This window comes from Phaseolus vulgaris, unplaced genomic scaffold (assembly GCF_000499845.2).
Source record: "Phaseolus vulgaris cultivar G19833 unplaced genomic scaffold, P. vulgaris v2.0 scaffold_28, whole genome shotgun sequence".
Lineage (NCBI taxonomy): Eukaryota > Viridiplantae > Streptophyta > Magnoliopsida > Fabales > Fabaceae > Phaseolus > Phaseolus vulgaris.
In genome coordinates, this window is record NW_027174096.1 from 177,890 (window position 1) to 249,978 (window position 72,089).

Consider the following 72,089-nt stretch of genomic DNA (forward strand, 5'->3'; position numbering starts at 1 on the left):
TACAGAGCTACATCCAGTCTCACCTTACCCCAAGGTGGAATTCACTAAAAACAGTGCCAATCACTTACAAAACCAGCAGTTCTTGAACACTACAAGAACAACACACACAATGCTGAAAAACCCTATTTCAGCACACCTTGCACTCCAAGAAACCCTATCAAGGAGTGACTAACACTTACACCTTTACAAAACAGAATAAAGGAAAGATTACACCTGAAAAGAAGATGCAAGAACTCAAAACCAGTAGTTCAATTTGCTGCAGAACTGCACCAGCACCTTCACCAAGATTCAAGGTTTCCTAGAACAACAAGCACACTTGAAAATCTCTTTGGAAACCTTTCAAAAACTCTTTTCAATTCCTTTTTCTCACATGGAAGTTGTTTGATCTCTGTCAAAAGCGTAATTCCTCAGCACTTATTCATGTGAGAGAGTTATTGTTTATATAGAAAACAGTTTCTAACTTCTTTTCAAAAAACAGTTGAAAAGCAGTTAAGAAAACAACAGATTCAGTTTTGAACTTAACAGATTTATTTTGTAAAAACTGCCAACTCAGCTTAACAGAAATAACTGTCTGAGTGGTACCTTTGGTGCCCTAACTAACTTGTGAAAACCTTTCAGCAGACAAAAGAATAAAACTGTTCTTTCACAGTAAAACAGATTAAAGTATAGCACACAAGCCAGCTCATCTTAACTAAAATAACGAACAGAGCTTTCCCTTGGTGCCTTAACAGAAATTTAGAAAAGCCTTTTAACAGAGAAGAAATAAACAGATTCTTTCTCCATAAAACAGATTTATTTGTGTACTGTTTTAAAACTGTTAAAACCATTTTAAAAAGCTTTTCAAAAACTATTTAACGAAAGCCTTTTTAACAGAGAAGAAATAAACAGATTCTTTCTCCATAAAACAGATTTATTTGTGTACTGTTTTAAAACTGTTAAAAACATTTCAAAAGGCTTTTCAAAAACCATTTAACCACATCATGTGCTTGATCTAGACTTGGTTAGGCATCTAGGATAGGTTACACAGCAAAAGGCAATCATACACACTTACAAGCCTAATTACAAATGAATCTAAAAACCTATTACAATCTTCAAAGCGCTCAAGCCATTTTCTTCATCAAACACACATCAAGACTTGGTAGGGAAGAAGCTTCCTCCAGCTTCAACAGGAACCTCCAAGGTTTTCTTCTTCTTTATCTTTTTCATTACCCAAGGTTCCTATTTCAACACCAACTTGGTTAAAAAATGTTAGGGATGATTTTTTCATATCTCCTAATGGGTTTCACCATTTAAGAGGTCTTTTTCCAAACCATATCATCATTCCCAAACAAAATTTTCCAACTTGGTTTGTTTATAGAACCTCATTTTCTGAACTCCCACTGTTTACTAAAGATAAGTCATGTTTGCCTTTTTCTTCCACTTTTAATTGTAAAAATAAACTAACTTTGTTATATGCAGGGATTCAGAATTCGTGGTCGAATTCTCTCCAACTCGAGGAGTATGATGGAAATCACATAGGAGAGGCTTTTATTAATGAAGGAAGAGGTTATTCATCCTCACATTTGAAGTTCTTCCTTCTAGTCTTCTCAAAATTCAAAGAAGACATAAAATAAAGAGAGGTTCAAGCCTAAAGCCAAAGAAGTCTACAAGCTTTCAAGAATGGGCTTCAATTAAATATCTCTCTTTATAGTTTCTTTTGTATAAATTTGTAAATAATATAGAATAGTGTTTAGGTAGGTGCTAAGAGGGAAACCTAAAGAAACCTCTTTTGTAAAGCATCTTTAGGCTTTAGTTTAGAATTTTCTAGAAGGTGACTTGTAATGAGTCACTATAGGCGTTAGCTTAGGAGTCTTTTGGTTAGCTTATGGTACAAGCTTTGTAAGCTATGATCGGCCCTTGCTCCTATAAAAGGAGGGCTTAGGTCCTTCATAATGGAGAATTGATATTTGAAGTAACAAAACTCTCCCAAATTGGTGATTGAGTGTAGTGAGAACTTGCCTTCTCCTCTTCCTAGTCTCATCTTGAGAGCCTTGGTTCCCTCAAGTGGCGGCAATTCACACTTATCTTGAAGCATTCACACTTCAAGTGGCGTGTTCATCAACCAAGAACTACAACCACATAAGTCATCTTTCTTCTTCACCTTCCCATTCCATTTTCGTGCCTATTTGAATTCCTAAACATGTTTTAGGTTCCTTTCTTGCTTTCTATTCGGTGTTCTTTTTTAGTTTCATGTTTCAATCGGTTCATCTTCTTCCTTCCTAGCTTTTTTTCGGTGCATTTCATTTGTGAAGCTTTTCAATCGGTTCCTTTTATTTCTTTAGCAATTTAATCGGTTCATTTGCTTTCCTTCATCTTTTAATCGGTTCAATTGACAAGAAATGGAACTTCCATGTGAGTTTGGTGTTTGGTGCAAGTTTTGGTGAGTTCTTGAAACATAGAACATTGATCCATTTCTATAAAAGTGCCTCTTCATTCTCCAACTCAAGTTGATTCCATAAAATGTCAAAGAATCATCTATATCTAGCTAGTGGAATCATATCATCAAGGGGACATTTTTACATGTCATAGACTCTAGTGTGAGATAGTTCTTCTTCCTTTTCTAGTTAAAGTAGCGTAGTTTAAATCTTTTTGTAAATGTGATGAAACATGCAAAGTGGCAGTTAAAAGGTTAAACCTAAGTTTAATTAGAAATAACCATTTGTAAGTAAACTTAGGACCGGCCCAATTAGCTAGACCTAATGGGCGTAAATTCTAGACCAACCACACAAGGAATACTTCTAGAATTTACATCCATTTAGGCGCCACTTCACCCATGTGCTCCCATGTGCCATGTGCTCCATGTGCTTCCATATGCTCACACTTGCATGTAATTTGGCTAGCATTTCATTTGTATTTGGTTCTTCAAATTCCAGCCCTCCAATCCTATATAAGGAGGTGATTGGCTCTCATTTTGTAAGATTATTTTGAGTATAGATATGCTGCCAAATTTGTGCCATACATATTCCTTGCCAAAATCTCTTTAGATTTAGGGCTTTAATCTTCACTCTTTCACCAACCAAAGGGAGCTGGCCGAACCTCTCCTATTTTCCCTACCTATCATGCACCTACAAGGCTACCACACCTCCTAGGAAGGCTTTGATCCATCTACAACTCATTAAGCTTCCGCCAACCACCCAAAAACCGCAAAAGAGAAGAGCTCAATGCCATCATAAACCCTGGCGCTTTTGGGCTCAGGCTTATGGAGAATGTTTTACTTGTACTAGACTCGAATGCATTAAACGCACCCCTAGGCGCAATAACACTCTTCGCTGACCAACCTAGCCTTATGTGCGAAAGGTTATATTAAGTATATGAATGAGAGTCAATACACACATACCTGAGGCCGACTCGTGTGGCCCGTCAGTCTTGACTCGACGACCAAGCTGACCTGTTTAACACAGATGCTGATGTCCGACCATCGAGGACTGAGCTCCACGTGCTCTGGTCCAGTACACTAAACAAAGTACGTTTTGCCTAAAATGGCCATGGAATGACGCAAGCCCTAACTCTTGGCTTAAATCAATGAACATAAAATTAGAAGCATGTGAACAAATTATATCAGCAACTTCTACAAGAATTATTTCCATACTAAATGTGTGATACATTATACATTTAGTTTTTATCACCCTCTTAACTTCTAATCAAGACAAAGGGGAAGTGCTATCATTCAATTCTCCACACATCAAGTTAAACTGATTAGCAGTGCTTATGCAAAGTAGTCCTAAAAAATTCTCTAATTCATTTTCAATTTTACAAAAACAATTTCATATGATAAATTTTGTAACAAAAATGTCAAGACTGCCCAGGACTATAATAGACCATCGTAGATACTACACTTCATTCATTTTCAACATAGAATCATGTTAGGAGTGAATCAGAAATTGGAAATTAGAACAAATACTCCATCAGGCTTCAACATCAAAATCCAACTACAATTAATTTAAACAACATGACATGATAAAACCATCTCAATTTTGAACCATCAATGTGTTACAATCAAACTTGAAACTACCAAATCGAACCTCAAGGCAAGACACTACTACTGACAGACAGTGTAATTAGTATGTATATCCTCACTACCAAATTTTCATTATGAGGAACCATTATCAGGCAACAATAACATGATTTAGAATAGGCATTTCTACTAAATATTGAATAAAAAATTAGGGGAAAAGAGTTTCATCCATAAACCATACACCAACTAAGAGGACCAATAAGGAAAAATTGAACATACCCTGACATCTTTACTTGTTGAATTCAAAAGACACGCTTTGCTTCCTACGAAAACAAAAATAATTATACAAATCATATGTTATTTAAACACGTCAATACTCAAAGGATGTGAACTTTTACAACTTAAAACAAAATTAGGTCACAGAGAGAACGAAAATTATGTCGCAGAGAGAACAAAAATTAGGGCGTAGAGAGAAAGAAGGAGAAGAGACCTTGTTGATGAGTAAACCGCTAAAATCCCTAACTCATACGAAAATATTGGAAATTTATATGAGAAACCATAAACCTTAACAATTTAGCATGAAAACTCCAAATTGTCCCTCTTTGTTTTAAATTTTACTTGTCTCTTGCCAATATTAATTTCCTAATTGTACTTGTATAAAGGGAGGGGGACCCAGGTAACACAATTTGGTGACGTGTCAGTGTCTGTTGGTTATTTGTTGAGTATCTTCAAGCTTCCTTCTTTTACTGTTGAACTCAGGTGGTCAAGGGTACCTGCGATTGCACTCCGACGCTCAAGTCAATACTAGTATTTTGGGTGTGTCTTGTAGAGTAAAAACGTACCTTACAACTTTGTGGAGGTTTTATTTATAATGCTAGTTATGGGCTTTCTCCATGATGGTTCAGATATCAGTTATTAACTAATACATCGTGATCCCTGATTAATAGGGAGGTGTGTTGTTTAAGGAATATCTACAACGTCTTTCAGTTAATCAGTATTTAACTGATTTTGTGGAGATGTTTCCCACATATTTCGGGTACGATTATAGCACATTAAATGCTATTGTAATTGTAGTTACTCTTATTTAATGTGTGACTTGAAGTGTTCTTTGACTCGGTTGGTCGATCCCCGTGTCCAAGACAGACTCGTCCAGTGCCGACTGGTACACTTGCCCGTCAGGCTCAAAGAGATTCATATATGAAGAGTCAAATAGAACTATTGGAGTTCTCGAGGTTAGATGGGACTGCTAGGAGTATTAAATGTGTGGTAGGGATGTGACGCTTGGTAGAGCCACCATTTCAAGATGCACTGTTCCATCAGATGTATTTGATGGTCAAGATTTCGTGTTGCTTCGTATGCCGAGTGGTGCTAACCATTGAATGATGTTAGATCCAACAATTCTGATTGAATGGTGAAACACTCTCTCTCTTACATGACTTGCTATAAATAGGGCATTCTCAGAACGTGGTGAGGTTTACGCTTTCTCTACTGCTCATAAAACATGTGTCGTTTTCTCTAAGTACCGAATCTACCAACTTTCTTCTTTAGTGATCGAATTCCTAGGTCAGTAATGTCTTCTTCTGTGATTCTTCTCATAATGTTGTGAATATAGAGTCTTCTGTGACTCAGACTGCATTTGGTAATGTGAGAGAGGATAGTAGTTCGAGTTAGTCATTGGACGATCCAAGCTACGGTTGGACAGAGAATCCAACCCAACTTAGTAACTGGTTGTGGTTGTCCATGTCACCCCTGGATAAGTCAATTCTGGTGGTGTTTGACCAGCTTCCTTATAAACTGCCCACCCAAGAATTGATAGCTTTACATGGGTCATCCAAGAAGTGGGCGGATTTCAATGGTACGTAGATTTCTTGCATCTGATTGTGTATTTGTTATGTTGATGTGGTTTAATTTTGTATGTACGTTGCAGCTATTATCCTATGGATGGACCCGTCTTTGAGTAGTTTCATGAATAGCCTCGAGCGACAAGCGGCCAATCAGAAGCTTGGGAGTCTAATGACGGCCGAAAGGACAAAGCCGTTGTTTCAGTTGAAGCAGCTTCGGCTAATGCCCCAGTTTCGCCGGTGGCCAATCGAAAGAAGGGTTGACCGTCCAAGGCCCAAACTGGTGCTGGGGTAGGGCAGTCTTCTAACAAGCAACCTTCAATGTTAGATCCCTCGTTGCAATTGGCACAAGCTGTTCAGTTCGATTTGCTTCCCGAGGAAGAGGGTGTCTTAGTGGCCATTCCTGTTAGAATGGATGGCTTTAAACTAGAGGAGGGTGAATTGTTTAAAGAGGATTTTCGCAAACTTTTAAAATAAGAATGAAATTTTCTCAAGAAAAAATTGATAAGAAATTCAGTTTGCCAAAACAGCAATACCAGAAAAACAATCGGTTGTTTCACAGAAACAATCGGTTGTTTATACCAGCAAACAACAAACTAAACTGAATTTAAAGAGTTAGGGATAGAGAGATTGCACACAGATGTTTATACTGGTTCACTCCAAATCCAGAGCTACATCCAGTCTTCTCAGAAACCCTGAGGAAATCCACTAAGCAATCACACCTTGATCACTTACACCACAACCAAGAAAGTGAACTTGAACACCTCAAGACACACACTCTTCTTGGCTAGCACACCAACACTAAGATTGCTGATCTTGATCCCCTCAAGAACACACAACCAATCTCAGCAAACACAGAAACGAAAACTTGTTTCACAGAGTACAAGGATTACACTTGTTACAGAAGATAATCTGAAATTAATACAAGCAGAATCCTATTCCACAAACTTTGATCAGTCACAAACTCTAAGCAATCTCAGCTCTTTGAAAAACTCAAAAACTCTTTTCAAAATCTTGTAAAAGATTGTTACTCAAATCTGTTTTTCTGAATTTATTCAAAGATGTAGTTTGTTATCAAATCTTAACAAACTCTTAAATTGCATTTAATGATTGGTCAAAGCATTTAATGACTGGAGCGTAAGCAATTAAATCATTTAAAGCTCAGTCAAAGATAAAACAGTTTTTCTGTTATGGTCCCAAAACAAACAATCGGTTGTTTCCTTGAATCAATCGGTTGTTTTGGTTCTAATAGTTCAACCATTAGAAAAACAGTTTTCAATCTTTTCTTAAAACATCTAAGTATAAACAATCACTTGTTTCAACAAAACAATCGGTTGTTTTAACTTAGTTTGAAAACATTTTACTTTCACAAAGATTGAGAATGCCTATGCTTTAGATTTGATCAAAGGGTGGATTACAACACTCAAACTACCCCATAACTATACTAAACCAGCACAGCAACAGCAAGCACAACCAAGACTTCAACATCCTTCAAAGGGTTTGGATTCTTCAAAGCTTGAACACCACTTTGTTCAACAATCTCCCCCTATTTGATGAAGACAAATCCCTGATGCTTGTGTTGTACCTGATTGAATCTGAAGCAGTTCCTGCATGATACAGTTTTGAACAAAGCATAGAACTTCTAATATTTGCTTAGCACAGAAAAAAAAAATTAAACTTCAAAGCTAAATCAGAAATAAATACTACTCATCCAAACTGTTCTAACAAAAAATATATAAACACAGCAGCATATATATCTCCCCCTATTTGTCTTCACAAATAGACAAAGAGAAGATATAAAACAAAATATTGTTTTTATTACATCAGAATTAAAGCAGCAACAGCAGAAAGAAAGAGAATTTAAAAAAAACAGATATAACCACCAAAATCAATCGGTTGTTTCGATACATCAACCGGTTGTTTTTCCCATTCATCATCATCAGCAAACTGAAGATCAAAGATTTGGTTATGGACAACTTCAATCTGTTCATCTAGAGTCATGAAGCGTGCATCCATGTTGTCAAGCCTGTTGTCAATCCTCTGGAAATTACTAACACAGAGATCATGGAGGTTTCTTTGATTCTCCCCAAAGCTATCAAGCCTATTCATGATGAGTCTCTCAAAAGGAGACATGGTTTGCATCCTTTCTTCTTGATTTCCAGCACCAGCACTAGGTTCATCATCTTGATAATCTTCAGGTGGATCTTCATGATGAACATCCATATCAGCAGGTTCATCTTGTTCAAGATCAGCAGCATCACTAGATGAGGCACCAAGGTCACCATTCTTGCTAATCCATTTGCCACCTACTTTGGTAAAACCCATTTTGCTGAGTGATCCATTGTTCAACTCTTGAGTTGACTTGACCAACTCAAATGTTTCATCTTCAAGGTTCACTTCAAAATAGAGTAAAAATTTATATACCAAAACAGCATATGGATAGTGATAGTCACATAACCTCATAGCCTTTTGCATGTGCTCTTTGATGATGTGGATCCAATTGATTTTGATTTTCTTCATGATGCAGAAGATATATACCAGATCTTCCTCAGTAAGAACAAAATGATTACTCCCCCTTGGAGTTAAAATCCAGGTCACAATGAGAGCAAGCAATCTTTCATCAAGCTTTAGACCTCCAACCGAGCATGTTCTCACTTTAGCATGTTGATTCTTCAAGCAACTCTTATAGTATTGGATTTTGTTAAAAACCTCCACTACTCCAAGGTTTCCCTTGTTGATTCTAAGGCCAGAGAACTTGAGACCAGCAACAGCAGTCCATACTTCATGAGTTATCTCCATTTCTACACCTTTCACATGAGAAACTAGATTGTTTCCCTCAAAATTTAAATTTGTGTAGAACACCCTTACCAAATTTGGATAAATGTTTCCCTTCATCTCCAGGAACTTTCTGAGAGATTGATCCTTGAGCAGCCTTCTTACATTGTCAAGCTTTTGACTTTTCAGCCAATCAAAGCATACAACCTTGGGGTTGTTTATCTTTTTTATACTTGTTTCATATCTATATCTCTCAATAAGATCATTGTCTCCAGAAAACCAGCCTTCTAGCCTTCCTCTAGACCTTACAGCCCTGGTTTTGACTCTCTTTGAGGTGGGAGGAGTTGATTCCATGATGGCAGAAAAGAAAACAGAGAAGAGCTCACTTCACAGATTTTTTGCAAGAGATGTTGCAAGAGATATTGCAAGCGATGTTGCAATTGGTTGTTCTTGTGGAAGAGATCAACTGCACCAGATTTTATAGCAGAAAAAGGAATCAATTAGCATTCAATTTTATTAGTGGGTACCTGATTTTTTAGAGAGAGAGGACTTGACTCTGCCCTGCACAGAAAATGTCAGAAAAAGCTGAAAATCACATGGTCTTCACATGTGATCTTTGACTAGTCATTAAGGCTCTTGAATTTCCAAGATTTTGGAATATTTTTCTTTATGACAGTTGTAACTTCTCTCTGAACGTGATCAGCTTTCAATCACAGGTTCTTTGACCAAGATTCTCTCTTTGAATTGATCTGCAACGGATAGAAATTCAAAATAGCAATTAAAAGGATTTCTTCACAGTGCTGTCAGACCTAAAACAATCAGTTGTTTTTCTGCAGCAGTTAAAACTGATTTTGAATTTTAACCATGAGCAAAAGGAGTTCAAAGCAGATGATATTAAGCATATTAAAAATAATTTTATCCATGAGAAAGAACTATAAAACCCAAATAAAGAATAAATAAAGGAAAGTCTTATCCTTATGTTAATTCTTTAATGAGCCATGTGCTTTATGATCAAGAAGCCTCTTTTCACTGTTGAGGTCCTTTGGACAGATGCATAGCATTGATTCAGCTTCAATGATTGTCTTTTTCTTCCAGGAACTTGATCACATGACTTAGTTCTTCACACTTCTTTAGAATTCTTGCACAAACATGAATTCAAGCAACAAGATTTGGTCCCTTCACAAATGTGGGTCCAATGGATTTCTTTTTCTCATTTGGAACCTCATATCCTTTCGGAATCCATTTCATGTAGCCTCTAGGAACAGAGACTTTTCTTATTTTGCATAATCTAACCGAATGGCCCTTTTTCATGCAATAAAAGCATGTAACAACCGGTTGTTTTGATTTAACAAACGGTTGTTTCGCTGGCTTTCTTAAAAAAAAAATTGAAAACTTATCTTGTTGGTTCTGTGGATTGAAACCCAAACCAGCCTTTCCAAAAACACAACTTTGAGATGCCAAGACATTCTCAAAGTTAGATTTCCCCTTTGAAAGCTTGTCCACAGTTTCAACAAGGTAGTGAACCTTTTTCTCAAGATTTTCACAATTTTCGCAAATGAGAGTGTCACACTTGCAAGAACCATTTTTGAAATGGTTTTCCAGATTTTTGAAATCATTTTTAGATTTTTCAATCTCATCTTCAAGTGAATTCACTCTCTTTTATAACCAACTGTTAAGATCTTTCAATCGGTTGTTTGAAAGAACCAATCGATTAACTTCATCATGAGTTTCTTGAAAAGCTTCAAGTAATTCACTGTAATTTTGTTCATTCAAGGAAGCACATGAACTTACCTCACTTGAGCTGCAAGATTCATCATCATCTTTAGCAACTAGGCAGATGTTTGCTTTCTCATCTTCACTTGATGAAGAACTTGATGATGACACCTCATTTTCATCCCAAGCTATGTAGGCTCTTTTTGTCTTGCCTTTCTTTTCCTTGTAGCTAGACTTTTTCTCCTTGCTTTTGTTTGGACAATCTGCCTTTATATGACCTTGCTCACCACAACCAAAACAAGTATAGTTGTTGGAATTAAAATCATTGAATTTCTTGTTTCCATACCTTTCTTTGTTGTTGTCTTTGTTCCGGTTTCTCTTTAGGAATTTGCTGAACTTTCTTGACAGCAAGCTAAGATTTTCCTCATCACTAGATTCTTGTTTTCCTTTGTGCTTGGAAGCTTTTAAGGCTATGCTCCTTGTGTGCTTGTCTTCACTCTCTTGAACATTGAGTCTATTCATCTCTAACTCATGTTCACTAAGCTTTCCAAACAAAGAAGCAACACTTAATGATGTTAGATCTTTGGATTCGGAAATAGAAGTTACCTTGGGTTGCCATGCTCTATCAAGACATTTCAAGATCTTAATGTTCAACTCTTCTTTATCAAAGGTCTTGTCAAGACTCATGAGATGATTGATGATATGCGTGAATCTTTTCTGCACCTCAGCAATTTTTTCTCCTTTAAGCATTCTGAACATCTCATACTCTTGAATTAGAGCATGCTTCCTAGCTCTCTTCACCTTATTTGTTCCTTCATGAGTGACTTTCAAGGTGTCTCACATTTCTTTTGATGATTTGTATTGAGAGACCCTGAAAAACTCATCAGAATTTAAAGCAGAGGTTATAATACTTTTGGTAATGCAATCGAATTTGGCCTTTTTGCTTTCTGCATCAGTCCATTGAGACCATGGCTTCTCAATGACAGATCCATCTTTTTCAAACTTTGGGACAAAAGGACCATTTTCAATTGCTTCCCAAATTCCTTTGTCAAGTGATTCAATAAAAAATTTCATTCTCACTTTCCAAAATTGGTAGTTCAAACCACAAAACAGAGGTGGTTTGTTAATTGAAGCACCTTGCCCAAAAGGTAGTGTATCAGCCATTTTAAAAACAGTTTAAGGATCAACTTGAATAACTTTCAAGAACCAAGCTCTTGATGCCAATTTCTAGAATGGATGGCTTTAAACTAGAGGGGGGGTGAATTGTTTAAAGAGGATTTTCACAAACTTTTAAAATAAGAATGAAATTTTCTAAAGAAACAATTGATAAGAAATTCAGTTTGCCAAAACAACAATACCAGAAAAAAAAATCGGTTGTTTCACATAAACAATCGGTTGTTTATACCAACAAAAAACAAACTAAACTGAATTTAAAGAGTTAGGGATAGAGAGATTGCACACATATGTTTATACTGGTTCACTCCAAATCCAGAGCTACATCCAGTCTTCTCAGAAACCCTGAGGAAATCCACTAAGCAATCACACCTTGATCACTTACACCACAACCAAGAAAGTGACCTTGAACACCTCAAGACACACACTTTTCTTGGCCAGCACACCAACACTAAGATTGCTGATCTTGATCCCCTCAAGAACACAACCAATCTCAGCAAACACAGAAACGAAAACTTGTTTCACAGAGTACAAGGATTACACTTGTTACAGAACATAATCTGAAATCAATACAAGCAGAATCCTATTCCAGAAACTTTGATCAGTCACAAACTCTAAGCAATCTCAGCTCTTTGAAAAACTCAAAAACTCTTTTCAAAATCTTGTAAAAGATTGTTACTCAAATCTGTTTTTCTGAATTTATTCAAAGATGTAGTTTGTTATCAAATCTTAACAAACTCTTAAATTGCATTTAATGATTGGTCAAAGCATTTAATGACTAGAGCGTAAGCAGTTAAATCATTTAAAGCTCAGTCAAAGATAAAACAGTTTTTTTGTTATGGTCCCAAAACAAACAATCGGTTGTTTCCTCGAATCAATCGGTTTTTTTGGTTCTAACAGTTCAACCATTTGAAAAACATTTTTCAATCTTTTCTTAAAACATCTAAGTATAAGCAATCGGTTGTTTCGACAAAAAAATTGGTTGTTTTAACTTAGTTTGAAAACATATTACTTTCACAAAGATTGAGAATGCCTATGCTTTAGATTTGATTAAAGGGTGGATTACAACACTTAAACTACCCCAGAACTATACTAAACCAGCACAGCAACAGCAAGCACAGCCAAGACTTCAACATCCTTCAAAGGGTTTTGATTCTTCAAAGCTTGAACACCACTTGGTTCAACAATTCCCACTAGGAATTTGACAGAAGAGTTGGTAGAGTTGCAATGTCGAGCCGGTGTAGTCAGCAAGGCACTTGGTGAAGAATTAAAGAGGACTAGCACAGTGTTATTGCCTAAGTTAAGGACTGAGTAGGCAGAGTTGGCCAACTCATTGAAGGTGGCATTGGAGACTGCTGAGGCGTGTAAGGAAAAGATGCGGCAGGATCAATTGGCGACCGAGGAAGTGCAAGAGGTTTTGAAGGCGGACCTTGCTAGGGTGGAGGCCGAGAGAAATAAACTCTTAAAAGATAAGGTCGATGCCGAGTTGAAGGAGAAGGTGCTCACTGCCGAATTGGAAAAATGCCATAAGTTCATGTTGCGGATAAATGAAAAGAGCTTTCAGCAAGGTGTCCAATAGGTAGCATTCTTCCATGGCGTGTCAATGGATGATCCCCGCTATGATTTAAACAAGGACATGGAGGATGGAAAGCTCGTGCCACTCGGCGGGAATGTCGATACTGTTATGGAAGAGCCAAAGGATGGACCGAATCGCATCGAGGCGACCGAGCTAGAGCCATCCTTTGAGGAGATAATAGAACCTCTGATGTAACCTGCACCCGAGTTGTGGGCTCTAAACAACTTTTATTTTCATTTGAACAATTTATTTACTCGTTTGTATTTGGGTGATTCACCGACTGACATATGTTTGTATATTTGCATGATTCACCGACTGCATTATGTCTATATGCATAAACCCTGAACCTTAAATGGTAAAATATGTATCTACACAATTCGTCGACTGACAGATATCTATGTTCGTAAACCCTGAACCTTCAATATGTTATTCTGATCGACCGAGCGGTGAAATTAATGCAAATCTAATCACAAGGTGTGATACATATGTTGTACTGATCACCTGAGGTGATAACTAAGATGGTAATAATCAATCTGACTGATAGAAGAAGCGCGGATCGAGTCGGGTTTCTCGATAGTTTTAATTCTGGTCACATCTCTTAGGTTTATCGGAGGAGTAATCCTTTAAATAAATGCAATTGGAGTCGGAACTCCTTATGTTTTGATTTGTCGTGGTAATAAAAATATATAAAGATAAAGAGAAAGAGATAGGATGATAAAAGTGTTTAGTACCTCGTTAAAACCTTCTCGGTCGAAAACCTTCCTTAGGGATAAAACAACCAAGCTAGGAAAAAGTACAGTGTCAATGCTTATTAGTTATAATAAAATTTTAGATGTGTGGCGTTCCACGTTCTTGGCACAACTTTTCCTTAAAAATATTCTAAGTAATAAGCACCGGCGACTACTGCGTCGGCAATACGAAACGGTTTAGGGTTTAGGGCCTTCCCAGTTGCTTGAGAATTTTCCTTCAGCCTTTCGGGCATCACTTCGCATTCGCCACACTAAGTATCCTCTTTGAAAAATCCTTAGATTTACTTTTGAGTTATACCGTCTGGCTGCCCTCTGCCTGCATGCCTCTTCCCTGATTCTGCTTATGTCTCTTAACTCGTTAATGAGGTCAAGGTTGACCAACAAGCTTTCGTTGTTGAGGGTTCATATCCAACATTTGTCGTTGTAAAGAAGGTTTTCCAACCTCGACCAAGACCATGACTTCTGTCATGTAAGTCAAACTAAACGGTGTTTCTTGTATGGTGGACTGTGGCGTATATCGGTAGGCCCATAGGACTTCTAGGAGTTCTTCGGTCCACTTACCTTTAGCTGGGCTGAGTCTCTTTCTCAATTCATTAAGAATAACTTTATTAGCGGCTTCGGCTTGGCCGTTGATTTGTGGGTGTTCAACTGAGCTGGTGATATGTTTGATATCGAGCTTTTCGTAGAACTCGGCTAGTCCTCGGTCAATGAATTGTCGGCTGTTGTCAGTGATGATTACCTGTGGCAAATCGAACTGCCAAATGATGTTTTCCCAAACGAAATTTTCAACATTCTTTGCGGTGATAGCCGTTAAGGGTTCGGCTTCTACCCATTTGGTAAAGTAATCTATCCCGACCAATAGAAACTTATATTTTCCTTTGCTAGGAGCAAACAACCCGATGATGTCCATGCCCCACTTCGTGAATGGTCAGGGGGAGAGAATGTAGTGGAGGTTTTCCGGTTTGTGGTGGGACAAGTTGTTGTATTCTTGGCATTTCATACACTTACATACATAGTCCGTGCAATCATCTAGCACGGTCGGCTAGTAGTATCACGCACGCACTATTTTGGCTGCCATCATCCGGGCTCCTGAATGGGTAGCTGATACAAACCGACAGATGACTAAGGACACAACAAGAACTTCTAAAAAGGTTCAGTCATCTCAGTATACAAAGTCGGGCCCCACCAAACCTCGAGAAAGAATCAACAGAAGAAGAAGCTATAAACCAGAGCACCTAAAGTTCTTCTTGCTAGTCTTCTAAATGTTTTGAAAAATGTTGTAAATAAGTTGGGCTCACTTTAGGGGTCCAAATAGCAAAGATAAACTAGAATAAGGTACCATTAGCATAATAGGGGATGTGAGTAGCATTTTAGCTTGTTCCTAGCCCTTTTGGAAGGCATTTTGACCTAGTTTCTAGAAGGACACGCCTAGGATGCGGGATTGACTTAGTCAAACCCTAAGGCTGCCCATTTTTTCCATTTTCACATCCTACCTCTTTAGCTTGTTCTCCAAGGCTCCTTCACCTATAAATATGAGGCCTACCTAGTGTATTTTGCAAGTTGAATGAAATAGAGAAAAGTTACTCTGCACAATTTGTGTGAAATGCTAGTGAGGCTAGTTCCTCTTAGTCTTTAGTCTTATCTTGTGAGAATTTGAGAGCTCTCAAGTGGTGGCTTCCAACACTTATCTTGGAGTCATTTCATCATTCAAGTGGCTTGTTCATCATCTGAAATCCATGCTCATAAGCTTCCTCAATCCTTCATCTTTTCCTTCCATTATCATTCTATTCTATTCATAAATATGTTCTTATTTTGCTTCCTTACGTCTATTCGGTTTTTACATTTTGTTCTTGCTTTCCTTATGTAACTCCGCACCATATATTGTCATCATCATCACCTTATAATTGTCTTTTTCCTTTTGCCTTTGTGAAATGAAGTTTCACATCTACTTAACCACTTGGTTAAGTTAATGTCCAGTGAGAATTTTCCTTAGGTTTTCACTATTAATTGTTTAACAATCTCAATCATAAATCTAAAGTGTCACCTAAATGAACAATGCTAAAATCAACTCACATCATGTGGTTATCAGAGCTTAGGTTCTTATGCTTAATTGCTTGAGTTGATTCGGTACTTTACATTCTTTACATTCAAGCAACTTTAATTTCTTGTCTTTAAATTCAAGTACCTTTAATTTCTTGTCATTAAATTCAAGTACCTTTAATTTCTTGCTTTTACATTCAAGCAACTTTAAAATTTAGCCCTTACTTTCTTGGTTTTATTTTTCAGCACCTCTTTTATTCATTAGCACTTCTATTTTGCTTTTGAATGTTTAAATTGTTGTCCAATTTTTTTTTCTTACCTCTTGTGATTGTGTCATATGTTCTTAGTGTTCTAGGTGTCATTACTTTGATTCTACTTATTTTGCTTTAAATTTTGAAGTCTAAAAATTGCTAAAAGTTTGTTTAAAGTAGAGGTAGATCTTTGTTCCAAACATAAGATTTCAAGTGATCAATTAATTTGAATCCAACACTTTTTTGTGAGAAATTGGTAGTAAATGAAATATGCATGAAAACAATTGTGGACATCTTATTTCCATAAACATCCAATTAGTATATATAAAAAAATAAAAATAAAAAGAGAGAACAAAAGTAGACGCCACCATTTTTGTTTTTGGTCAAATCACCATTTCTCAAAGTGGATTCATGTTATTTGGCAAATTGATTTTAACATTGTGGAATTGATCCTTTTTCTTTTACATTTTTCTAGAAATAGTAAAACTTCATTATTCAAGGCTAAGTAAGTATCTTAGATTCTTTTTGTGTTCCTTTTGTTTGCTTGTCTTCCTTTTCAAGTTTTGTCATCATCTCTTTCTCCAACTTGGTTTAGCTTTTCTTGTTTGTCTCTTTTTTTTCTTTTTCTTTTCCTTAAGTTTTTTGGTGGTTTCCTCTAAGATCAAGTGTTGAAGGCTTTGACCTTTTTCATTTGAGAGTTTTCAACCTCAAGAAAGACCTTGGTTAAAGGAAGAAAATTTTCTTTGAAGTGCTTTGAGTGTTCTCTTCTTGAATTTCACTAAAAGTGACGCAAACGTGAGGAGTGTTTAAATTGTTTTCACTAATTGTTTGTTCCTTTGTGCAAAAATTTTGGGTCATTTTTATTTAGGTGAACCTTCAAAACCGCAATCATATCACAAAGCCAACCTTTTGGGAGAACTTGTGGAGGTCAAGAAGCGACTTGTCCACAAAGACGAGAAAATAAGCCAACTAGCGAAAAGATTGCAAAGACTAGAAGAAGCTCAAGCAAGGCAAATTCAAGAAAGGAGATTGGAGCCGCCAAGAGCACCTAGACCATCCATGCACTATGGGAGTCAAGAACATGATGGGCTAGTGCACACTTTTGCAAAACGACACCATCTACACCACCATCAACCACAACATTCTTTTGATTTTGTAAAGTTACCTAGTTTTAGTGGGTCCAATGACCCTACTTTGTATTTAGAATGGGAAGCTAAAGTTGAACATCTCTTTAATGTATATAAGGTCACCGAGGACCAAAAGGTTAGGTTAGCTTCCGTAGTTTTTTTTTACTATGTCAACCAATGGTGGCAACAAACTGTAATGGACATTGGGCTAAACAAGGGGTCAATCATGGTCTCTTGGTATGATTTGAAAGCATGTATGTGTGTGCGGTTTGTTCCTCTTCCTTATAGGAAGGAACTCTTGTTGAAGCTCCAACGGCTTCATCAAGGACCTAAGACGGTAGACGAATATTTTAAAGATCTAGAAACAACTTTGACTAAGATAAATCTGCATGATAGTGAAGAGTCAACGATCACTAGGTTTGTGAGTGGTTTAAGGAGAGAAATTAAAGATGTTGTAGAATTATATGAGTACTCTTCTTTAAAGAAGTTGGTTCACCTAGCCATCAAGGTGGAATCACATATTTTGACGAAAACAACTTTCACAACTACTCATCATGATGGCTTCTACAAATCTTCAGTGAAGGATAAAAATAACATTTCTACAACAACTTCTCCTTCCAATTTTTCAAAAGAAACCAATTCTTCCTATAAAGTTTTTAAAGACAAACCTTCTACCTTTACCCCTAAGTCACCCACCAAACCTTCAAGCACAAAATGTTTTAAATGTTTAGGGTTTGAGCACATAGCTGCCAATGGTCGAAATAAAAGAACCCCAAAGCTAAAAGATGAACATCAGGCCCAAATTAAAACAAAAACCAAAAGTGAAAATGAAAGAGAAAACGAAGGACAAGATAACACGGGTATAATCACTTCACCTCAAAGGTGTTTTTCTTCCTTGTCTTTTTCATTACCTAAACATTCTAAATACTTGACATATTTGATTAAGAAGTTTAAGGATGATATTCCAAAACCTCCTAAAGGTTATCACCTTCTAAGAGGATTCTTCCAAACTCATTTCATCCCCAAATATTCTTTCCAAACATAGCCTGTAGCTAGAATTCAACCATATAATCTCTCTATGCTTAATGAACATACGTGTGCTTCACACCTACCATATACAAATCATGTGAACAAACTCACTATGTTATTTGCAGGAGTTCTAAATTCGAGGACGAATTCTTTTGAACATGGGGAGCATGATACAAACCGACAGATGACTAAGGACACAACAAGAACTTCCCAAAAGGTTCAGTCATCTCAATATACAAAGTCAGGCCCCACCAAACCTCGAGAAAGCATCAACAGAAGAAGAAGCTATAAACCATAGCACCTAAAGTTCTTCCTGATAGTCTTCTTAAATGTTTAGAAATATGTTGTAAATAAGTTGGACTCACTTTAGGGGTCCAAATAGCAAAGATAGGCTGGAATAAGGTACCATTAGCATAACAGGGGATGTGGGTAGCATTTTAGCTTGTTCTTAGCCATTTTGGAAGGCATTTTGACCTAGTTTCTAAAAGGACAAGCCTAGGATGCGGGATTGACTTAGTCAAACCCTCCCATTTTTCCCTTTTCCCATCCTACCCGTTTAGCTTGTTCTCCAAGGCTCCTTCACCTATAAATATGAGGCCTACCTAGTGTATTTTCCAAGTTGAATGAAATAGAGTAAAGTTACTCTGCACATTTTGTGTGAGATGCTAGTGAGGCTAGTTCCTCTTAGTCTTTAGTCTTATCTATGAGAATTTGAGAGCTCTCAAGTGGCGGCTTCCAACACTAATCTTGGAGTCATTTCATCATCCAAATGGCGTGTTCATCATCTGAAATCCATGCTCATAAGCTTCCTTAATCCTTCATCTTTTCTTTCCATTATCATTCCATTATATTCATAAATATGTTCTTATTTTGCTTCCTTATGTCTATTCTGTTTTTACATTTTTTTCTTGCTTTCCTTATGTAATTCCGCACCATATCTTGTCATCATCATCACCTTATAATTGTTTTTTTCCTTTTGTCTTTATGAAAGGAATCTTCACATCTACTTAACCACTCTGTTAAGTTAATGTCCAGTGGGGATTTTCCTTAGGTTTTCACTATTAATTGTTTAACTGGTTTTGGGAAGATGTTTTCCACATATTTCAGATACGATTATAACACATTAAATGCTATTGTATCTGTAATTACTCTTATTTAATGCGTAACTTGAAGTGTTTGTTTGACTCGGTTGGTCGGTTCCTGTGTCCAAGACAGACTCGTCTGATGCTGACCGATACAGTAATATAATTAAAAATGGACTTTTGGATAAAAAATAAGATTTTAATGTTTATGAATATATGGTTAAATTAAATTTTAATTTCAAACAATTTTATTGAGCCAAAATCCTATAATTTGAACTGAAAAAAATACTTTTAAATTGACCATAATTATAAATTTTATATCATAAAATCATTTGATGTTTATGGTGGGTTTATTTTAAAATAAATTGACCACATATCTCAATGTGAATAGACTATTTTAAAATTTTGTATAAGTAAAGATAATTTTAGATTTCACCCATTAAAAATTTTGTGAGCTTTCACTCACCCACCATGAAGATGTGAACTTGAAATTGTAATATTTTTAAAAAATAAAATTATAATAAATTAGCAACAATATATGGATACTTATGTATCCTTTTATTTATTTATTATTATATATATTATTATTATTATTATTATTATTAACATCTTAAGGGCCTCAACAATAGTAGGTCTTAACGCCACTATCAAATGAGCACATAGCATTCCAACATGAACAAACCTTTCCATAATTTTTACTGACCCTCTCTTACTGATTCCTCTAAAATTTCCTCTATCTTTCCAGATTCTGCAAGTGCCCATACCCAATCTGTAAATGAATCCGTGGATGAATTCAAAGTATCGAGCACTTTTCTTCCTCTCATGATTTCTAGAATCACAATACCGAAACTGTACACATCACTTTTCTCACTTAGTTGCCCATATAGCGCATATTCTGGTGCTGCATAACTATATGTGCCAGCAACTCCTGTAGTTAGATGAGATTGGCCATCATTACCCTGCTTGGCCAACCCAAATGTATGTCGATAGCTTTTATGTCACGATGAAAAATTGGGGGTTTGATTACATAATGCAAATAAGCAAGCCCCTTAGCCACATCAAGGATTATGTTCTTCCTTTGTGGCCATGTTAGCTTATTAGCACCATCACAACACAATCGGTCACTCAGTCTGCCATTAGGCATAAACTCATAAATCAAAAACCTCCTCTTACCTTTCAAATTATCACTTGTAACACAACAACCCCGAAGAGCAAGAAGATTCCTGTGCTTTATTTTGCTTATGATCTCCACTTCATAGCAGAACTCTTCATCCCTTTAGTTCCCAAATCTAAAATTTCCTTATCGCCAACCACAGTGCCATCTGAAAGAGTCCCTTTGTACACAACCCATCACCTTTCCCAATCACATTACTCTCTGAAAATTTACTCGTGGCACGTTCAAGCTCTGATATCTGCAACCATTTAGCACCTCTGCGAGGCAAAACACCTCCCCTAATTTGTCTAAAATGAAATAACAATATTGTTCATCATACGGTAGTGTCAAAGGAAGCAGTTTGGTTTAGATGCTAAGACCAAGTATGAAGAAGGGACTGGGAATGCTGTCAAATGAATTCTGCAGCAGATGGCGATGTATGGCATACTTGATGCCTAAAGTTTCTGTTTCATGGAAGAAGAAGAGTGCCAAGGCATTGCATATCATCAAGCTAGCATGTGGCTTTCAGTTTAATTCAGCGCATCTCTAATATTTGTTTTTTAAGTCATTTTGCTGCAGCCACAGTCACTATTACTCTACATGGTTGTGGTACTTTTAGGGATATTAGGCAATGGTCTCTTTAGGCAATTTGTGTAGATTTTTATGGGTTGGTTTAATGAGTTTTGTTTTCCTTTTAACAAACCAATATCCTTAGTTGGTTTGGTTTTTTTGGATTATGTATAGGTGTTGAGATATCTATTAAGTATCTCTTTTATTCTATTTTATATTTTGTTGATAAAAAAAAATATTGTTCATCATATAATAATGAATAAAAAAAAACTAAATTCATATATTACAATTTTATCTTCTACTTTATAATTAAAAAACAATACTTACTAGTTGATTTCGTGGTTTTGGAAGAAAACTACGACTTCTCATGTTTTGAATTTAAAAATAGTGTTATCTCTTATGTTATATTTTGATATATAAAATTAAAACTGCTAACAAAGTGACAAATATCTCCTCTCAGATATTTTTAAAATAATAAAATAAAATATAAATATAAGAATAAATTTGGAATAAAATAAAATGGCAGTTAAAGAGGAGAAATCCATTTATATATAGGTTGAATTACTTGAAAATGTTAATAAGAATTTTGTAAAAATAAATAAATATTTTTTAATATAAAATTATTTTATTAATTAATAAATTAATTTTTATATATTTTAATTTCAGAAACCTAATACTTTAGGATATTAGTTGAATAAATGTAATATATAGTTTTTTAGGACTTACTTAATGATTATTTGAAAAGATATTCATTAATCTAATTAAAGAAAAAATATTTTTTAAGTAATTAATGGTAATTTAATTTATTAAAGTGTGACAATTATACATGTGCTTTAGTTCATTTAAAAATAAAGGAAAATGTAGTATTTTTTTCCTAACAATTAGAATTGATAAGTGTACTGGACTAGACATCGAACATCGTCATCAAGCATCGGACATTGGTACTTATGAAACAGGTTGGCTCGGTGGTCTGGTCGAGATAATGGACCACGTAAGTGGGCCCCCAGAGATGCGTGTGTTGAAACCCGTGTATAAATGAAAAGCCTAGTCAGCAAGAAAGTGCATGTGGTGTGTATAGTACATTCGGGTCTAACACAAATAAATATCCCCTGAAGACGACAAGGCCCAAGAGCGTTAGGGTTTTCAGGGGAAAGTTGCATGCAAGATAGATAAGGACTAGGGCGCCTACAGTAACAGATGGACCCTGTAATGCTGGTACATGAGTTGGTACCTTGGCAGTCATGCTGTTAAGATTGTGCACTTCAAAGAGGAAGATTTTGTGCTCTAAGATTGTGTAACAACGTAATAGAATGTCCTCCCAGAAAACCTAATTTCACTAGAGATAAGGCTCTGGTGAGAGAGGGGTTGTTACAATAAGGTAACCTAAAAGCAGTATGTAAAAGGGAGTTGAGATCCCTGGTAAAGGTACGCCGTTTCTAAGACTGAAACTGTTTTACATACTTATTGTTCTTTAGTCCTTACTGACTTGAACGTCGGAGTGCAAACGGACGTAAGGGCGCCCTTTTGTCTCTGCAGGTAAAGCATTCATCAACCAAGGGAAATGCAAAGTCCAGAGGAGACAGGCAGGGCCTGAATCGGTCATCAGAGTCAACCGACAATCAAGTCAACCGACGATAACAATAAACATATGTTATGTGTGAGGTTTGATTAGTAGAAAAGAAAAATTGAATTTGCTTTTAACTTTTTAGAATAAAAGATCAAATAACATGAAAATTAAAATATGTAATATGTTTACCTTTATATATACATTTAATTTATATGAATCATATATAAATGTTAAAAGGTTGTATATAAGAATGAAAAAAAATATTTCGAGAACAAGAAGAAATATATAAATAAAGAGAAGTTAGAAGAAGATTTCTTAAAAGATAATTTCATAAAGTTATTCAAATTTAAAAGTTTGGAGATTTATTAAGAGATATTTTCATAATTTTATTTAAATGAAAAAATTTGTTTCTAAGAATGAAATAGCATTAACCTATACATGTAATTTTACGTTACAAAAATACAATTAGGTAAAAAAAAAAATAAGAAAAAGAAACGGAGAGAAATTATGAATTGATAGAAAAATTAACATCACTTAAAAATGTTAAAAGGGTTAAAATGAAAGCGGTTTGTTTGTTCATGCACCACCTCGTTCTGATAAAAGGATTTTATCTATTTTTAAAATAACTTCATCTTCTCTAATACACCTTTTTAAAATTTATAAATGTATTTTGAAAAATATTTTCTGAAATTTTGAGAAAGAATTTTTTGGAAAGATTTTATGGAATAAGATTTTCGGAATGTGTAATACATTTTGAGATGTGTTTTTGAGAATAATATTTTTGAAATATATTTTGAAAAGAACATAAGACCCAGATATTTTATTCATTTTACTTATTTGATGAAATGTAACGAAAATTTTGACAACAGGACAAACAGCCTGAATTAAATCACAACTTGATCCATAAACTAAGATGAAAGCAAAATGCAACATTCTATTTATCTAAGACAGTTTAAAAATACTCTAAACTTCAACTCTCATCCAATATCATCAAAAGTTCATTACAAGGAGAGTGAAAGGTTATTTATAACCATATGTATAGCATCAAGTATACCTAACAACAAATTCAAAAATATCTAAATTGAATTGAAAATTCAACCTTATAGTTTTATATAGTTGACCAAAATTTACAATGTAAACAAGAGAAAAAAAATAAAATATAAAATTCAAATTAAAGAAAATAAAGAAATTGTCCTATTAATAAAAAATAAAGAACATCTTTCTCATCTTTGGTCATGTTTTCCTTATTCCCTTGTCATGTTTTCCTTGTTCCCTTCACATGTGTTTTGCCTTTCTTTTTATTTTGTTTGACCATATGTTTGACAAAAAATGAATAGCTCCCAGATTGGTTTTATGTTTTTCCTTCTTCTTATTATTATCCGTACATCTAACTTATTTGAGTTAAGGCTCAATTACAAAAAGTACTATTTGCCCCTATTTACATCGAAGTAAATTTTTTATTTTTAAAATTTACTATCAAAATACTATTCTGTTTTACAAATTTTATTTATTTAAGATAATCTTTATCCATAAACTCAAAAATTAAAAAATAATATTATTTTATGTTATCAAAATGTTGAAGAATATTTACATGTCCAGCTTCATTAATGCATTGATTTATTAATATATTATCAACTTTGTTTCAAACTTAAAAGGTACACACTTTTAATCTTTTTGTGAAATAAATTAAAGTTTACTTATTAAATTAAAAAAATTAATGTAATCAAATAAATAATTAGTTTAAGTGAAATCTTTTATGTTATTTACTAAGACTTAAAATATAAATAATATAAAAATAACAAACCCAAAAATATTTTATAAGAGTTATTTCAATTTTAAAATTGTTAAATGATAGTAACACAAAATAAAAAATATCGTTATAAAAGTAACCTAGGTTATTCATATTTAACACACAATAATTCGTGCTCTCTTAGATTATTTCATCCCTGGAATTTTTCACCCACCTACTTCTATCACCATTACCTAATATAGTTGTAACTTCTTGCCCAGGATTCAGCTGCAATCCTGCTTGGTACATGCGACAAAAAAGGCTAATTCTTCTTTTGTACAATAGTTCACATCTTAAACATAAACTTAAATGATTTACAGTTAGCAAATTGCACTCAACAACCCTCCTAAGCTTCTATCAACCACTTAATCAAGTTCAAAAATCAAGCTTGCTACTTATCAGTCTTAGAAAATGAGTATAATACACTAATTTCACTAGTTTGTGCAGTACACTAGCCATAAATCACAAGTGCAGACAGAGCTAGCATTAATTACAAGAACTGACTCCATTAATTTCTTTTTGTATATATTTTAATTAAAACGCTAATGCAAATTAACAAAGACAAGTTTGCAACCTGAACTCCACTCCATATGAAAAAATTTCATCGATTGCAGAACAATCTGTTATAAAGCTCTTGTTCTAGGAATAAAGCTATACAAATTGCTAGCTTTATCAAAATGATATAATGCAACAGGAAGAAAAATCCTCCAGAAGATTAGTCATTCAATAAAGAAAGGAAGAGATGTTTAGTTGATTAAAAAAGACAAACAACAAGAAGGAACAATATACAAAGCTATGATATTCAGAAACTAATCTCCACATCATTAAGTTGGTTAATAGGTTTCACGATTTGTACCAAAAGAGTAAGCCCCAGGACAAAAGGAGTTAGCTCTCAGCAAGAAAACAACAATGTAATAAAACAACCTAAAAGAAAAAATGTAGCTAAATATCTGGAGTTGAGATTGGTCCCAGATAATCTCCTTCCAAACTGACCAATGCCTGAAATTCCCTGTCTGCTTCCATCCACTTAGTACCTATCACTGAAAAGCGAACTGTGACATCTTTTCCAATTTTTGATAATTTGTCATTCATGAAGCATGCATTTTCACCAGGAACATAACGGTAATCAGGCATTTTCAAATGTGAGAGATAGACATTCTCAATTGGACCACATCTCATGAAAACTCCATGCTTTAAAACCTTGTGGACAACACCCTCCAATATCTCTCCCTTGAAAATCTTGAAGGTAATGGCATTAAAAACAACAGGGAAGAGCACATCCCCAGTATGTTGTCTGACCTTTCCTTCCCCTATTTTCTCCAGTGTCGTCACAGCGAGAAAGTATCCCAGATCTTTGGTTGCTTTCTTCATAGCAAAGTCACCCAGCAGGCGGATGATGATTTCCCTCTGAAGCATCAGACCTTGTGGTTTCAGATTTTCTGCCGCAATGATGACATTCCAAGGCAGCTGAACTTTGAGAAACATTGTTTATTTCTTCTTAGTTCTTCTGCAATAAAACGATATAAGTACTAATACCTAATTCAAATTTCAAAGGCACAAGTATTCTTCAACTTAAAATATTTTCAGTACATGCTAATAATTTTGATCTATTAGTGCCAGAATGTCCCAAAGTCACTTTGTACTAGGAAATCAGAATTGTGTTGTGACACTGACAACCGTTCATAAATAGACAAACACATAAGTGTTTTCCAGTTTACAACTTCTCTAATACAGACACATATTTCTTACTACATAATATTCTAGTTCTCAAGCAAAGCAAGGTGCATAACCAGATTTGATCTGCTTTAAATATATATTCTCAAAGCTATTAACTTGTAACCACAACTACAGCTTCAATAATGAGGTATATGACTCGAGAAGCACCTAAAGATGGAAAAATGGGATCCAAACAATGACCATATGCAGTTTCTGGAAGCCCTTTTAGAGCACAGATCACATCCTTGATGTAGTTCAGTAAAGTTAAGGGACTAATCTGAAGGATTTTTCAATAATAACAGAAATACTGAGCACGATTCTAATACTTCTTCTATAACTACTCAAGTTATTTTTAAGGACCATTTTATCAGAGAGAATAATACTTTGAAGATCAAACTGACGGTTCACTAAAAAAATACACTATCAACAAAACACACATTCGAACAAGAAGGCAGTTGAATTTTCACGAGTCTCTGTTTGATTGCTAATAGAAACAACATAAGCAAAGTTGAGAGTTGAGACGACAACAGAGTTGACTGTTTCTTTTCTTCTTCTTTTTAACAGCAATGATTTACAAGAAGATGACTTCCTAAAAGCTCTCCTGATCAAAGGGTTTACCCTTAATGTTTTTGCACCCACATATTCAAATTAAAAGACCCAACAAATACCAAAACTCTTCCTAAATTCCTAACTACTCACAACAAATTTAAAACAAACCTAATTTCCCATACCTTAGGTATTTCCTATATTTTAAGGATTACAAAAGTTGAAGAGGAGGAAGCAAAACACCAAGAAGGTACTTAATCACCTAAAAGATTTAAATCCTAGCCATAAAACACCCCACAATTAAACTCACACTCAACAACTCCCTACACCGAACAAATCTCAAGCCATGCATGACTCCATAGAAGAAGAGAGAGAAATTTAAGAAAGAAGGGAGAAGAAAGAGCTTACCCAAGGCAAAAACTCTCTTTTGATACTCTACAATATCTCTTAGTTAGCTTGTAAGAGAGAAAGGTGTTTTAAGTTTGGGAGTCGGAGAGGAGGAAGGAGAATCGGAGAAGAATGAATGAAATAACTGTTTTTGTTAAAGAAAACATGAAATTTTAAATCTCTATTTGCATCCCCACACTTAGTAAAATCACCTCTGTTTTGCCCCATTTCTACCACAACCAGTCAAAGGTAAACCTTTATTCTTGACACACCACCTAGAAATTACTATTTTCACCTCTCAAATTAAATGTAACCCTCACCATGCACACAAATCTAAAACTTAAATACAATATATACATATATATTTATATATACACATAAAGACAATGCTTAGTTATACAATTTTATATATTAAGACATTTTTATTTAATGTTAATTTTCATTATTTAAGTTAAATAGTATTTTTTTTATAATTATCAAGTATTTATTACTATTTTTTTATCTTCAAAATTTATTTTAATTTTAATTTAATAACTTTTTTGTAGTTTGTTCTTATGAAATTTATAATTTGATAGCGATGTTTCACGTTCTGAGCATAAACTAACATGATTATAATTAAATCAAAATATTATTTATTATTTGTTGACATGATTTAAAAAGGATAAAAAAATTAAAACTTAATATATTAAACATAAAAGACAGATAAATATTTCAAAAAAATAAATTTAAAATATTAGCATTTAAGTATTCAAAATTTTAAAAATATATTTCAGAAGAATGAAAAGCTTAAAAGACGGTCTTACATTTTCTTAATATAAGATAAAATGAAAAAAAAATAAATGAAGAAGATAAAAATAAAGTGAAAAGAAAGTCAAATATATATTTTTGAATTGGTGAAAATAGAAAATTAAATAAGTTGATTTATTTTATTGTTTATTTGTATTCTGATTTAAAGTGATGTGACTTTATATCAAATAGAGTTCTAATGTCTCTTTGGTTGAATTTGTGCTTCTTCTTATAGGGTAAATTTTTGCATCATGATCTTAAGAGAAAAGAATGTTTGGAGTATTGGAAAGTTATGTTCTCTTTGTTTAGATACTTCCAAAATATATCACTAAATTAGATCTTATCACAATTATGTTTGTAACCACTCAAAGATAATTTCATGGTATTAGTTTGGTTACTAGGTGACCAAGTTATTGTCCATGTATTGATCAATTTAATATTTCTGCTAGGCGTTCATCTTGTGGGTGATTAGTTTGTTCAAAGTATACATACGAATTGAGCTCGAATATCTGTATAGGTGATCACCTAAGTTAAGACAATACACAGCCCCCAGCAAAAATGTGTTCTTAACACTAGACTTAAATGTTTCTAGAGTGAGTTGTTTCAATTTATAGGATTATTCAAACGCCATGCCTCTATATATACCCTTCCATGTGGGCTACAAGTGATTCACTCTAACTCTACACATTTATAACCCTCAGTTTTCTCCTTTACAATGTGTAGTTATTCAAAATTTAAAAACTTCTCACTTAAACTTCTTACTTTGCCACAGACCCTTAAAAAGTTTTACATTTCCTCAATCAAATTTTCTCCATGCTCCATCACTTTAGGTACATTTAATCTCTTCTTTTGGGTAATCTTTTAGTTCGTTCCTCTGTGCATGTTCTACTGGTTTGAAGGTGTTGGTGTTTACTAATGAATATTTTACGACAAGTGTACCGTGTCAGAAGTAATAATTTGTCCCTAAGGACGGATGTCGAATCCACAAGGAACAGTTGAATTATCAAGTAAAATAATAATAATGTTTGTTGGGAGTTTGTTATAATGATTGCAAGAATTGTAAAGAAAGCAAGTTAAAGAGTTTGTTGGTTCAATTGGGAAAATTAGGATTGAGATTCATCCTTCTTTCTTTTTTGTATTTTAAAAATCATAGTAATATTCTATCTTTTGATTGATGTTGATGTCCATATAAAAGTCATTTATATTGATTCCTCGCATATAAAATTATTAAGAGAGTCTCCTAAATATCGATTCGCATATTTTATAAAAACTCCTTAACATTACGATTAGATGTTGATAGCAATTAACATTTCAAATCTATTCCTAGCATTCAAATATGTTAAACATTGTCATTTGGGTCAAAAACTTAAAGATACTTTTCAGTCAAGTCTAAGGATCTTGATCATGGTAAACAAGCATTACAAATAAAATGACAATACCAATTATCAATCGAGACCAAAATATTATATTTAAATACAAGAACTCAATACATAAGAGTTTTTTTAACATATTACTCCCAATCCCAAAGGGTAGAATTAGTCACTCATGTTGGCCATTACAAGCATGGAAAGTAAGAAAAGAAGATTCAGGATGTTTCTCCTTGACGACTGCCTCCTTTAGGGTTTTCTAACACCTTATATTCTCCCAATTGATTTCCATGGTTGTGCCTTACACCTCACATTTAACCTAGTTGGGCTTGGGCTAAGTGACTTCTCGCTTGGGCGTGATTGGGCTTGCCTTGGTGAGGTGGACGAAAACAAGCCCAACGTCTCTGGAGTGATCTTGCATGGGCGAAATCCTTTGGGAGTTTCTAGCTTGGGCGAGCTTGGACGAGTGCTGGAACGTTCTACCTTTCCTTTTTATCTTTGTCTATTCTTCTTTTTCCCTTTCATTCTCATTCTTCCCTATAATCTTGAAATTAAAATAATTTTGGGAATAAATCATTATTATTCAAATTATAATTACAAAACATGTAAAACAATTTAAATTCATAAATTATGGGTTTTATTATAGTTATTTTAAATAATTATTATCCATAAGTACCTGTATTTTAATATGAAATATTACTAAAATATAACACTTATCATTTACTTACTTGGAAAATTACTATCTAGGATCGATGTTAAGTTTTTTTTTATGGTTGGGATATTGAACTTTCTGAAGTGGTTTTTCCCCTTTCTTTGGTGTTTTTCTGTGTTTGTGTTTTTAATGCTTATATAGCTTGTGATGCATCATATCCTTAAGCTAAAATGAAGCTATTGAGGGAAACCTCTAATTATACCTTTGTTAAAAAACTTAGGGTCATTTAGAATCTCCAAGTCTTTACTAAAAATAAGGATAAAGATGTTAAAATATAGGCTTGAAAAAATGGGCGGGCATATATGTAAGAACGCGAGCAATGACACTGAGTGCCCTTTTTGCTTTTTCTGTGACATTGTCTTCATAAAACTAGATTTGAGGTTAACTCTGGATTTGTTTGAAAAGAAATTTTTTATTGTGAAGTGTTAGAATGTATGGCCAAAACAAGAGGGGGTGAATTGTTTTTACAAGATTTTCGCAAAGATTGGAAGTAGAGTAAAAAGATCTGTTAAATCAATCAATTGATTTTTTGTTCAACTAGATGAATTATTAGATTAACAGTTCTTTATGAAAAATCAACCAGTTGTTTTATCGAAACAACTGACGGTTTAATGTATCAAAATAAAGAATAGAATATAAAGCAGTATATTAGAGTAGAGAAAGAGATTCACACAAAAAAAATTATACTGGTTCACTTTTAGCCAAGAGTTACATCCATTGCTCAACTAACCACTGAGAATTCACTATGTGATGGAGGACTATCTGGAAGGACACATATTGGGCCTTTATCTAGGGACATGGTTAGAAGAATGGAAGAAGAAGAAGGAGTTCAAAAAACTCTATCTTTATGGAGAATTAATTTTTAACTTTTCTTCCAAATTTCTTAGTCTTATAAAATTGTAAAGAATATTGTAGGATTTTATTTGGGCCTTGTTTGGGCTTATTTTTGGACCATGTATTGGGCCTATTAGAATAGGAAGTAGAAAGTCTAATTAGGGTTACAATTGGGTTTCTTTTAGCCTATTTGGAACCCTAGACCGTTTAGAGTTTTTAGAGAGGTTTCTATGGAAGCATGAAAGGCACTTACATAGGAAGGAAAGTGTGAAGGGCCAGCTGGACAACCAAGATGGGAAGCATGACTGCCACATGGCTGTAACTCAATGGAGAGAAATCCTCTCCACTCACAAACCATCACTTGTCACTCCATGAATGGAGAGGATTTTCTCCAATTATAGAGTGTCATTTGTCAAGCTATGAATGAAAAGTATTTTTCAGATTTTTGGCACCATTTAGGCTATAAATAGAGGTGCTCAACTCATGTATTTTCCAGCTTTGATTGACTAATGAATCGCTGCACAAATTTAGATTCAATTGTCTCTTAACTCCCTCCTAGTTAGCACTTTTGTGAGTGTTTTAGCAAAGATTCTCTTAGAAGTTTTCCTCACATCTTCTAAGCATATTTTCCCTATTGAACTTCACCTTCATCCATGGTTCAACTTCAGCCATAGAAGTCACAAATCTGCCCCACCTTCCGCAACAAAAAACTAAACCAAAAGAAACAATGCAAATAAAGCTACAATTGCATCACTATGCAATCAAAATTAGATTACAAAACACACCAAGAATGTTGATCTTGAACCCCTCAAGAACACACAACACTCTTGAACAACACCACGGTTTCCAGAACCACTTTTTGAAACTATCTTACACACAATTACAGTATTCAAAGAAGGAAATAGAATACACATGGGTTTTACAAAGCACTAACACAATTGAATAGAAAACCCAGATCATACGTCACACATAAGGAATGAACAAAAAGCTCTTGATTTTCTCTTTTGATAAAACTCTCTTCTTAGTTTTTCAAAAGATCACAAAACAGTCTTTATATAGATTTTAAGAAGTGGTTAAAATTGTTAAATCATTAATTGAAAGTAGTTAGTAACATTTAAAATCAGTTTGGAATTCATAACAAAATTCTGTTTGAAAAACAGTTGATTGATTTTAAAATAAAATGATTGAATTCTTTTTCTGATAAAGATTCCTCATGAAACGACTAGTTCTTTTATCGAAATAACCGATTGTTTTTGCCTCATAGAAAAGATAAAAGAAAACCAAGCTTTTTCAAAAGAGATTAAGAATCAAATGAACTTGGATCAATACTAGATGTGAATTGACAACTCAAAATATACTAAATAAAACAGACACAATAGTAGATTCTTCAAGTCTTCAAAGCAGATTTGGAAGCATCAAAACACCTTGTTCAACAATCTCCCCCTATTTGATGAATACAAATCCTTGATTGTTTGTATTGTAGATTTTGAATTTAAGAGTTCCTATAAAACAGAAAAATATACACACAATGCAAGTATTGCAGAATAGCTCATGCAAATTTTATAAAATCATATAAAGCACCACAATTATTGATGGAAACCATCCAGCCACAGTCATCCCCCTAGTTGAAGAAAAAGCATTGGATTTGAGGACAAATCCTTTTCAAGAGGGAGGGGATGATGGAAGAGGGCCAAGCACAACCTCACAAGAAAAGACAAGAGCCAAGAAATGAGCATCCAAAGCCAAACCAAGAGCGTATAGGGCTACAGGAGGAGCGTCTAGGCCAAAGGGGAGGAGCGTCTAGGCCAATGGGAAGAGCGTCTATGACCAATTGCTATGTCCATGGCCAAGCGAATCCATGAAGATTTGTATATGCTACATAAAGGCCCATTAAGGGTAGCTTGGTATTAGTTGTGGTGTAAATAGCACACACTTGTTTCATAAGGATTTGACCTAGATTTGTTAAGATTTGGTACGTTTTCTAGAAGGAATCTTTAGGCTAGGGCCGGCCATGTGCCTTTAGTCTTTGGATGACATTTGCATTTCATTTGGATTGTATTTGTTTAGCATTAGGGTTACCTTATGGTCCTCCTTAGCCTATAAAAGGAGGAGCCAACTCCTTGTATTTGCAAGACTATTTTGAGTAATGAAATGCTACCCAAGTGCCATTCAAATTACTCCCTTGCCAAATTCTCTCTAGAATTAGGTTTTTGGTCTTCACTCTTCACCCTCAAATGGAGATGGCCGAACCACTCCAACCTTCACTACTCCTCATGCACCTTCAAAGCATCCACACTTCCTAGGAAGGCTTTGTTCCACTCTCCTCCACCAAGCTTCCGCACCCATCATCATCAAATTCAAAGAAGAGCTCATAGGAATGCCATCAATTATGCATAACCAACATTAGCAAAAAAACCAAAAAACACAATTCAAAAGTTCAAAGTGCAACAACAAAATTTAAGGCAATTACAACCAAAGCAAACCAGATAACTTATCCCCCTATTTGTCTTCACAAATAAACAAAAAGAAGGGATATACAAACAGAAACATAATGATAAGGAAATAATAGTCCAACAATACAAAAAACATAAGGTGTTTCAATGATATTTGAGCTTTCAAGGATCCTTGCCATATTGGAATTCAAAAAGCTGGGTTTGAACAACTTCAATCTACTCATCTAGATTTTGAAACCTAGTTGCACAGAACTCATAGTGGTCCTTGTGATCACTTGCCATTGTGTCCAAGTGGTTGATCATCAACCTTTCTAACTATGACACCAGAATCCCATGATCTACAGGTGGCTCATAGCTCACAAGTGCATGAATAACATAATTTTTTGCAACTGCAGTACTTGGACCAACTTCATCATTCGCACCAGCATCTTGTCCAGTTTGATCATCAACACTTTGTTCAACTTGATCACCAACATCTTGTTCAACTTGATCACTAATGTACCTGTTTGATCCAGGAGAAGGACTCGCTTGTTCTTCCTCTTTGCTAACCTCTTTGTTATGAAATTTAATGAATCTCATCTTGCTAAGTGATCCATTATTAATTTTATGAGATGTTTTTACCACCTCTGATAGTTCTTCATTAAGATCAACTTCAAAATATTGAAGAAATTTAAACACAAGAATAACATAAGAAAAATTATAATCACTTAACCTTATAGATTTTTGCATATGCTCCTTGAAGACATGGATCCAGTTAACCTTGATGTTCTTCATGATATAGTAGACTAAAACAAGGTCTTCTTCAGTGAGGACAACATGATTGCTCCCTCTTAGAGTTAGCATCCATATGATAATGAAGGCAGTGACTCATTCATTTAGTTTTAAGGCACCAGCATAAAAACCCTTTACTTTCATGTGAGGATTTCTTATGCAGCTGACATAGTACTGTATTTTATTGAAATCCTCCACAACACTTGTGTTTCATTTGCTAACCCGTGCACCAGAGAAATTTAGCCCAATGATGGCAGTCCACAAAACAAGAGTAATCTTCATATTTATCCGTTTGACATGTGAATACATGTTCTCACCATCAACAATTAGGTTTGTGTAGAATACCTTCACAAGATTTGGAAAAATATTTCCATTCATATCAAGGAACCTCCGTAGATTATGATTCCTCAAAGCTTTCCTGACCTCCCTGAGGTTTTGCTTCTTCAACCAATTGAAAGACAACAACTTTGGAGTGTTGATGACTTTTCTGCTCATCTCATGCATAAAGCTTTCTATTTTCTCATTGTCTCCATAAAACCAAGTCTCTAGATGATCAACCCTTGTAGTTCCTTTGATGGCACGTGATTTCTTTCTCATTTGTGAGTGGTATGAAGAGGCCATGATGTAGATATATGTTTATGAAGTTGTAGTGAAAAACAATTTCAAGTGAAGGTGCAGAGAAAAAACAGTTTTTTTGTGTGTGAGTTATCCAGTTTAAATGCACACTTAACATAGGAAAAAGAAGATAAAATAATTAAAGTGGCTTTTAGTGAGTTGATTTTACTAGAGAAAATGAATCTTCTGCAGTTTTGAAAACTGCAAAATGTCAGACCAGAAAAATAAACAACTTTGATTGTACTTTATGGTAATTGACCATTCATAAAAAGAAATTAATTTTTAAGGAATATATTCTCTTATAATCAGATTATGAGGCTCACTCAATGTATATTTGACCAAAAACAAGTTTTGAAAAAACAGAAATCGGTATAACCATGCCTAAGCACTTATGCCAACTTTATACAGAGGTGTCAGATAGCAAAACAACCGGTTGATTTGTATTTTCAACAGATTGCAAAAAAACATGCTTTTTTTATCAATTTGCTTTAAATGCCCAAAAGAATAATTCCTTTTCTAGAACCAAATAATCACATTTTAATGTCAGGAAAATGCAATATGCTCTTTGTTCATACCCTTGCAAAAAGATCTCCAATAGATTCAACCAAAAGAATACTTTGAGATGTTCATTTGGTCATTTGAGACATTTACATAAGTTTCTAAGTGGAGACACACATACTTTCTTTATTCTCTGGTGTTTCTCCTTTGAGCAGCCGTTGTAGATATGCCAATGATGTCTCTAAACTGTTAAAGAACCATGCAAGATATATACAATTGAAATAGGAGGCACAAAGACTATTTATTCTTGATGTTTTTCCCTTGAGTAGTCATTCTTCAAGCCCAAGGTGATTCTTGGCTATTTAAGGATCCCTGCAAGAATGGTCAAAAAGTAAGACTTGGTCCCCTTATGAATGTGGGTCCAATTATATTAATAGGAACCTTATGAACCTTAGGCACCCATTTCAAAATATCTTTAGGAACAACAAACCTTCTTGCTCTGCCAAATTTAACAGTATGACCTTTTTTCATGCAGTAAAAATAGTTTTTAGCCAATTGTTTCAATAAAACAAGTGGTTGTTTTCAAAGAAACTAGAAAAAAATTTGTTCTTTATGTTTGGGTTAAAGCTCAAACCAGCCTTGCCAGAAACATAACTTTGTGAAGTAAGAACAATTTCAAAATTGGATTGCCCTTTGGAAAACTTGTCCATTGTTTTTAAAAGATAGTGAATATAGTTTTGAAGGGAATCACAATTTTCACAAAAGCTTGAATCATCACACTTACAAGAAGAGTTTTTGTAAATCATTTCCAGGTTTTGAAAATTAGTTTTTGAATGACTTAGCTTTTCTTCTAAGGTCTTGAGTCTAATTTCCAACCAGTTGTTTAACCCTTTCAATCGGTTGTTTAATAGGGCCAACCAGTTAGCTTTCTCATGAGTTTCTTTGAAGGCACCAAGAAGTTGACTATAATTTTCAAAATTCACAAAAGTGTTTGAACTTACATTGCTGGTTTATGAATCTTCATTTGCCATCAAACACTGATTGACTTCTCCATCTTCCTTTGATGAAGAACTTGAGGATGAGTCATCATTGTCTTGCCAAGGTATGTAGGCTTTTCTTACTTTGCCTTTCTTCTCAAATTTCCTGTCTGCTCCTTTCTCTTTGTTCACATTGCTAGGGCATTCAGCCTTGATGAGTCTTTTGTTTTCCATATCCAAAACAAGTGTAGTTTGTAGAATTAAAATCATTATCTTTCTTATTATTGTACTTGTTTGATGGCTAACTTTTGTCTGTGTTGTTCTTCTTCAAGAACCTGCCAAATTTCCTTGTGAGCAAGTTGAGAGCCTCACTATCACTGCAGTCACTTGAGTCTTAATTAATCTTTTGAGTTGTAGTTTTTAAAGCAATTCTTTTCAAGTGCTTTTCTTTATTCTCTTGATCATTCATCCGGTTCATCTCAAGCTTATGCTCCCTTAGCTTTCCAAACAACGATGCAGTGGTCAATGCAGTAAGATCCTTTGATTTAGAAATGCCAGTGACCCTTGGCTACTAAGATCTGTCCAAGCATTTTAGGATCTAGATGTTCAACTGCTCTCTTTCAAAGACTTTGCCAAAACCAATGAGATGATTTACTATGTGAGTAAATCTCTTCTACACATCATAAATGGTTTCCCCTTTCAACATCCTAAATGTTTCATACTTTGGGATCAAGGCATGCTTCCTTGCCCTCTTTACATTTGTTGTTCCTTCATGGGTCACTTTAAGGATGTCCCACATCTCCTTTCTAATCCACATTGAGAAACCCTAAAAAAATTCATTTGAATTCAAAGCAAAAGTTATAACGTTCTTGGCAATGCAATTATATTTAGCCTTTTTTCCTTCACTCTCAGTCCATTCAAACAAAGGTTTTTCAATGAAAACTTTATCTTTTTCAATATTAGGAATAAGAGGACCATTTGTGATAGCATCCCAGATTCCTCTTTCAAAATACTCAACAAAAAATTTCATTCTTACCTTCCATAATTGATAGTTCAGCCCACAAAACAAAGGTGGTCTGTTTGTAGAAGCACCCTTTATGTGAATTGATTTTATAATTTCACATTTTATGGTTTGCTCTTTTGTTTAATCTTTTTTAGATTAGCAATTATGGTCATAGCCCCAAAGAAGATCCCCCTTGGACACAAACTTAACCAAGTGGTTAAGTAAGTGTAAAGGTTCACTTATAGAGGGCAAATAGAAAAACACAATATGGTGAGTATGATGAGATGGCTTGCGAAATTAAATGAAAACAATGATGAGGATGACAAGATAAAGACCGAAATTAAAGGACATAACAATATAAAGAAGATATGGAAGATGACGCAAAATAAGAGAACAAAAGAGAAAAAATGAAAGGATGAGAAAGCTTATGGAATAATGGACAAGAATCACGCCACTTGGAGGATGGGCTACTCCAAGATGAGTGCTGAAGAGCCTCCACTTAAAGTGCTCACACACAAGATAAGACCCACTAGGAGAACTCTTAAGTCTCACTAAACACTCCAGCATATTTTCTTTACTATATTCAAATTCAATGTGTTTTTACATGGGGGAGACACCCTTTATATAAGGAGGAGTGTCTTGGAGAACAAGAAGAGGGGATGGTAGAAAAGGAATGAAGAAGGGCGGCCCTAAGGTTTGACCAAGGTCAATGTCGCCCCCTAGACCTAGTTTCTAGAAGGTAGGGTTTTCCTTTCTCAACCTAGGTGCTCATGAAGAGAAAATGGGCTTGGCACAAGCCCAAGTTTCTAAGCACACTCCTATTTATGCTATATGAAACCTATTCTACTGAAATTACAAATAAAAAAAGTAGATGGTCCTCAACTCCCATCACATGGGCTCTGCTCCTTGTAATCCTCTAAGGAATGATAGGCTTTGAGGTATTGGCTAGTAGAGGGTCCTGACCTAGTCCGAGATCATGTATCATGCTTCAGGTCATCCTTCTGGAGGGTTGGGCTTGGTCAGGGAATGCTCTATCTCTCAGTCTTCATCAACCCTCCCCAAAGGGTAATTTTTCAACAATTTTCAAAAGGATTTAGGAACAAAACTTGAGTAACTTTCAAGAACTCAACTCCTAATGCTAATTGTTAGAATGTATGGCTAAAACAAAAGGGGATGAATTGTTTTCACAAGATTTTCGCAAAGATTAGATGTAGAGTAAAAATATTTGTTAAATCAATAAATTGATTTTCTATTCAATTGGATGAATTATTGGATTAGCAGTTCTTTATGAAAAATCAACCAGTTGTTTTATCGAAACAACTGACTGTTTAATGGAGCAAAATAAATAACAGAATATAAAGCAGTATATCAGAGTAGAGAAATAGAGATTCACATAAAGAGATTTATACTGGTTCACTCTTAACCAAGAGCTACATCCAGTTCTTAGCTAACCATTGAGAATTCACTATGCAATCAAAACTAGATTACAAAACACACAAAGAATGTTGATTTTAAATCCTTAAAGAACACACAATACTTTTGAAAAACACCACAATTTCTAGAACCCCTTTTTGAAACTGTCTTACACACAATTAAAGTATTCAAAGAAGGAAATAGGATACACCTGGGTTTTACAAAGCAATAGAACAATTGAATAAAAAACTCATATCTTATTTCACACACAAGCAATGATCTAAAAGCTCGTGATCTTTTATTGAAAAAGTTTTTGATAAGACTCTTCTTAGTTTTTCAAAAGATCACAAAACAATCTTTATATAGACTTTAAAAAGTAGTTAAAACTGTTAGATCCTTAATTGAAAGTATTTAGAAACATTTAAAATCAGTTTGAAATTCATAACAAAATTCTGTTTGAAAAACAACTGATTGTTTTTAAAATAAACTGATTGAATTCTTTTTTAGTTAAAGATTCCACATGAAATAACCAGTTCTTTTATCGAAATAACAGACTATTTTTGCTTCTCAAAAAATACAACTGAAAACCTAGATTTTTCAAAACCTTTAAAAAACACTAAGTGCAATTCAATCGGTTTTCACGACAAATCAATTGGATGAAAAATGTGTTGTAGTCACCAGACTTTGAACAACAACTTTTTCATCTGGTTGAAAGCTCAAAACAAATGACTTAAATTAACACAACGTTTTAGAAAACAATTCTTTCAAAAAGAGATTAAGAATCAAATGAACTTGGATCAATACTAGATGTGAATTAACAACTCAAAATCTACTAACACACATCAATAGATTCTTCAAAGCAGATTTGGAACCATCAAAACACCTTGTTCAACAATCTCCTTCTATTTCGCCCCCACCCAACTTCATCCTAATAGTTGGGCCTTTATCTGAGCCTTTAGCATATTGTATACTCTTTTTGGTGTTATTTTGATGTACAACATATTCCTTTTCTTTTTCCCTTTTTCAATCGTCTTACAAATGTTTCAAAAGTCGTTTTGTAATGGTCGGATCGTCCCTAAATTATCATAGTATGTAGACAACCAAATGGCTATACCTCAAAAGGAGATGACTCACCGTTTCAAATTAAAATGATTCCAGCGCAATCCGTCTATTGTAATGATAGTTCGTCAAACGCCAAAAAGATGCTAGTATAATTGTGATCAGCTGACCCCAAGTTGTCTCCCAACGAATTAAATAGTATAATCAGTAAATTAGTGTTCATAATCTATCTACAAGCAAGAAATGTTAACAATAACAATAAAGATAATTTTTTTTAATTTGTCTAGTAGTAAACATAAAATAAATTATTAAAATAAAAAATAAAAAGTGGTTGATGACCAAGTTCTTCCACCATTCTTCACAGGTTCTTTAAAGATTAGTCATTTCACAATCCTCAAAAGAGCTAAACCAAATTGAACATCCGTCAATCTGATTCAACTTGAAACTTACCAGTAAAGTATGTGTCTACTAGTTTAATCAGGACCATTTTGTTCCATGCGTATACTCCATGAGAATGTTTATCTCCTCTCTCTTGAATCATGCACCTAAGATATTAATTAGAAAAAATGTGAACTAACTAAGAAACCAAAGTTAAGACAAGGAAGAATCTCAATCATTTGTTCAAATAAAACCTCTCACAAAAACCAGTTTTCCAGGAGATTAAAAGATTAAAATAATTACTGCAGAGAATTGAAAAACAAACCTTTTATTGATCAAAACCTCATAACTCAATGGAAAATTAAAAAGGAATCAACCAAAAAGCTTTAGCCTTCCATGCAGAGGAAAAACAAGAATAATAAAATAAAATTAGGTCTAGAATGTGTTTGCTACTATGAAACACGATCCAAAAATCTATCATCTTCCTTCCTCTGAAGTCTATTTTATAATCTTCTTTTCCTTGCACAAAATCAAATTAAAAACCTGCCTTATGATATTGTTTTACAATTATCAAATGTTTCATTTCCCGTTTCAAATTATTAAACAAATATCTTCATTCCCAAATAGTCTCAAATTTTTATTAATGCTTCTCTTCCAGATATATTGTTTCCAATTTTCTTTAGATTTGCGCATTGATTATGATTGATTCCAGGACTGTTGTGAAATATATTGGAGAATATTTTCTTGAATAATATTTTTAAAGTATATTTGCTTTATTTTTGAATGGTTTTGCAGAGGAGTTTTAATTTCAGGATTTGAGACAATATCCTTTGAAAAGATTTTCTTTCAATTCTTTTTTCTGAGATATTTGCATATTTAAATCTCTAACTTTTTATCTGAAATTTCGTTTCATGTTTTGATTAAAAAGAAGTAACTTGGATTAAAAATAGAGAATTAACAAAAATAATAATTAAGGTTTTGAATAAACCCAATCAGAAAAATATTAATTAAAATAGTGGATTTATTCATGATTATAGTCCAAGAATCTATAATTAAAGCTATTAAGTGTGAATAGAATTTTGCTCATCACTCACCAATTAGGACTATGTCCAGTCCCCTCAAGTAACCCGCTCAAGAGTCATTCACTAAATATTGTTCACGTCTCCAAGTACATAAGTATTCTTACAGCTCTTTAGGCCCACAAGTACTCTTACACCTCTTCATGTCCATAAGTATTCTTACACCTCTTCATGTCCATAAGTATTCTTACACCTCTTCAGGTCATCAGGTATTCTTACATCTATGCAGGTCACCAAGTATTATCTACCTCTGTAGGCAATCGATTCTAATATCCCTAGAGATCAAGGCCTCCCAATAAAATGAGAAGACCTCTTTACTGAGAGAACACTAAAAGCTTTAAAGGTATACTTCACAGTGTTAAAAATTTATAAAGGTTAAGCACACAACTCAATCTCATAGATCGCTCTACATCCACATACGCAAATTGTATAAAACAAATCTAATCACATAACTACAAATCACGTTTTTGTACTCTTTGAAAGCTTGTATATTACTATGTACACTTCTATGTTGTGCTCTTCATCTTCAAGGTCTTTATATAGTCTTCAGAAATGTGATCATGAAAGCTTTGCATTCTTCATTCTTCAATAAAGGCATTAGTTGCTCAACATAGAAACATTTGCTTTAATTGATCTTTGTCTTGAACTTGTAAGGCATTTCAAATTATTTCTTTATTTTCTTCAAATATGATTGTTGAGGCTATATTCTCTTTACTCAAATATTTTCTCAAATCTGCCACATTATTATTCTCCTTTAATGCTCTAGATACTTGAAATGGAAACTTTAGCTCTTATGCAATCTATGCAATTTTGAGCCATTATATACCTTTAAAAATGTTTCTTTAACTGAATTAAATGGAACATTGAAGCTTGAACTAATTCTGCACTTGAATATTTTCTCTTTTTGCACTGTTCATCTTCTTATACTTATTAGATGCTCAAAATGGAAATATTGGCTTTGATGAAAATATTCATGTATTTAAACAATATTTGTTCCCTAAATAGTTTCTTTATCTGAATAAACTTTGATCGTTGAGTATTAAATGTTTCTAGACTTAAATATCTTCTCTCCAACATTGTTCATTGTCTTCTTCATGATCGACGCTCAAATAGGAATGTTTAGATATGAGTCTTGATTACATTGTATCACTTGTTTTCGCTTTGAATAAGCTTTCTCTCTACAAACTTCATTGGTAGTTGATGAAAACCATCCAACCTTGAAACCTTCCGGCTAAAAAGATAGGCGAGGATTGATGACTTTTTACGGCAAGTGCACCGCTTTGTCAGAAGTAATAATTGTCCCTAAGGACGGATATCGATCCCACAAGGAAGAGTGAATTATCAAGTACAATAATCGCTAAATATAAAACAAAACAATTAAAAGTGTATTGAAAGTGGTTGGGTTGGCGATGATCAATAAGAAAACAGACAAAGGATTAGTTGTTTCAATTGGAAAAATAGGGATTAGGTTTCATCTCTCTCATTCTCATGTATTTTGATTAGCATGTCAATATTAGGTTTTTTGATTGAAATTGATGCCCGTATAAAAATCATCTATATTGATTCCTCACATATAAAATCCTTAAGAATGTCCCCTAACTATCGATCCCTCGCATAATTATAAGAACAACTTAGAACGAAGCTCAGACGTTTAATAGCAATTAACATTTCAAGTCTATTCCTAGCACTCAAATATGTTAAGTATTGTTGTTTAGGTCCGAACCCTAAAAATACCTTCCGGTCAGATTTAAGATTCTCAATTTGTCACGGAAAATTAAAAGTAAAACAACAATACCAATAATCAATCAAGAACTAAATATTAATATATAAAATATCACCTCAATACATAGGAGTTTGAGCAGATTACTCCCAATCCCAAAGGGTAGAATTAGCCACGCATACTTCTATCACCTTCCATTCTCCCAATTGAGTTACAACTCACTCTATGGTGTTTTTCTCTCAATCTGGCCCCCTAGGGTTGAGCCTCTAGCCCTCTATTTATCCTAGTTTTCTAGGGTTAGGTTGCTTCCTGTATCGCGCGAATGGGCTAAATGATAAAACATAAAAAGGCTCAATCTTTCTTTGCATCTTTTTCCATTCTGGGACCTTCCAGCTTTCTCTTTTTAGCTCAAATTATTCTCCTTTATTCCAAATCTTCAATCCTCCCTAGAAATATGCAATTAACACCAAATTTGGGAATAAAATGCTCTTATTCAAATAAAACTCATAAAAATGTAAAAAGGTATAAATTCATAAATTAGGGATTATTTTATATGTAAATTAGCAATAAATCCTCATAAGTGCCTATATTTTAATATGAAATATTACTGAAATTAGGCACTTATCACCCTCCCCAACTTAGAATCTTGCTTGTCCTCAAGCAAAGTAAATGAAAATATTTGAATTTAAATATCAAACAGCTTAATTCACTAAACAACAGATCAAATTAGAAACTTATGATGCTTCCAAATTCAAATATAGAAAAATATAGACATAGTCAATTTCCAGGATCAAATCAAAACAAACAAATGACAATTCATCAAGGAATATCTTCTCATATGCCTCACAGGTAAGTGTTTCTCTCTATTCTCACTGAATCATAACAAATCACGGTTGTTTTTCATTTCATCTTCAAATCACAAACATATTAGAACATGAATCTTGAGGTCTTTTCCAGGGTTGTAATGAGGCTGGGCTTCCAAAAAAAATATTGGTTTTTCAGATAACAAAATGCACATCTTAAAGAAGAAGAACATACCTACAATCCAATTTATAGAGAACATATATGTTATCTAATCACCGCTTTCTTTCAAGAATACACTTTTCCTCATTTTTCTTTCTACCTTTTTATGATTTCCAACAATTTTTTTTTTCAATTAATAGGAATAGATTTTTCCTATTTTCAACTTTTTGAATTTTCAACAATTAGAACCAACCATTCCCTTTTCTATATGTATTGCATTTATGTTCTCCTTCCTTAAACATGCTAAAGGGTAGGAAAATATATCATTAAAGGTTAAGGTGCAATATTAACAAAATAAAATAAAATTATTGGCCCAAAAAGGGGATATATAAAAAAATGGAATTCTAATAAGATAAAGGTTGGCTCTTTGGCCTTGGGTTCCTAATTATCACAAACAAATGCCTCAATCATCTTCATGCTCTTTATGATGCAACAAAAATAAAAATTAAGCAACCACAACTGTCAATTCATCAGTAAAACTCTCAAAATTATTTAAGGTTCACACACTCACTTGGTTTAATTGGTCTCATTCCTTTTTGTTTTTGTCATTCTTTGTCTTAATAATCATTCTGTTAAATTTTCATGTATCACAATATTAACTACATTTGAATAGGGATTCAATCATATTTTCTTTTCTAACCTGTGTCTAATTCATCTTATTATTTAATATTTAAACACAAATTCTTTTTTCCACAATTCAAAATTAATATTCTAGTTCTTTTTTATTTGAAAAACTAAACTAGAAAATAAACAAATTAAAACTAAAATTTATTCAAGAAAGATAATTCAAGACTTAAAACTAACAAACTAACAAAACAGGAAACTTATTCAAAATAAGCAATAATAACAAACTAAACAAATACACAGAAAACAAAATAACCAAAAAATAAAATAAGACAAAATTCAAATAACTGAAAAGAAAAGAGAATTAGAAAGATAAAACTATATTTTTTGCTCAATCTTCTCTTCTTAAGAAGTCATCCAACATTTTGTTAAAATCTTTATCTACAGTGTTGCTTCATTTGCTGGATCTGCCCCCCTGAATAATAGAACCTATCCCCAGGTCAAAATACATAACCTCCTAGTAAGCGCTCTTTTAACGTCATATAGCTTAACGCCTATGTCTTTATGGGTCATCTAAAAGGATTACCGTAGTGAGGTTTTCCTGTTCATTACCCAAGTAAGGCTTTACCCTCTGACCATTTACAACCCAACTTTTGTGTGATTTTGGTTCTTCTAACTCTATTGCTCCATAAGGCTTTACCTCTTTCACAACATAAGGACCTGACCATTTAGATTTTAACTTTCCAGGAAAAAGTTTTAATCTATAGTTGCATAAAAGCACAGATTGCCCAGGGTAAAAATTTCTTTCCACAATCTCCTTGTCATGATATTTCTTTGTGCGTTCCTTATAAAGCTTTGAGGAACTATATGCGTTTAACCTCATCTCTTCATGTTCAAGGATTTGCATTTTTCTCTTTTCCCCAGCTGCTTTAGCATCTAAATTTAGTGTCTTTAATGCCCAATATGTTTTATGCTCTAATTCCACTTGAAGATGACTGGCTTTCCCATAAATCAGCTGAAATGGGGAAAGGCCAGTAGTGTTGAACCAAGTGGTGTTCAAGCTTTGAAGAATCCAAACCCTTTGAAGGATGTTGAAGCCTTGGTTGTGCTTGCTGTTGCTGTGCTGTTTTAGTTTAGTTCTGGGGTAGTTTGAGTGTTGTAATCCACCCCTTGATCGAATCTAAAGCATAGGCATTCTCAATCTTTGTGAAAGAAAAATGTTTTTCAAACTAAGTTAAAACAACCGATTGTTTTGTCGAAACAACCGATTGTTTATACTTAGATGTTTTGAGAAAAGATTGAAAACTGTTTTTCAAATGGTTGAACTGTTAGAACCAAAACAACCGATTGATTCGAGGAAACAACCGATTGTTTGTTTTAGGACCATAACAGAAAAACTGTTTTATCTTTGACCGAGCTTTAAATGTTTTAACTGCTTACGCTCTAGTCTTTAAATGCTTTGACCAATCATTAAATGCAATAAAAAAGTTTGTTAAGATTTGATAACAAATAACATCTTTGAATATATTTAGAAAAACATAATTAAGTAACAAGTTTTTTGAATAAGAGTTTTTCAAAGAGTTGAGATTGCTTAGAGTTTGTGATTGAATCAAAGTGTGTGGAATAGGATTATGCTTGTATTGATTTCAGATTATCATCTGTAACAAGTGTAATCCTTGTACTCTGCTGAACAAGTTTCGTTTCTGTGTTTGCTGAGATTGGTTGTGTGTTCTTGAGGGGATCAAGATCAGTAATCTTAGTGTTGGTGTGTTGGCCAAGAAGAGTGTGTGTCTTGAGGTGTTCAAGGTCACTTTCTTGGTTGTGGTGTAAGTGATCAAGTTGTGGTTGCTTAGTGGATTTCCTCAAGGTTTCTGAGAAGACTGGATGTAGCTCTGAATTTGGAGTGAACCAGTATAAACATTTGTGTGCAATCTCTCTATCCCTAACTCTTTAAATTCAGTTTTGTTATTTGATAACTGGTATAAACAACCGATTATTTCAGTAAAACAACCGATTGTTTTTACTAGTGTTGTGCCTTTGCTTTATGTTTTGAAAAACTGATTTGTTAATCAAGTTTTTCTTGAAGTTATTTCATTCAAGGCTGAAAAAGTTGTGAAAACTCTCTTTAAACAATTCACCTCCCCTCTAGTTTAAAGCCATATATTCTAACAAGTAGGAGTTTTAAATGTCGTTCTGTACGCCCACAGAGCTTCATCAAGTTTGATTGACCAATCTTTCCTTGATGCCGCCACTGTTTTCTCTAATATTTTCTTGATTTCTCTGTTAGAAACTTTTGCTTGCCCATTTGTCTGTGGGTGGTAGGCTGATGCTACTTTATGACTAACCCCATAATGCTCTAACACTTTCTTCAATTGGGTATTACAAAAATGAGACCCACCGTCACTCATCAATACTCTTGGAGTGCCAAATCTGCAAAAAATATTCCTTTTAAGAAATTTGATGACTGTCTTAGAATCTGCATGTTGTGCTGGAATTGCTTCCACCCATCTAGAAACATACTCAACTGCCACTAGTATATATTCATTTGAAAAAGAAGATGGCAAAGGCCCTATAAAATCAATGCTCCAACAATCAAAGACTTCAATTTCTTGAATGTTTTGCAATGGCATCTCATGTCTTCTAGAAATGCTTCCTGTCCTTTGGCACATGTCACATCTTTGTATTAATGCATGTGTATCTTTAAACAATGAGGGCCAAAAAAAACATGATTGAAGAATTTTTGCAGCTGTCTTTTCCCCATTAAAATGTCCTCCATATGCTGAATTATGGCATTGATATATAATTTTCTTGGCTTCATCTAAAGAAACACATCTTCTCAGCAAATTATCTGCACCAATTTTAAACAAATGAGGATCATCCCACACATAATGATTGGCATCCTTAAAAAAATTTCTTCTTTGATGCCAGTCCAAATTCTCCGGGCTTGTTCCAGTAGCTTTAAAATTGGCCATGTCTGCAAACCATGGCCTCTCTTTGATTACTAATAGCTTCTCATCAAGAAATTCAGCAAGAACTTCAGGATCCAATGTGGTTACCTCATCATTTTCTAGTCTTGATAAATGATCTGCTACATTGTTCTCACATCCTGTCTTATCTTTGATCTCTAAATCAAATTCTTGCAACAAAAGTATCCATCATATAAGCCTTGGCTTAGAATCTACTTTATTCAATAAATATTTAATTGCAGCATGATTAGTGAAAACAATAACTTTAGAACCTATCAAATAAGATCGAAATTTCTCAAGTGCATACACTATAGCTAGTAATTCTTTTTCTGTTGTGGTGCAGTTACTTTGCGTTTCATTCAAAACTTTACTCGCATAGTGTATTACTTGAAAAATTCTTTCTTTTCTTTGTCCTAAAACTGCTCCTACTGCATAATCACTAACATCACACATTATCTCAAAATTAAGTTTCCAATCAGGAGCAGTTATGATAGGTACAGAAATCAGTTTTTCTTTCAAGATATTAAAAGCAGCTAAACAATTATCATCAAATTTAAAAGGAGTATCCTTATTGAGAAGGTTGCATAGGGGCTTTGAAATCTTGGAGAAATCTTTAATAAATCTTCTGTAAAATCCAGCATGCCCTAGAAAACTTCTGATTCCTTTGATGTTGACTGGTGGAGGTAACTTTTCAATGACTTCAACTTTTGCTTTATCTACCTCCAGACCTTTATGAGAAATTTTATGGCCTAAGACAATTCCTTCAGTGACCATGAAATGACATTTCTCCCAATTTAGCACAAGATTTGTCTCCACACATCGCTTTAGTACGAGATCAAGATTAGTTAAACAATTATCAAAAGAAGATCCAAACACAGAAAAATCATCCATAAAAACTTCAATGCATTTCTCAATCATATCTGCGAAAATAGCAAACATACACCTTTGGAAAGTTACTGGAGCATTACATAACCCAAATGGCATTTTTCGATAAGCAAAAAAGCCAAATGGGCAAGTAAATGTTGTCTTCTCTTGATCTTCTGGATTAACCACAATTTGATTATATCCTGAATAACCATCGAAAAAACAATAATATGCTTTACCTGCCAATCTTTCCAACATTTGATCCATAAAAGGTAATGGATAATGATCTTTTTGCGTAGCTTGGTTCAGTTTCCTATAGTCAATGCACATCCTCCATCCTGTAACAGTTCTTGTAGGAATCAATTCATTTTTTTCGTTATAAATAACTGTCATACCTCCTTTTTTAGGTACCACTTGTATTGGACTAACCCACGCACTGTCTGAAATGGGATAAATCATTCCTGCTTCTAAGAGCTTTTGTACCTCCTCTCTAACAATCTCCTTCATGGAAGGATTTAAGCGCCTTGGTGGTTGAGCCACAGGTTTGAAATCTTGCTCCATGTGAATTTTATGCATGCAATATGATGGGCTTGTACCTTTCAAGTCAGCAAATGTCCATCCTATAGCTTCTTTATTTGCCTTCAACACTTTTATCACCTTTTGTTCTTCCTCATTGGATAAATGGTTACTTATGATAACTGGATTCTCCGCATTTTCTTCAAGAAAAACATATTTCAAATGAGCTGGCAACTGTTTCAGCTCTATTTTCTGAGGAGTGTTGGCTTGGTTCAGTTCTAATTCACCCAAAATCCCTTGTTGAACTTCTTTTGCCTTTCCCAACTCTAGCAAACATTCCTTGACTTCCTTATCCTTCCAGTCCTTGCAATTTTCATTATCATTTAGGACTGCTTTCATCAATGAATCATCTATAAATATTTCTCTCTGATTTTCCAAATACAGTTCATCTAATGCATCCATCCTAAAACAATCATTATGATCAATCGAATGTTTCATTGCTTCAAATACATCAAAGCTAACTTCTTCATCCTGCACTCGAACCTTCAACTTCCCTTCATCCACATCAATCATAATTTTTGCAGTCTTCATAAATGGGCGTCCAAGAATGAGAGGTACTTCAACATCTTCCTCTGTGTCCATGATCACAAAATCAACTGCGAAGTAAAATTTGTCTACCTTCACCAAAAGATCTTCTACTATCCCATGTGGATATTTTATTGATCTGTCAACTAATTGCAATGTCATCCTTGTATGCAAAATTTCAACATCCCCAATTTTCTTCAACATAGATAGTGGCATCAGATTTATGCTTGCCCCAAGATCTAGTAGTGTTTTTGCCACTGTAAAATTTCCTATTGTGATTGGCAAAGTAAAACTCCAAGGATCTTTAGATTTTTGTGGCAATGATTTTTGAATAATGGCACTACATCCTGCTTCTAGCTCCACATTTCCTTGTTCTTTTAATCTTCTCTTCTTGGTCAACAACTCTTTCATAAATCTGGCATATGTAGGCATCTGTTCCAAAGCTTCAGTGAACGGAATACTTATCTCTAGTTGTTTCAGAATTTCATAGAATCTGACAAATTGTTCTTCTATATTCTTTCTGGAGGGAGCATGTGGATAAGGTAAATCTACAATTGGAACACTTCTTTTTTCATTCTCTTTTACCTTTTTTTTTCTTTTCTTCTCCCTCTTCACTCTTGTTTTTTTCTTCCTTTTCTTTTTTTTCTTCCCTATCAATTTTTCTTTCCTCACTCTCTATGTCACTTTCCTTACTTTGTAGATTATCATCAATCCCCTTTCCTACAACTACTCCACTTCTTGTAGTGATTGACTTACATTTCTCCCTGAGTTCCCACAGCTCTTGTGTAAATTGCTTAATTTGTGTCTCAAAATTCTCAACGTTCTTCTGCACAACCAACATGGTGTGTGTAAATTTTTTTGTAGAATCTTCCATTTTGCTCATTCTCTCTTGGGACACAAGATCTAATAGTTGGAGTTGTTGAAAAGTTCCTTGCTTTCCTTGATCTTCCATGTAAAACGCTTTTTCTTCAGAAGAAATATTTTGGTAAGCACATTGCTCACTGGAATGCTCACCTCCACACAGTTCGCACCTTAATTCTTGATTCTGCCTTTGAAGAACATGTAATTGTTGAGGCAATTTCGCCATTTGTGTGGTTAACTGCTCAATCTGCTGTGTCAAAATTTGGTTTTGAGCCAATAATGTATCTTCAATCCATCCTTTCTTCTGAGTACTTCGTCCATCACACTGGTCTTGAGAATCCGTTGATGCCAATGTATTAATAATCCTCGTTGCTTGTTCGGCATCAAGAGTCATTATTGTGCCACCAGCTGTGGCATCTAAGAGCATCTTCATATCAAATTTGAGACCATTAATGAATATGCTCAGTTGAGCAATGTCTTCAAACCCATGATTTGGGCATTTTCTCAATATCATCTTAAATTTTTCCCATGTCTCAGAAAAAGACTCTTCTGCTCCTTGTCTAAACATAGAGATTTCAGACTTAGTTTTAATGTAGCGAGAGATTGAAAAAAAATATTTGCAAAATTTTTTCTTCTACATCCTCCCAGCTCGTGAGGCTCTGATTTGGAAGTGATCTAAGCCAATCTTTAGCCTTTCCTGCCAATGAAAAAGGAAACAAGCGCATACAAACATTATCAACATCATCTGATTCAAAGCCCATTGCTCCCACCAATTCATAAAATGTATTCAAATGTGAATATGGATCCTCATGTTCCATTGCTGTGAATTGATCGGCACCGATAAGAATGAGAAAACCGGGATCTATTTCCAAGGCCTTGGCGGTAATAGGTATTGCAATACTAGAAAAATGCCTTGGTCCTTGGTACATGACATAATCTCCGAGTGTCTTCCTCGTTTGTTCTTCTGCCATGTTGCTTTCCTAAAATGTTAGTGGAAAAAAAAATATAGTATATTTTTATTTTTCGATTTTTTTTAAATAAACAAAAATTTAAATTGCTAACTAAAATAAAATCAATAACTGCCTAAACTACAAATTAAAACTTAAAAATAAAATAAAACAAAAACAAAACACTAAAATGACACTAAATAAATAAAACAAAAATATTCAGAAAAAAATATATATAAATAAAATAAAAACTAAAAAAAGAATAAAAGAAAACAATAAAAACAAGAAATAACTTACTTAAAAATAATAAAGCTAAAACAAAATAAAACAAAAAATTATAATTATAATCGTAAAAAAAACTAACCAACTTACGTAAAAGATACTACCTAACGTAAAAATAAAAAGTAAAACTAGTAATGATAAATAAATAAAACAACTAAATAAAAACTACCTAAACCTATATAAAACTACGTAACTAAACCTAAAAAGAACTAAAATAAAATCAAAACAAAAATCAAACTAAATCTGAAAATAAATAGAAATAACTAAAATCAAAATAAGAATTAAAATAATAACAGCAAATTAAAATAAAATAAAATAAAATAAAAACAAATATTTTTTAAAAAAATAAAAAAATTTAAAAAAATCAAAAAAATTAAAATATTCACAATATTTAGGAAATTATACTCAACAAATCAAACCTTTTCCCCAGCAATGGGGCCAAAAACTTGATGACTTTTTACGGTAAGTGTATCGCTTTGTCAGAAGTAATAATTGTCCCTAAGGACGGATATCGATCCCACAAGGAAGAGTGAATTATCAAGTACAATAATCGCTAAATATAAAACAAAACAATTAAAAGTGTATTGAAAGTGGTTGGGTTGGCGATGATCAATAAGAAAACAGACAAAGGATTAGTTGTTTCAATTGAAAAAATAGGGATTAGGTTTCATCTCTCTCACTCTCATGTATTTTGATTAGCATGTCAATATTAAGCTCTTTGATTGAAATTGATGCCCATATAAAAATCATCTATATCGATTCCTCGCATATAAAATCCTTAAGAATGTCCCCTAACTATCGATCCCTCGCATAATTATAAGAACAACTCAGAACGAAGCTCAGATGTTTAATAGCAATTAACATTTCAAGTCTATTCCTAGCACTAAAATATGTTAAGTATTGTTGTTTAGGTCCGAACCCTAAAAATACTTCCCGGTCAGATTTAAGATTCTTAATTTGTCACGGAAAATTAAAAGTAAAACAACAATACCAAGAATCAATCAAGAACTGAATATTAATATATAAAATATCACCTCAATACATAAGAGTTTGAGCAGATTACTCTCAATCCCAAATGGTAGAATTAGCCACGCATACTTCTATCACCTTCCATTCTCCCAATTGGGTTACAATTCACTCTATGGTGTTTTTCTCTCAATCTGGCCCCCTAGGGTTGAGCCTCTAGCCCTCTATTTATCCTAGTTTTCTAGGGTTAGGTTGCTTCCTGTGTCGCGTGAATGGGCTAAATGATAAAACATAAAAAAGGCTCAATCTTTCTTTGCATCTTTTTCCATTCCGGGACCTTTCAACTTTCTCTTTTTAGCTCAAATTATTCTCCTTTATTCCAAATCTTCAATCCTCCCTAGAAATCTGTAATTAACACAAAATTTGAGAATAAAATGCTCTTATTCAAATAAAACTCATAAAAATGTAAAAAGGTATAAATTCATAAATTAGGGATTATTTTATATGTAAATTAGCAATAAATCCTCATAAGTGCCTATATTTTAATATGAATTATTACTGAAATTAGGCACTTATTAAGGATCGAGCTTCTTCTTAACCTTGTAAAGATTGTATAGAGTAGTTAGAATTTATTGGGCCTTGTATTTTTTACCAAAGTAGAGTAGGGTGTAAATAGAAAAGAGAGTATAGTGTAAAATAGGGGGAAAAAAAGGGTGCAAATAGGAAAATAGGCAAGGATAGAATGAAGGTACACATGTCCTCTCCTCAATGGAGAAGATTTTCCTCCAATGAATACATGTCACTTGTAACTCTCATAATGGAGAGGATTTGCACTAATAAGGAGGTGACACTTGTCACACTTTCATTTGGGAGGTTTTGAGAGACATTTTCTTATAAATAGGAGTCTCGTACATGTATTTTCAATTTGGAATTAGTAATGAAATGCCGCCCATATTTGGCCATTCTACTTGTTCCTAACTTCTCCCTAGTTTAGTCTCCTTCAAGGCTTAGCCTAGAATATTTCCTAGTGAGTTGGTCTCACCTCTCACTCTCATAAATTCCTAACTCCACTTCAATCCATGAAAACTTGTCTTGAGTTTCTTTAATGCTTCTGCTCCTCAACTCTCATCATCTTCCATCCAAAGAAGAAATACAAAAAGATGACTATTAGAAGAAAAGTGTTTTCCATCAATAGCGGCTTGATATCTATTTGATATTAATCTGCACAAATATCGCTCTTTTACTTCATTATTATGTCATTAGACGCTCAGAAAGGAAACTTTTGCTTTTAGCCCCATACGCGTCCTTATGTTTTTTTTTTATTTTTAAAGATAATATAAGTATCATTGAACATTATAATAAACATAATAAGTCATGGGTATCACTAAAAACATCTTATAATATCTTTGAATTATTAAGACCTTCTGATACAATCCAAGCAAACAAGGAGATGACCAAGGACTCAAATGACCATTCACACTATGAGAAGTCATCTCAACTTCCAAGTGAAAACCCCACCAAGGATTTAACCGACCTCACCAGAAGAAGAAATGGGCAAAGACCAAAACATCAAATGTTCTTCCTACTGGTCTTCTTAACAATTAAACAAGTTGTAAATAAATCGGACTCAGTCTAGGGGTCCAAATGGCAAGATAGGCTAGAGTATGTTCATATAGCATAATAGGGGAGGTGTGCTTATCACTTTAGCTTGTTTTTAACCTAGTTTCTAGAAGAACAAGCCTAAGGTGTGGGTTTGACTTAGTCAAACCCTAAAGGTAGCCCCATATTTAGGTTTCCCATCGTACCATTACTTCTTGTTTTCCAAGGCACCATGTCCTATAAATAGGGTGTCATACTCCTTTATTTCTCATGTTGAATTTGAATAGAAAAGTTATTTTGCACAATTTGTGTGAGCTCTTAGCATTAGGTCTCATCTTGAGTGATTTGAGAGCTCTCAAGTGGCGGCCATCAACACTTTTCTTGGATGAAAACCACACTCCAATTGGCGTGTCCAACTCTCTTCCATCACATAAGCATTTCCTTCCTTCATCTCTTCCATTACTCCATTTATCTTTGTGTTCTTATGTTCCATTGTCAATTCGGTTTCCATCATGCTTTTATGTTTCCTTTCATATTCATTGAATTTCCACCCTTCATCATCAATCACCATATACTTGTATTTTTCCTTCGCCCTCTAGAAGTGAACCTTCATACTTAATCATTTGGTTAAGTTTGTGTCCAGTGAGGATCTTCTTTGGGTTCGCACCATATAATTGATAAAAATCTCAATCCTAAGTAAAATCTCATATCTAAAATGGAATCATCTAAAATCAACTCACATCACGTTCTACTCTCAGATATTTCACTCTAAATTCATTTTCAAATACTTTCCAAGTTAATATAAAATTTAAACGTTGGAGTATAATCATATCTTAACTTGGATATCTTTCCACAAAATATATTTCAAAAAACTCTTTGATATGGAAAATGTATGTGCTCTATTTTTTGAAAACTTTCAAGTAAAACCATTGTTCATTTGAAAATATTTCTTATACATTTTTAAACATAATCATGAATTCTCAATTGTATACAAAACATTTGTAATCAATATGGAAAGTATTTTTCATTCACAAATCATTGAGGCACATAATATTTTATATTTTCATTATGTTCTATCTTACGTTTTCGAATATGAAAACTTTCCAAAATCATTTAATCCTTAATCTTATTAAAAAACATATGAGCAGTGTTGTAAAGCGATCTAAGATTAAACGAGTTAAGTATAAACACCCCCTAATATAGCAGACTGTCTAATGAGTAGAAGATGTGATGATCGTTGATAACTCTTAATTTGTTGTATTTCTTTAGACTCATTACATTTCCTTGAAGTTTCTTTATCTTATTTCCTATTTTTAGATTAGATTTGTACTTTTTGTGCAATAAAAGAGTTCCTACAAAAATTACTTCTTGTAGTTTATATTTTGTTTGATTTATCTAATATAATATTTTGACTTTTTGAAGAGCTGACTTGGAGTTGAAATTGACTTGGAAAGAATGAATGAAGCTACTAAAGAAGAAAACTTGGAGACTAGAAGCTTAACTGATGGAAAATGGTTGGAAACCAGTAGTAGAAGGTCAACGAAAAGCATTGACTTACGTTACACGATCAACAATGTCTAAGAAAGAAAAATGATAGAAGTTAATTAAGAATGTAACTAGGAATTAGGGGTTGTTGACTGTTAAAACTGAAACACATTCCAAAGTAGAAACTCTATAAATAAAGCATATTAGACAAAGATTAGATTGTGAAGTAGATTAGTTCGATTTTATTATTTTTAGTTTTATGTTTTTGATGTTTCGTTTCTATTAAAAGGTTTTTCGTTTTCTTCTAGGTTTATATTTATCCTTTCTTCTGTTGGAGATCTTGCAAACTACTCAACTAGTGTGATAAGTGAAGATGTGTTTGATGAAGAAAATATTCTTGAAGAGTTATTGTATGGTTATTGTCATGTATTCTGTCTTTATTGTCTTAGTTAAGATAAAATTGTTTAAGTGTCTTTTGTATCTTGATCTAACTCCATATTCCATATCCATGATGTTGATCCCAAGCACAAGTGATTTTAAAAACTCACTACAAAAAAACGTGTATATAGTGGCGGTTTTAATATGGCGGTTATTAAAAACCGCCACAATTATTCGTATAATACGACAGTTTAATAATTGTCAGAATTCTCCTTCAAAAGGTGTCATTTAGAACCGTCACAATTCTCCTTCAAAATATTTATTCTCCTGCATTTTCGTTCCCTCCATACATTCATTTTTTCATTTATTTTTCTTTAACCCTTTGGAACCCTTTGGAAACCTCACGCTTTTATCTCTTTGGAAACCTCACAGTAGTGACCCTTTCATCCTTCATAGAGAGCAATCTTTCAAACCCTCTCACTAAACCCTAAATCTTTTCACTCTCATTAGCGTAAATCCCACCCTTCACATAGCGAAAAAAGGTGCAAATAACCCTAATCAACAACACTCCAATCAAGAAACCAGCGGTCCAATGCCACCGAAGTTTGATCCCTTGCAGGTGGTGGACATGATCGTTCGCGTCACCAGTGGTGAGGTGGGCACTGGGAGTTCTCTCGCACCAAAGATCGATCCGTTGGGACACTCTCCGAAGAAGATCGATGAAGACATCGCCAAGGAGACTGGACTGGAAGGGCCTCCATATGATGATGAAACTCACCGTTCAGAACCACCAGGCGAAGGTGACAGTGGTGCGCTCCGCCGTCGCACTTGTCATCAATGCACTTAAAGAGCCCGAGAGGGACAGGAAAAAGAACAAGAATGTAAAGCACAATGGAAACATCACCCTAAACGACGTGATTGAGATCGCGAGGGTGATGAGGTCGCACTCCATGGCGAAGGATCTCAGTAGAAGCATCAAAGAGATCCTCAGGACTTGTGTGTCTGTTGGGTGCACCGTCAATGGGAAAGACCCCAAGGATCTGCAACAAGAGATTTCCGATGGTGACATTGAGGTTCCTCTTAAATGATTTTGATGAATTTTCATTTGTTTTTTTGTTTAGATTGCTTCTGTTGTTGCCGTTATAATTTTGAATTTGGTTTAAATGATAGAGGAAATTGTTCTACTTCGGAATGGTAAAAAGAAAATTAGGGTTTTGAAATAAAGAAGTTGTTTTAGTTTCAATCAAGTATTTGTAATTTTCTTCTGTTTGGCAATGTATGTTATTGTTCCAGGACTCTTACGTTATTCAAAGCTTCGAGAGAGAAATATACAAAAGGCTGGTCATTTTTCTTGGGATATAGTTTCGGTGTCATAACAATTCCTATCTATATCTAATTCAGTTGATAACTTATGCAGTGTTGTTGATTTGATTTTCAATTAATGCTTTTTGTACATTCGGGTTGAGATTTCTGGCAGAAGAGGGAAACCTTCCATGCTTCTTGATAAAGATGAAGGTTTGGGAAAGGTAAATAGACTAATTTACAAATCCTAACTAATCGAAATGGATCATGTGGTTTGTGGTGCATATTAGGAGATTTTGGGTTTAAGTTGTTATTCTGTGTGATGGTGACTAGGTATATGTATGCGAATAGTAAATGGACCTGAATTACTAAGAAATACTATTTTTTTAAGGTTCTCCTATCACATTTTTTGGCTACTGCTTTACTTGTATGGAGCTAGAAATTGGTTACGCAAATAGATTGAATTTGTATACAGAGCTATTAGATTTCTTTTGTTGTCTAGTTTGAGGCAGGGAGTGTTTGTTAATTGGTTTTATTGTTTTTTACAATTACGTGTTTCAACTTAAGGTACCAATACATATTTAAACAACCTAAATTAAAATGACAACACGAATAACCAATATTCATATTTTAATTCTTTGATGTGTGATTTTGCAATGGACATTTCATCCTTTCATATTCAAGAGCAGAAAGATCTACACAGTTGTCATATGGTACAGGGTTTTAGCATTCTTAGTTGTTAGTTCTGATCACACTTCTCATATTCATTAAAGTATTGTTTAATCTTTTGGGAATATTAATTGAATAGATGAGTTCTTAGCGTGATAGATTGATGAATTAGAATGAGTCAATACTATAAATGCAGGCTGGCCACATGTGTAATGTTGCTTTTAAGTACTATTTTATATATATTAATGCACTAGTTTTCTCCCTTTATCTAACATTTGCATATTGTGTACCGCAGGCTTCTCAAGTTCTTCGCACAATAACATTTTATTCTACACAACTTCCTGGTTCAAACTACCACTGCCGTGGGGTATAATTGTTTGAGAATGTGTTTGTCACATCACATGTGCTTAAGGATTACTTCTCTTAACTTGTGTGAATAGCATATATGTGCAACATCTTTTATATATTTATTTTTCATTGATTCTTATAATTTTAGTCTATTTGATTATCTTGCCACATTACCTCATCCAGATAGTGTCTTTGAAGTGCTTTTAATCAATTTTAGTATACATTATTGTATTGGAGTTGTTTATATTTGATTTTTTGGTGTTTGTTTCAGACACTCATTTCAATTATTATGTGATTTTATTATAATATTGTTTTCATTTATTTTTTAAAAATTGTCAATTAACTCTAAACATATTTTAACTTATTCCAGACACAGGATGTTGGAAGTGGTGCTCTATCACCAAACCAGAATATAAGATCAAGTGGAGGCAGTAAAACAAATTAGGATTGAGATTAGTTGTAATATGTTTAGAAAGTGAAACAATTTATATTTTGACAATTTAATTTACTTGTTGTTTGAATTAGTTTGACATTATCAACTTTGTTCTATCAATAAATGAAAGAAGTCATATTTTGATTTTTATATTTATCATTTTAAATTATATTATGAAGTACAATTATATTGTGAAATTAGTTTATGTTATAATTTAATTATATTATGAAACATAATTGGGTACTAAAGTTTAATTATAATATGAAATTAATTAACATTATGAAATCAAATTATAAAACAGAATTAAATAAATTATTATAAATATTAAAAATGAAATTAAATATTTAATATTTAATATTTAAATTATGACAGTTATAAAGTGCGTTATAAATATCATATTATACTGTATTAATTGGCGGTTAAAAAGGTCACTATTTACGTTAGAATTGGTTTGTCTAATTTTTAAACTTTTGAAATTCACTACTGAAAAAAAATACTTTAACAACAGTTAAAAAGACTATAAAGACAATTTTGAAACCATCCTTATTTTGAGTGTCATTATTAACCATCATTATTCTAAAAATAAATAGCAAAGTAAAAGTTTATTTTTAAAAACGATTTCTTTGGAACCATCGTTATAATGGTGTCATTAGAAAAAAAATCTCCCGATCTCAATGATATTCGCAGCATAAAGTTTCTTCCGATTTTCAATTAACAAAAGCGACATATATAATTTTGATCAAAGAGATAATCATAACAAAATCTTAACTTTTATTTAGAAAACTTTTCTTAAAAGACAAAATTACCCTTTTAACTCTTTCAATCTATTTTTATTATTTTAGATATACCCAATCATATTAAATATATTATTCTTTTTCACACTAATTGAAAAGAAAAAATTATAGTAAATCATATAATTGCATTAATTAATCATAAACTGATATATACAGGAATAAATATGTTGATTAATAAAAAAAATGTCTTAAATGTTAATCTGGCGGTGCATAAAAGTTAAATTTAATCATTTTAAGTATTTAAAATCAAAATCTTATCTTAGTTAAATTAAAACTACTTAATATAAATTATTCTACGCAGTGGTCTTTGTTTATATAAAAAGTTGTAAAAAATAATAATATAATTACAAACTAAATTTCCAAGTTCAGTATATATAATAAACATATTCATTGAGTTTGGATAACAATACCAATGATAAATTTTCTTTATAATTGCATCAAACCCTATTCAACCCAATCATCTTTTATATTAAGTGAATTTCAATTTTAAATTCAATCCTATTTCTTGTTTTTGTTTTCAAAAAACTAGATTATACACACAAAAGTATTAACTAAAAGATTTTTTATCTGAACTAATTTATTTTAGCACCAGTGTAGAGAGAGATCTATAATGCTTACAAATGGAGATTCCAGTAGCTGATTTTTTATCAAATCCAATGACGATGGAAAGATGGTTACAAATATTTCTCCTCCACCAACACCTCTCACAGTCCCAAATGCAGATTATAGAACCCTATTATGCTTCCTGTTACTATTCTCCATCCAAATTCGATGTCCTACAAATTAAACCACCCAGCATTGCCACTGCTCAATAAATTAACCAAATAATGAGAAACAAAGAGAAGAGTTTTGGTGACTGAGTAGAGACACTTACCGACTAAGTATGTTGGTATCTGGATCCTGAGCTCCATAGAAATTTTAGAACTTTAGAAAGAAAACCAGTACCCTCCGCCATTTTGAGTGTGTTTTTCCTCACCAAAGCCAAGATCCAACCTTGCTAAATGGAAAGTAGCATAAACCCAAACAACATAAAGTTAGTTAAGATGCTACTTCCTCTTACTGTAAGTGTTCTTGTTGGTTGACTCGATTGTCTTCGTACGTCTACGACAATCACACACCCAACTATCCCTGCCTTCGTTTGTGCCTTTCTTCGATCAAACACCTGAAAATGCAAAGACAAAGGGCGCCCTAGAGGTCGTCTGCACTCTGACGCTCAAGTCAGTACTGGCTAGGAAACAACGAAACTTAGTTGAAAAGCTCTTTGTGTAGACTGTGTGTGTATTCGCGTAAGTGTTGCGTAAAAACTTGCATACCTTATTAGCTTTATTACTTCCCTTTATATACTCTAGGGTTTCCGCTAACCGCAATTAGGGTTACTGAGGGTGTACCTTAGCGTCGCTATCACCCACTCTTAGGGCAATCTAGTGTGTAAGACTCCCTTACTAGAGTGCAACCTTTGACGGAGACCACCTGGGTACCAAGTCATGCACCTAATCTTTGGGGCCATCAGTTCTGGGAGTGCCCTATTTGTTCACGTGCCATGCATGCAGCTTACCACTGGAACGTAATCCTCATGGGCCTTGGCTCTTCCAGTGGCTCCTTACTTGTGTTACGCCAAAATGCGTCATCCACACCACACGCATGGGCCCCTCGTGATCTAGGCTTTCCCCTAATTGATAACTGGTGTGTTGTCTGGGATCCACCCCTCGTGGCCCAGCTCCGCTGGTTGAGTCGCTGATCAGGACACGTCAGCACTTCCTGATGACCGATGCCTGACCACTCCTCGACCCTTTGGGCGTACCATCTATGAGGCACTCTGGGCGTACCGCTTGTGGGACCCAGCTTACGTGACCGACGCCTAACCACTCCTTGACACCCTGGGCGTACTGTCTGCAAGGCACTGGCCCATGCCGCTCGTGGGACCCAGCTTACGTGGCCCCACGTCTACTAGCAGTCAAATGTACATTAAGAATCAATAGTCAGGTAGAAAGTTCAGAACTTTAAAGAGAAAATTAGTACCCTTCGTCATTTTAAGTGTGTTTTTCCTCACCAAAGCCCAAATCCAACCTTGCTAAATGAAAAGTAGCATAAACCCAAACAACTTAAAGCTAGTTAAGATGCAGAGGGTCCTGCGACGTTGGCGACATGGGCACGAAGGGTGTTGCGACGTGGGCGGCATGGGCGTGGAGGGTTCTGTGACGTTGGTGGCACGGGCGCGGAGGGCGCAGGGAGCGCGATGGTTGCTAGCAGTGGCAACCTTTGGGTTGCGAAGGATTTGTGATGGTGGCAGTGGTGCATAGGTGAAGTGAGAGAACTAGTGGGAGTGGATAGTGAAGAAGTAAAAGTGGGTGGACAAAGTGAAAGAAGAAATAAAACGCGCAAAATGAAAACGAAGCAGCTGGGTGCGGGAGTCAAAAGCAATACATATAACGATGGTTAATAGAACATATGTCGTTATTTGAGATCAAATTGACTTATAACAATGGTTCACAAGGCAACCGTCATTAAAAACGAAAATTAATTACAAATTTTTCATCGCCTCTCTTTTAACGATGGTTCTATAATAACCGTCTTTGTTTGGAGTCGTCGTATTGATATTTTGTACTAGTGGTTCTTGTTCTGTCATTTTCACATTGGCTGGTGATTAGGAGCTTCTTCAAGATGTTGCAGTTGTGGAGGTCCAGTTTGAGTCTCTTAAGTCTGTAAACAAGGTGTACTTGTTCCATACCTTTTTTTCTTTGTAATGTTGTGCTAATATGCTTCTAAGATAGAGTTTCTTGAAGTATAGGATTGCTGAAATAGTGTTTTTCTGTTTATATCTTTGGTTCTTGAAGAGTTCAAGAATTGGTTTTTGTATAATCTTTTGTAAAGGATTTTGTGATATAGTGAAATCATCTTAGTGTAAGATGGGACTAGATGTAGCTCAGTATTGAGTGAATCAGTATAAATTCTTGTGTGCTTTTCTACTTTCATAATCACTGCTCCTGAAATCTGGAAATATTTAAAATTGATATTAATTGAATCTATTGTTTCGGGAATAAATCTGTTGTTTTGCTGCAGTACTAGACTTTGCTGCATTTTGTTATCAAGACTCTTAAATGCTTAATTGGTCTTTTAAAAACTGCAAAGTGTGTTGATATTTGAATCTTTCATATTGGGAATCAAACAACTAGTTAGTCATCAAAGATCAAAGAACTATTTTTTATGTTTTTGTTTTAAATCAGAACTTAAAGAACTTGATTTAATTTTGTTATGTTTTTAGATTTCAAATCTTGTTTAGCAAACGAAAATAAAATATTTAATAAGTCATTGTGTCTTATAACTAATTAAGATCTATTTTTGAAAAACTGTTTACAATTCTCAACTGTGAAGTTCTTTGAAAAAACTGTATGTGAATTTGTTAAAAATCATCTTCTAAATTAAAATAAGTTGTTTTAAATTCTAATGTGTTGTTTTTTTGAGGCTGTACTCCGATTGAGAAATTTGAATCTGTTGTTTCTAGAAACAGTCTGTTTTTTATTGTCAACATTGCTTAAAGATTGCATTTGCAAAAATTATCCTAAGTACAATTCACCCCGCCTCTTGAACTTAAACTCCCATAAATTCAACATCTTCTTCGTTTTACATTCACTGTTTTATAATTTTTTATTGAAATTGAATTTGGCTTTGGAAATAGGTAATTAACAACGAAGTGAAAATCATGTCAAACGATGTTCTCTATTAATGATTTTCTTTTCGCACTTCACAATTCTAGTTTACAATTTCTTTTCAGTTCAAATACATTTTAATTCAATGTTATTTATATTATTTTACAATGCCCTGTTTTCGTTTTCAACAATTTACGTTTCACGCACGTTAATTTTCCAACACTTAAGTTTTCTACATTTTACATTTCCAGTCATTTACTTTTTCAATAATTTACTTTTTCCACTCATTTACTTTTATCACAATTTAAGTTTCTTATCATTTACCTTTTTATGCAATTTATGTTACTGTTCATCTTCATTTTCCTATTGGAAGATTTGTTAAGCAATTATTCTCAGATCGTTTGATAGTCAACTGAAAGTCATTTTACATAGTTCATAATCTTTCATTGAATTCCATTTCGTTTTCTTTCAAACAATTACGAGACAAACTAGTCAGAGATCAGATGAAATAGTCAAAGATCGCAGGCTAGACGAAATGATGGTTGCGTCTTATTGATTTTGTTCTTTACTTTTGTTTTCATTTACATTGCATTTTATTTTCACGTCTTTACTTTCATATCATTTATTTTTTCAGGTGCATAGTTGGTTTCACTAGAGAGTCCATCAAACGATCGTATGCAAATAATCTAATGTTAGTTTTACTGCATTTTTTTGGTTTGGTTACAGTGTTGTTTAAATATCAATTTTCCCCATTGTTAACTTGTAACCGAAAGATTATATACAATGAATTTTGTACATGTGATGTTGTTTTTGGATTCAACCTAGGTTGACTCTACACGACATTACCGGTAACTTAGTTTTATTTTTAGGACTGGACGTGACTAATCAATCACATCATTTGCTTTCAGTAGCGCTTTATCATTGATGCAACTATGAAGCACTTTATAGTTGAGATTTCATATGCTTTTGATTTCGTCTAGCTAGTTATGCCTTTTGAGACCGTTTGAAGAGATCTTTTGATCTACCCATGACAAATAGGATCTTTTGATGAGACCTTTTAGCGAGAATGTCTGATTCAGTCCTATGAGATGTCTTACGCATCTCTTCATCTTTGAATGATATTTTTGGACAGTGTTCCTCATTACGAATGTTCTCTTTATAACATATAAGCACTTTAGTGATTATTTAATATTGAGACAAAGACTTGAATTGTCTGATGCATCTTTATTATACTGTCTAACAAATCTTTTCATTATAACATCATGTAGTGAGTCTATCTCATCTTTCTTATTAAGATCTTATGATAAGATCTTCTAAGTGTTGCAGAATCTTCTAATATGTTCAAGATAACACTTCCATCTGACACATCATACTTTAGAAGCGTCTATCGTGTAGAGTATTTTGTTAAGATCTTCTATATTTGAGTCTTTAGAGATCGTCTTACACTATAGACATTCTAACATGTTGACTATTCTCTACTGCAGAAAAGGTCAAAGACATCGGTTCTTTTAGTAATTAGACACTGATTTTGAAATTGGTGTCTATTAGCATGTAGTCTATCATATTAAGTTATAGATGACGGTTCTAGAACCACTGTCTATAAGTCACATATAGAAAACAAAATATTAAAAATAAAAATAAAAATAGTACCAACCTTAAGGTGACGGCAGCGGCGGCGGTGGAGGCTAACGGTGAAAGGCAGCAACATCGGTGGATGAAAAGCGGAGTGCGATGGTAGAGTAACGAACAAAAATCTTAAACAATGAACCATTGGAAAATGGAGGAAAAATAAGATGAGAATGTAAGCGGAAGAATAAGTAATGAGGGTAGGAAGATTTTACAAAGGCAGTGGAGAAAGCGGTTGTGGGAAAGCGGAGTGAGGTGGTGGAGCAATGACCAAGAACCTTAAACAATGAACCAATGGAAGAATGATAAATGAACCAATAGGAAGAATGGAGGAAGAATAAGAAATAAGAGTAGGAAGAACTTACAAAGGCAAAGAGTGAAGAGAACGTTCAAAAAAGTAGAAGAGAGAGTGCGAAGAAGAAGAAAGAAAACGCAGAGAACAAAAGCGTAAGTGATGCAAGGCTTCGAATTAGGGTAATAACGAGGGTATAGGCATCGATTGTAAGAGGAACCGTTGTCTATCTACCCGTTTTAATTTAAAAAATGCCATTGCATTTTGATCGAGAACGTTTCGTTGCGAAACACTGTATATTAGCTGTCGTAAATAAGCGTTTTTGCATTAGTACTTTGAGAATGACATGATAGAACGTCTGATGTATCATATTCACTAGTATAGTTTAACACTTACTACAAAGTTTGATCGTCTGATAAGCTTAAGCAACTTAGAACGACTGTTAGGTATTCAACTAAACATGCATACTTAGTAGTTTTGTTAGACATCTTTGCATACCTTATAGTATTTTATGGAAGAGGCCCAAGCACAATGTCATATAAAAAGACAAGAGCCAAGACATGAGCATCCAAAGCCAAACCAAGAGCGTCTAGGCCAAAGTGAAGAGCGTCTAGCACAAGGTGGAGTGTCTAAAGGGAGAGCGTCTAGGAGGAAGGGTAGAGCGTTTAGGACCTATTACTAGGTCCATGACCAAGCTACGGATGTGAGACTTGGGCCAAGCTATGGAGGGGAGAGAAAGCAACTTGTATAAGCTACATGAAGGCCCATTAAGGGTAGCTTAGTATTAGTGTAGTGTGAATAGCATAAACTTGTTTCCATGTGATTTACCCTAGATTTGCTCACGTTCTAGAATGTTTCTCCACATGGCCAACCATGTGCTCCATGTGCTCCATGTGATGTAATTTGCATTTCATTTTGATTAGCATTAGGGTTGCATTATGGTCCTCCTTAGCCTATAAAAGGAGGAGCCTACACCTTGTATTTTGAAGATTGAATAGAGTATTGTTATGCTGCCAATTTAGTGCCATACATTACTCCTTGCCTAGCTTCTAGGTTTTAATCTCCATTTCACCACCTTCAAAGGGGCTGGCTGAACCTCCCCATTTCCACACTCTTCATGCACCTTCAAGGTCACCACACCTCTTAGGAGGACCTTGTCCATCTCCTCCATTAAGCTTCCGCACCATCTTCAACAAACATCCAAGAAGAGCTCATAGGAATGCCATTAGTATTTGTTATCATCTAAACACATAGACTCTCGTGTTACGAGACTGTTTGATAGGAGATTGACCATCTAGCATCTTATGAAAAGGCGAAGCAAGACTCTATAACAGAGGAAAAAAGACAAAAATATCTCTTAAAACTTTTGCACGAGATGGATCGGCTCAGGTTTGAATCTTTCGATATTAGACAGAGAAATAGACGGGAAAAAAAAATGTCCATGCCCCTTCCTTAAGGAATGGGATGATGAAATTTAAGTTATATAACTTGAGTGCATATATGTTATATGTTTTAATACTTAAAATAAAAGAAGATTCACTCATCTTTACAACTTAAATACATAAAGAAAGTGAAATTAAAGGGATTTTTATTTTTTTTATCAGCAAATAGCAATGAAATTAAATGAGACCACTTCAGGGGTGGTCCAACCCTTATACAACAAAATGATGCTCCCAAAGAACCTTTCCATCTACATATCAACCAAAAAGATCTCCTACTGTCTATCCCATCTCTACCAATAATAAAAGAATAACAAGGATCAACCTTTTATATAAAACTGAATTGAATACATACATACCAAGGGTTCAAGACACCAATCAGAGAATGAGAAATTAGTTGACGGTATCTTTGATGAGATCCAGGACCAAAGAGAAAACTTCAGTATGATAAACCACTCCACCTTTATTCATGTGCCTCCATATCTCGCTAACCAACGTAATCCACAAGTTGCCCATAATAAGATTAACCGAAATAGGTGCATCCAGAATCTTGAAATGTTCAAAATGAGACCCAGGATCCATAAAATCGACTGATCTTATTCCTAACCAGTCATAACAAAGATTCCAAATTAGCCAAGCAACTCTGCATTCACAGAATAAATGATTTGTTGTCTCCTCTAACCTCCTACACAAGCAACACAGATTACTCTCGATCTTGATTCCTCTTCTCTCCAGATTAACCCTACAAGCAACCTTGTTTTCAATCACTCTCCAAGTTGTGACTTGAGCTGAGGGGAGCGCCTTAATTTCCAAGAAAAAATTATATCTTCTTAAGTCTTCCTCACTTTCTTCTCCCCTTAAAAACCCATAAGCGGACTTAACTGAAAACTCTGTTGAATAACTATCCTTCCAAACCCATCTATCCACTGTTTCCATCTCTAGCGTTTTATTAGAGATCAACTTTAAAAGTTGACTTTCTTGCTCCTCTCCCCAAGCAAACAAACCCCTTCTCTACCTTAAGTTCCATTCCCACGTCCCGTTCTCCCATATTCCACAATCACATAATTTTTCCTCCTTATTAACAGACAAAGAAAATAACCTTGGAAATATGTTCTTCAAGTCTTCTAAGTCTATCCAATTGTCTGACCAAAACATAACCTCTCTCCCGTTTCTGACCTCCAAATTCAAACGATCTTCAAACTTCCCTCCCCATTCCTCAGACCTCCAGACCTTCCTTAAATCTCTCCACCACATAGAGACCTTACTATTATTATCTCGTTGCACCTTCAAACCTCTCCATCCTCCATACTTAGATTCCAATACCTCCTTCCACAACACCCTTGTTTTCGTTTTCAGACGCCATATCCATTTTCCCATCAGAGCCAAATTAAACTGCCTGACATTCATGATACCAAGCCATCCTGCTTCCTTGGGTTTACAAACCTTATCCCATGCCACCCAGACAATCTACCTTCCATCTGACCCCATCCCCACAAAAAATTCCTCTGCAGGCTCACAATCTTCTTTAAAACAATAGACAGAATCTTGAATAGAGAAAGATAAAACAATGGTATTGACGACAAGACTGACTTAATTAAGCATATCCTCCTTGCCATCGAGATAAATCTTCCTTTCCACCTGCCTAGCCTTTTCTTTACCCTGTTAACCACTTCATCCCAAAACTCACCCCTCTTATGACATCCCCCTAAAGGCATCCCCAAATATTTAAAAGGAATTCTCATCACCTCACAATTTAGAATTGTCGCAAAGTAAAGAATCTTCGACTGCTCCACCCCAATCCCACCAAATCTACTCTTAGAAATATTCACCTTAAAACCGGATGTGAATTCAAAAGAGTTCAACATAACCGAGAGTATGGGATACCATTTGTCTTCAAGATGCATTTAACAAATTATTTCAAAATGCTTAATAAGTTATATATATATATATATATATATTTCACATTGTGTACGAATCTCCCACAATTCTAGCCGTTGTACTCTTTACTGCGAAACATAGTTAACCCTATTTTATTTTATTTTTGGTAACATGATATATATTTTTCAACAATTAACAACTACACAGAATATACGAAAGAAACAAAGTAGAAAAGCAAAAAAACAAACTTAAAGAACACTGAATAACGTTAAAGAAAAACTTGTTACAGAAATGTTAATGTTTGACTGACTTATAACAGAGAAAGTTGATGATAAAGAAACAAAAATAAATCTTGCATGTAACGTTTAAGCTTTTATTTCCAACCCTCATGTCTGTAACCGTATTGTTTTTTGCAAAGCATTCTCTTTTTCTATGCTATTTTCCATGGGACCATTGGTTTCACCTTTTTACCCTTGTTATGCTTGTTATTGTTGTCTTCTTGGTAACGAATTGATGCAAACGTGCATGGTACACAGCTTTCTGTTAGGTAGGTAGCATTTAACAAAAGAAATATTGATGGATTTTCTCAGTTTTTTAATTCAATTTTAATCTTTAATTTTTCTTGTCTTAATTCTATCTCTCTATTTTTTATTTATTTTCAAAATAGTTATGATTAGAATTGGGTGACATTAGAAACCGTCTGAAGATACACCAGAAAATAATTTTAAATTAAATGAAGTAATTAAGAAACACAATTTTTCAGAATTATAACCTAATTTGATTTCTTTTAAAGAAATAAAAACCACATTACACTCAAAATATTATTATCTCTCTCAATTGTAGTCGGTGGTCGCCTTGAGTAGTCGGTGGTCGTCGTAGGTATGCAAAGATCAACATGATCGCCGGTTGGTGACGCGGCGTTCTCCATAGGCCAACAGGATCGCCGATCGATGAAGCGGCGTTCGCCATATGTGTAATCGGTGGTTGCCGATGTTGGTTATTTTTTGGGTAGGGTTTTCTCACTTTAAGGTTGTTTTGCTCCAACCATAAAGGAGAGTTTCCACTTCTGGTTACTGTATATGGGTTGGGATACCCCTGAAGTATCCCCTTTAATTTTATTTATTCATTGCTGATAAAAAAAAAAAATCTCTCTCTAATTGTCTTATTGAATTTAAAAAAAAAAAGATATACGTTGAGAGAGAGATGAAACTCACTTAGAAATTATAAGTCTGAAAATATATAAAATTATTGTAAAATATACTTATAAATATGTCTATAATTTAAATAACATTAAATTTAATCTTCAACATTTAAACTTTGGATATGATATAGTCAAAAGTATCTTGTTGTGAGTTTTGGATATGTGTAAGTCTTTTTTTATTTATAGTATTCAAAGTTAGGGTGGGAAATATATTTTATAGGTTTTGGTTAGGTTTTGGTTAGGTTTTTCCCCTAAACGATATAATATATTCCTAAGTATTATTTTTAATCGATTTCTATTGCAAATAGTTATGTCATGTATATTTTAAATATTTTTGTTAAATACTTATGTCAGTTATGGATTAAAATGCACCTTAGTCATTAATTTTTACAGTTTATGTTGCACTGGATAAGGATATAAGAGTGCGTAAAATCAAATTATTATTATGTGTGTCAATGTTAAAATTAGAATTATATTGTGTAATATTTATTATAAAATTTAAAATAAAATAAATATTATCTTTTAATAAGAATTTAGACTAATAGTTATATAAAATCTAATGTAATTTTTTTACTATAGGAAATTAGTATAAAATCTAATATAATTTTTTGACCAAAGGAAAAAATATTTTCATTTGTTTACAAAAGAACTATTGTTTAACCTTTCATTAATTCAAAATGTTTAACAATCCAATTAGTTATCAATTATGTTTGACTTTGTAACTATGTTATTTTTTAAATCGCATGATATTTTTTTGTTGAGAATCAAAGAGGATATATATCATTTAATAACTAACATTTTCAATAGATGTTATTTCATGTAAACGAAGTTAAAGATGATACATTTAATTATAATAAATACAACTATTTTAGTATTTCAACATTTTATTTGTAGTTTCATTTTGAAAATGTATAACATAAAGTTTGACATTAATGATTAATGTTATCTAAATAAAGTTCTACTGATAAAATAATTGTAACAAATATATATTTATATTTTTAAACTATATTTTGAGTTTTTCCCATCCAGCCTAATATTTTGTATTCTTTTCCAATTTATATTTTTTAATAGGTATATATATTGATTAATGTAAAAAAACACAACTATGTATGGATATTTTTACCTTTTTTTATTTACTATGAGATGGTAATAACTCGCACAAAAGAAACATTGTTATAAACTCGTAATCCATAGTTTGCTTTAAAAGTTGTTATAAAATTTTCAAAATTACTAGTATAAATCAAACAATAACATTACCTATAAAAGTTATGTGAACTAATAAGAATTTCATATAAACAACCTTATACATTCTTGAATATATATAAAAAAAATTTATTGTAAATAAGTAACAATGGCCATAACATTTAATCATAGCTGGAAAGATATAACATTTTTATTTTTATATGTATCTTTCCCAAAAGCAAAAGTTTGGCCGTATTAACTTGAGACACAAGAAAAATAAATAAATTCCCTGCAGTTTGTACAAAATCCCAATTATATCCTTAGTCTAGTGATGTCACAGTTAATTGAGATAGCTTCAGAAACTTGGAGGGGCATGTTGTGAACTCCACATTGCTGCAGCATGTTTCACGTTTAGAGATCACCGTATCAGAAGCTACTTTACATATTATTCTGTGTCTGTTTCTGTCCCTTTTCTTTTGTTTTCTTTTCTTTTGTTTTCTTTTCTTGAGTTGAGATATCTCTATGCTTAAGGAAGTAACTATGCCGAGTTTAAACACACACGCACTCTACCCTATATATAAGTTGAGCATCATCACCACCAAAGCCAGGGCAAAGCATAATTTGCTTTCAAATACAAACCAATACTACTCTCACACTGAATCACCATGGCATTGTCTAATGGAACTTCAACTACCGCTTTGATCCCTCAAAGTGGCACAGTTTCCATCCAACACCGTGCCTCTTTGCCCAATCCATTTGATCTTACTGACGATCAGATCCTCGACATTGTTTATCTAGCTCACCTCAATGATGATGAAATTTGCGACACAGACAATCTTTACAACCTTGTCTCCAACATTGTCCTTCGGGTAATTCCCATCCATTTTCTCACCTGTTTTTAATTTCTAACCTTCTCTAACGTTCCTTAATATCATATTCAGTTTTTCAATAATACAAATACCATCGTTCATTAATCATTACAAGTCTTTTAATTTGATGTCCCTTATATTTTCTTACAAAGTTGTACAAAATAGTAATATAGAAAAGCTATATCCATTATTTAACAGAGTAGCTGAGTTTTAACTTTCTAATTGTTTTACAGAGTCAATCTATGATTTCCGCAAGCAGTTTCAAACCAGAATTCGTTACACTGAAGCTGATTTCTTGCCAGGTTAATTTTTATGCACATGTTATGATAGATGATCTAAATCTAATAGGTGTGGTTAGAATTTAATTTGACACATATATAAAAGCGGTGACACAGATGATATCCACACGTGGTGCTGCACACTGCGTACACCAGACAACAATGTGGATTCTTCAACATCTAAAATGTTACTCCTGGGATGCGAAAGCGCTGATAACAATAGCTGCTCTGTCTTTGGAGTACGGGAGTTTCGTGCACCTTTCTCAGTTTCAACCCAACGATGTGCTTGGAAACTCGTTGAAACAGCTGAATCAAGTTCAGAGCAGGAATGTGTCTGCTGTTGCCGAACTTG

The 72,089-nt window shown here is 33.9% G+C and overlaps 2 protein-coding genes and 3 pseudogenes across 3 annotated transcripts in view; 3 read left to right on the forward strand and 2 right to left on the reverse strand.

The window, feature by feature from the left end:
• Window positions 1-14,846: 14,846 nt before the first annotated feature.
• LOC137817290 (probable receptor-like protein kinase At1g11050) lies at window positions 14,847-24,678 on the reverse strand (annotated as a pseudogene).
• A 552-nt stretch (window positions 24,679-25,230) lies between these two features.
• On the reverse strand, window positions 25,231-27,238 carry LOC137817285 (DNA-directed RNA polymerase V subunit 7-like). 2 transcript variants are annotated; one of them, XM_068620535.1, is made up of 2 exons: window positions 27,100-27,238; window positions 25,231-25,936 (listed from the first exon to the last, which is right to left on the reverse strand). In XM_068620535.1, the coding sequence occupies exon 2, from the start codon at window positions 25,912-25,914 to the stop codon at window positions 25,372-25,374; it is 543 nt and encodes a 180-aa protein (XP_068476636.1). In that variant the 5' UTR covers window positions 25,915-25,936; window positions 27,100-27,238; the 3' UTR covers window positions 25,231-25,371. The 2 variants fall into 2 exon arrangements, with proteins under 2 accessions (XP_068476636.1, XP_068476637.1); XM_068620536.1 differs by having other exon boundaries at window positions 25,231-25,933; window positions 27,100-27,224.
• Window positions 27,239-50,604: 23,366 nt separating this feature from the next.
• On the forward strand, window positions 50,605-50,710 carry LOC137817293 (small nucleolar RNA R71; annotated as a pseudogene).
• A 5,661-nt stretch (window positions 50,711-56,371) lies between these two features.
• Window positions 56,372-56,910, forward strand: LOC137817284 (large ribosomal subunit protein uL11-like; annotated as a pseudogene).
• A 14,242-nt stretch (window positions 56,911-71,152) lies between these two features.
• Window positions 71,153-72,089, forward strand: part of LOC137817281 (protein SIEVE ELEMENT OCCLUSION B-like) — a 3,074-nt gene continuing 2,137 nt past the window's right edge. Inside the window, exons 1-3 of the mRNA XM_068620532.1 lie at window positions 71,153-71,459; window positions 71,693-71,761; window positions 71,855-72,089. The exon at window positions 71,855-72,089 is cut by the window's right edge and continues 175 nt beyond it. Coding sequence (XP_068476633.1) covers window positions 71,256-71,459; window positions 71,693-71,761; window positions 71,855-72,089 — 508 coding nt within the window. The 5' untranslated portion in view covers window positions 71,153-71,255. The remainder of the gene's footprint in view (window positions 71,460-71,692; window positions 71,762-71,854) is intronic.

Bases quoted from the DNA above. Each gene is read 5' to 3' on its own strand.
- LOC137817285 (XM_068620535.1), bottom strand. From the start codon at position 25,914: ATGTTTCTCAAAGTTCAGCTGCCTTGGAATGTCATCATTGCGGCAGAA.